The sequence below is a fragment of the Alosa pseudoharengus genome, unplaced genomic scaffold, assembly GCF_046254945.1.
Source record: "Alosa pseudoharengus isolate Yale_2024_CS ecotype anadromous, Long Island Sound unplaced genomic scaffold, YU_APseudo_1.1 YU_APseudo_1.1_scf_24, whole genome shotgun sequence".
Taxonomy (NCBI): domain Eukaryota; kingdom Metazoa; phylum Chordata; class Actinopteri; order Clupeiformes; family Clupeidae; genus Alosa; species Alosa pseudoharengus.
The window spans coordinates 4,482,217-4,554,305 of NW_027468689.1; the positions used below are offsets into that span (position 1 = coordinate 4,482,217).

Here is a 72,089-nt window from a genome sequence, read left to right on the forward strand (position 1 = left end):
TGCCTACCAGTAGGGCTATAAGTCCACGAACACTAGATGACATTGTTTCGATTTTCGATGAAATAAGAGCTCTTCTTAATATTTTTATATTGTTGGTTGGTTTAATAGGCTGCCAATGAAAAGTCGTTGTCCACACCACGGGTCTCCAACACTCAGTCGCTTGCTGCCCTCTTTTGAGCTTGTGAGAGGCTGAAGCAGTCCTACACATTTGCACAGTTGTTGCCGCGACTCAGCCTACGAATTAAATAAAAAGTAAATAACTAAATTTGGCTACGCAAAAATAAAGGCATGTGCTGTCAGTTCTTGCAGTTCATTACAGAATAAATAAAAAAAAACACTTGTTTCAATCGTCCCGACACAGACATATGTCACTGTAAGGTACCGAGGTCCTTTCTGATTCCACTCCAGCTGAAGGTACCGAGGTCCTCTCTGATTCCACTCCAGCTGAGACCGGAAGCATCTCATTTCCTCTGTCTACCGTAACTGACCCAAAATCTCCTATGTCACTACCGTGTGCGTCAGAGCTACCTGGGAGACCAGCAACCCACCTCACAGTCCTGTCAACAGTGGCGCTGTCCCCACTGGACTGTGAGCTGCCAGCCTCACTAACACAGCCACCAGAACATGACAGATGTTCGTATTCCTCACCAGCGTCAGGGAGCGGCAAAAAATTCACTGGCATGATGAGGTTTCTATGTACAGTTTTAACACTGCCTGCTGGACTCCTTATTTTAAAGGTGTGTGTGTGGTGGTATTCACAGACAAAACAGTGTAAATTGTTCCCTCCCACCTATCTGCCAGTTTCTTCTTTCCCCGTTCACCTTTGTTGGCCAGCAGTACCCGGTCACCCACATTGACCGGTTGCCCTTTAGCTCTTCTATTATATAGCTCAGTCTGCCTACGTTGCTGCTTCTCTGCGTTAGACTGAGCTACGGCCATGGCCTCCCGTAAGTCCCTCTCCAAGGATGAAACATAGGGGTCAATGTCCACCGTATCCCCGTCCAGCAGGACACTTTCAAACATTAAATCCGCGGGTAACCTAGGAGTGCGGCCATACATTAAAAAGAAAGGGGGGAAACCTGTGGTCTCGTGAACAGTACAGTTGTACGCAAAAGTGAGACTGTTGAGTTGACTTGACCTTTGACCTTGGTGGTAGAGCTCTAATCATACTTCCCAGAGTGCGGTTCATCCTCTCTGCCTGACCATTCCCCATGGGGTGGTACGGAGTGGTGTGAGACTTCTCCACCCCAGCTAACAGGAGCAGCTCCGCGATTAAAGAGCTCTCAAAATTAGCCCCCTGATCCGAGTGAATGCACGCAGGAAAACCATACACACAGAAGAAATTATTCCATAGAACCCGAGCTACAGACTTAGCAGACTGATTAGGGCAGGGATATGCACACGCCAGCTTAGTGAAGTGGTCAGTGACCACTAAAACATCAATGGACTTGTTGTGCGAATCTTCCGCAGACCAAAAGTCAATGCAGACTAATTCTAAAGGAGCTGAGGTAGCAATGGAAACAAGAGGGGCCCTAGCCTCAGGTTCCAGAGCCTTGCGAACTACACACCTTTTGCACCTGTGAACATAATCCCTGACGTCCCTTTCAAGCGTGTCCCAGTAAAATCTCTGTCTGGCCAGCCACAGAGTACGCTGCTGGCCCTGGTGACCTGCCTCATCATGAACCCCTTTTAGAACCATGATCCTCAGCGCCTCAGGTACCACATACTGGAAGGTATTCTTTTTAGACACAGGATTCTTAGACACCCTGTACAGCACACCCAACCGTGTAGTGAGTTTACCCCACTGCCTCAACGTTTTAAGCGTCTCCCGGGACTCATGCACCCTTTCCCGCCGGGATGGGCGACGACCCCTGTCAACGAAGAACCTAACTGTGCTGATAGTGGAGTCCTGACACTGCTTGTCATACAGCTCAGCTCATCATTAGTTTCTGACAGTGCTACTCGACCAGGGTTCGACCAAGGGAAAACAGGTTCTGGGTGGGTGTTTGGCTCGGGGTCATGGTGCAAAGGACCCTAGGGTGAAATTACTCCGAACCATCGCTTTAACTTTTTCTTCCAATCTTTAATGCGCCGCCTACACATTTGGCCTTCAAAATATAATTTTTAATACGTTTTACAGTAAGACTTAATAAGTTTAGTAAGATACGTCAATGAGTAATAGATAAGTGTTATGTTTGAATAGATTTGCGATCTAGCAAAAAATAAGATTGCTCTACCGCACACTGTTGACTTTTACTCCATTTTATTCAGAGTGAAGGTGTACCTGAACTCTACAGCAGGTGACCTGAGCGAACCTGAGGACGCTGTATGCGAAACGTGTTGTTCGCTCTGAATAAAATTGAGTAAAAGTCAACAGTGTGCGGTAAAGCAATCTTATTTTTTGCTATTTAAGTATGTTCCTGCAATCTACCTGCAACTAACCAGGCTGTCCGTGGATCTTGGTTTCATTTGAGATATGGGATCTACTTTTAGTTATATTAAGGGAACTACTTTTCTGTTGTGCGTATGACTACATTTGATTTAGTACTAAGCAGTGCATTGATACAATAGTTAGAGTATACAACAGTAATTGACTGTAACACGAATACTGAAGTTTACCCAAGTAAAGACCTCAACTACTGAAAACCGAAATGTATCTGTCAAATGATAATGTATCTCTGTTTGATATCATTGTTAATGTCTCAAAGAAGTAGGTCTCAGTTGTAGAATTGTAAAATAAGTGTATAGACTATACATGTTTTTCTGTGATCTGGGAGAAAATCGTCAATGTCGTCTGATGGAAACATTCCCACCACCTCTTGCTGATCAGCAAAAAGTAGCCTACCTGTGAACAGGTCTGTCCTCAACATAACAGGACTGAAACCAGCAGAACCTGCTCTGCGCTGCTTTGCATATACAGCCAATGAACACCACTCATACCAGCCGCTGTCCTGGACAGCCCCCCCCCCCTGCTTTCCTAAAGCCAACAACAGAGCATGAACTCTCTTAAGTTCTTAAGATCCTAAAATCTATCTGAAATGATGTGAAACATTAAAGGGGACATAGTATGGAGATGCCACCTTTTCAGCTTTTCAGTACCCTGGCCCCGCCCACCTAGATGTTCTTTCAGGGACATCTAGTCTGGAACACCATAGTTCATAACCGTTTCCCTCAGACAAGAAAAATGTCAGGCCAATCAGCGACGAGAAGGGAAGACAAAACCAAAACTTATTGTGATGAACAGACACAGCAACATCTGCAACATCTGCAAACATCTTGAATTTCCCCATGGGATCTATAAAGTATATCTATCAAAAAATGCAGCTGGAAATTTTCAGAAATGTATTTATAGTAAAGGTAGACCTACACACATTGTTTCCTGACTGTTGATGCTGTTTATTGTCAGTTTGTAAAGTTTAGGCGAAGTAGGAAGTAACATTAGGAATCTCTGATCAGTGTGATTGGTAAGGCTGGACCAATGATTTCAAAATTAGTGCCCGTCGCAATGCAAGTGTTGCAAACATTTTCCAATCGAGAGTTGCCAGACTCTATTTACTTTGTGAATGAATTTGGATATTTCCAGGCTATTTTTTAGCGCTTTTATGCATGTTCTGGGTATCTGGGGTGGCTACTAATACATAAACACAGACCTAACACAACCCAGCTGTTTTTGTTCATGGGCTGCCTAGGTCTGGAAAGATGAGTCAGTGACCTACTCAGATTTGCTGGCCAAAGTGAACCCTATGTTGTATTCTAGAAGCTTGTTGAATACCTCGATTTTATCCATCTGGACCAAATGTCTACTCACGACTGAAGACACAAAGTGCAAAAGTTAAGTATAAGTATATATACTGCATTTATCCCAATCCGTGAATTAGTGAAACACACTCAGCACACAGTGTACACACAGTGAGGTGAAGCACACACTAATCCCGGCGCAGTGAGCTGCCTGCATCAACAGCAACGCTCAGGGAGCAGTGAGGGATTAGGTGCCTTGCTCAAGGGCACTTCAGCCGTGCCTACTGGTCCAAAGTGCTAACCAGTAGGCCACGGCTGCCCCCAAGTTTGCCTGTGTCCCGCGAGCTCCTGACGCGCTCTGAAGAATGTATGCAGAATAATAGCAGTGTGTTTTAGAAAATTGATTAAAGCTCAAAAATCCTTAGAATAGCTGTTAATTCCATAATAGCAATGCATTGCGAACACTGCACATTCAATTTCAAATCAAAACATGACCAAAATTGATCAAGTTTGTGTTATACCTTTACAGAAAGTGAAGAAAAAGGAATATTAGGCTGTTCAAAAAATAGCAGTGTTTGCATTTTTCTTTACAAACTCAAACATTTACTGTATAAACTGAAAAATGTCTCAAGATTTTGCTTTACTTTGAATCACCGCACTAATATCTAGTTGCATTACCATTATTTCTGAAAATTGCTTCACATCTGTATTGCATGGAGTCGACCAACTACTGGCACCTGTGAACAGGTATTCCAGCCCAGGATGATTGAACTACATTCCACAATTCCTCTGCATTTCTGGGTTTTGCCTCAGAAACAGCATTTTTTATGTCACCCCACAAGTTTTCCATAGGATTGAGGTCTGGGGATTGGGCTGGCCACTCCATAACGTCAATTTTGTTAGTCTGGAACCAAGACACTTATTGGTGTGTTTTGGGTCATTGTCTTGTTGAAACACCCATTTCAAAGGCATTTCTTCTTCAGCATAACATCACATCACCAAAACATGAATTGTGCACCACCATGCTTTTCTGTCTGCAGTGTACCGTGGCTTGAATTCAGTGCATGTGGGTCATTGGACAAACCGTCTGCAGTCGCCATGCACTGAATTCAAGCCACAGTACACTGTGAAGACAGTAATGCATGGTGTGGTCCCCTTGAATCTCTTTGTTAGTGTATTGACAAGATCAACAACTGGGTGTCTCAAAATTTCCTTCAGTTGAACAAAGAAAAAACTGAAGTAATTATATTTGGTAAAAAGGAGGAAAGACTTAAGGTTGCCACTCTTGATATTAAAGGGCTTAAAGCAAATTATAATGTTAAAAATCTTGGTGTCATAATTGACAGTGATCTAAATTTAAACAGCGATTTGAAAGTAATAACTCAATCAGCTTTTTACCACCTCAAAACATTGCCAAACTTAGAGGGCTAATGTCAAAACATGATCTAGAAAAACGTATTCATGCATCATTCATCTCCATAGGGTTGACTATTGCAATGGGCTTTCTAAAAAGACTATCAAACAACTTCAGATGATACAAAATGCAGAGGCTAGGGTTCTCACGAAAACTAAAATAATTGACCACATTACTCCAATACTTAAAGCTGCAGTTTTTTTGATTATATTTACTGAAACCGACACTATGCTCCGACAGAACAGCATAAATCAGCCGGTTTAAAAAAAAAAAACGCACTTCTACCTCCACCTAGAGCCTGTTATTTGTTTTGCAAAAATCCACAGCTCCTGGTTATTTTTGTCCAATCAGCAGGGCTGTGTGAGATCTGACTGTCAATCACAGTCTGGTGCGCACTGATGAGCACAAACTCGATGAGAGGGTGCTCGGTGGTGGAGAGGGGCATAAGAGTTGTAAATAGAGATGCACCGATATGGAATTTTAGGGCCGATAACGATAACCGATATTTATTGGTTTGTTGTGGCCGATACCGATACGATAACCGATAATATTACTCTTGAAAACATTTTGTGAAAAGTGATTTGGGGAAAGCATTTAATAAGCATAATTTTATTATGAACTCATAATAGTCCTCAATAGTACGGCAGTCAACAACATAACAGTAGCCTAGCCCTACAGTATGTGTGGCTCCTTTAAGTGAACCTGGCGTCAGTGAATTGCGAGTGAGTGGCTAAAGAGTTTGAATCGTTTTCATTTAGGACTAAACGCTCATAAACGGCTCAGCTTGGAATAAGCTACAGTATAGCGACCAAATCTGAGTTTGTGAGGGAAACTTAAGTTTAGTTTCAACTGCGGGTAACTGAATAAAGCTGCAACTCCTCAGACTGTATTGTGGTCAAAAATATCCAGGCAACACTCAGGTGTGAGGAACCACTGCAGGTTTATTCACGATACCGGGAGCAGGTCACTAGCAACATCATGTTCCAGTAACACTACTCAAAGTTCTCTAGGGCGAAGCCCCATCTTATACATGTTAATTACATTGGTAATACAAATCACATGAGTACAATGGTCTTTTCCAAAAATCCTCATACATGCAGAAATACAACAATACATATACACTTCTTGGAGATAGCATGTGATCCATGCGCCATACGCAAGTCATGTGGCTACTCCAAGTAAGTAGATAATTGGTCAATACAATACATATACATCCTTCAGCATTCTCTTGCCATAGTCTAGTTCCTGTCGGGATATTCCTAATATTACTGCCTCAGGCAGAATACCCTTAACTCGTGACAAAGGGGGTCGCATGACCTTTATTAGAAAATCATGACATGGAAAGAGCAAATGACAGACAAAGCAAAGTTGATGCACAGTATTGAATGTATAGAAAGCATATACAGAATATAAAAAAATTTTAGTAATCCAAAATTTCTCCTTCAGTATCTTATGTCCGTCTACTCTGTTGCGCACAACCTGCTACCAGCAGAAATGAAAGGAGTTAGCCCCGAAGGTTTTAATAACTTATTATGATGACCTGTCTGGAACTGAAGCACGAATGGTTAGCATATTTCTAGGTAATAATACAAAACCCAAGCTAAAGTAATGGAAATATAATACTAAAACACAACTTAGAACTAGGCCTACTTATGTACTCGTCTCACTAATGAGTTTGTTTATTTGTTTCCCCGACCAGCGCGGTAAAGTGCAAACACACCACAAGACGGCTCTAGATAGGGCTGAGCTCCGCTCTGTTAATAGTCCAGTCATTTTAGGAGAAAGGGTTGAACAAATTGCAACACAAGCAAACTTAACTGATTTTGTATCCTCAATATGTTCTGAGTAAAGGAAAAAAAGCCCCGAAGAATCCCAATAGGGGAAAGTTTAGAAAAAGACCTAAATATACCCTATTCATGCGCCTATACAGAATTTTTCTCACGCAAATAGGGGAAAAAAATTAACCTTCACATATCACCATGAAAATTACTGAGTTGATTACTTACATCAAGACAAACAAAAAATGTATTATAAGTTTTTTGAAATTGTTTGTTAACATGGGCAAACAGGGCATAATGTAATTATGTATAGCTAATGTATAGTGACCCAAAACTAATTGCAACATTTGACAAACAAATTGTCCAAGGCATGGAGGAAGATAATACATGTCTTAACTGGTATTATATCTCATCTAGAGGGTATATTCTTATAGAAAATATATAGTTTATGGTGTTTAATTTGTTTTCCCTAGACAGTATAGGCCAAAATGTATCCACTTTACACTAGATTCTCCTTTACAGAATAGAGGGCAATGTATTGTGCATGGCATAGAGGAAGATGGGAAATGTCTTAAATGGTGTTATATCTCCTCTAGAGGGTATATGCTTATAGAAAATATATGGTTTATGGTGTTTAAATTGTTTCAAAAAACTTATAATACATTTTTTGTTTGTCTTGACGTAAGTAATCAACTCAGTAATTTTCATGGTGATATGTGAAGGTTCATTTTTTCCCCCTATTCACGTGAGAAAAATACTGAATAGGCGCATGATATATTTGGGTCTTTTTTGAAACTTTCCCCTATCGGGATTCTTCGGGGCTTTTTTTTCCCTTACTCAGGACATATTGAGGATTCAAAATCAGTTAAGTTTGCTTGTGTTGCAATTTGTTCAACCTTGACCCCTATTTTGGCTTAAAATGACTGGACTATAAGGTTAAATGGCGGATCATTCACGAGAGGATTTTGAGATGCACAGATTCCCAAATGAACACATATCCACAGATTTTGTTAAGAGTGGTGAAATACATTCACACCGCTGACATTATATTGAGGAAAAAGTATAGCCAACCAAGCTCAAGTAGCTCAGTGTAGCCAGACGGACCTTACGTAGGCCTAAATTAGGACTTATCAGACCGATAATAATATTTTCATTTTTTCACTTATCAGCTAATAATATATCGGCCGCCGATATACCGTGCATCCCTAGTTGTAAACATTTAAAATTTTGGCTAAATCCCCTCAATCTGTCAGACTTGCCAACTGCAGCTTTAAGTCCCTGCATTGGCTTCCAGTAAGTCACAGTCTCACAGAATTGACTTCTGGTTCTGCTTGTTTATAAATCATTAAGTAGAACGGGACCAAATTACTTGGCAGACATGTACAGTCTAACTTTGGGTTAAACATTGGGGGAGCGGGGTTTGGACTACTTCTTCTTGTTCTATAACAGTTAATATGATTATTTATTACCCTCTCTCCCAGAAATTATGCCCCTGGCCGTAGAAGTATTTTGTTTATGAAAATGACATGTACAGTATGGAATTAGACGGGACGGCCGTTGATTTCTGAGATTTCTTTTTGCTGTGCACAGAACAGGCTCAAAGAGAAACTCATACCAGATGCTGTTTAATCCTTCCTTTTCTTTTCACACACACGGAATGGGAATGCCTCCGAAAAGTAAAAGCTATTTATACCGAAGCCAAGGCACCGTGCAGACCCACAACTGTTATTGTAAAATTATACCTGCTATTTTTAAATCAATTGACAGCAAAGCAAAAAAGACATCAAAGCAGGATGCTTGCAAGAAAACTCTGCTCTGCTCAACTTGTTTGCCACTATATGACTACAAAAAGATTGCATTCCACTGCACAAAGCACAAAAATTCTATCGTTTTAAAAAAATCAAGACCTGATAAACATGTGATTATACAACTTACTTAACTGCTGTTAACACAAGGAACAATAATAAACCCTATAAGTATAAATATATAAATAGTCAACCTTATACTGATGAATCACTCCTACTTCCAGTATGTTTCAGAGTTGTACATGACTAATTGCCATGAGCCAAGTTTTTATATCTTTCAATGAATGTTTATTAGATAAAATAAGAATAATAATAATAAACAAACCAAATAGGTTCATTTTGAGCCTTTTCAAACAAATACCTTACAGTGAGCCTCCTATCAAGGCAATAAACCCCCAACTGGTTATTTTCCATCGTGTACAGAGATGTTACTGGCTGCATGTGCAAGCATTTTACTTGACTGTAGGTGCCGTATTTTTTACTCCATCCAAGGTGAGTCAAGATTTCAGCCAGTCAGTAAATGTGCCTGTCAGTAGAGGCCGCTGTAGTCATGGCTACCGGCCACTGTGTACAATGGCACATGGTGCGCCTCCTGAGCTTAGTGGCACATGCCCCCACCCCACCAGCCCTGACCCATTTTAGACAGGTCAGCTGCTGCATTCCATCAGCCAGAGTTCCATTCTATTGGTGTTGGGGGAAGGAGAGAAGTGAGACCCCCACAGCCCAGAGAGACATCACTAGAGCATCACCGCAGCACTGAAATGGAAATACTAAAAGACATGGAGCCAGAGAAAAAAGAGATCAAGAATGACACACTGGCAGAGACAAACGGTAAGGGACACTAAGGGCGCTCACATACATGATTGTAACACATCTAGCCAGTTAAAGTGGGAAATTAAGGGACTACACAAACAGGAATGATCCATTGATTAAAAAATGGTACAAAAGTTATATGTGTTTTGGAATATTAAAAAGGGTTTTTTTTCCCCTCAAATGTAATACTTTCCAATGTTCTCACTGATTTATTTTTAAACTGGTGTGTAATAAGAGACCAGTATGTGTCAGCACTGGTTGTGTTATCTGTCACCGTCCAGGATGCTAAGATTCAATAGTACTACATAAGATATACTAGATATAGGACTCTGGCCAACGAAGCTGAATATTATATCATATGTCAAAGGCGGCAAAACTCTCAAATGCAGTAACAACAACAATCTAAACTTCTACTCAACTGTATTTTGCTGCTTGGCTTGGCTCTGAAGGCTCAGTGAAGAATCAGTAAAGGATATAATGTCTAATAGACACTTACAACAGACATATAAATGTCCTACATATGTTGGTGCATTACTTAGTTATAGATAGGACGTCAGGATTTAAAAAGTAGTTTCAGGCTGTACTGCCAGATGCATTTTATATTTATATTGCTTAATGTGTGTTTGTGCATTTGATTCGTGGAATGAGCTGCACAGTTAATTTTAGACCAGTTCTTTGCAATGAACACCTGAGTCACCAGAGGGCAGGAATAAGGAGGCCAGCCATTCATCTTCTCCTAGGGGGAGCTACGCACACAGTCCTCCCTCTAGGGGGCGCTACACACACAGTCCTCCCTCTAGGGGGCGCTACACACAGAGTCCTCCCTCTAGGGGGCGCTACACACAGAGTCCTCCCTCTATGTAAATCCCCTGTTCTCTCTCCAGACCTCTGGACCTAGAAATGTAACCTGACCATGGGCTTGAGTAACTTTAATGGAAATAGTTTCATGTTCAGGCATTCATATATCATGCATATATGAATATATACATGCATATATGATATATGCATATGGCTTATATCACACACACACACACACACACACTCCATGATCCATGGTGTTGAATGGGCTGAATGTAACCCAGCTTAAACTGGGTATGACTTATTATCAGGTCAAAAATAGTTGGCACCCTGAGGCGCCATTGTACATTCACACAACCATCACTATTTCCCCTCAACTGGAAGGTGTGAGGTTAAACAGTCAATGTCCGTTAAAAAAAAAAAATCCAGTCGTACTCCCATTTCTAAGAACCTTTCATGTATGATTAAACCAGCAGGTTTTGGCAGGAACTAGCCAGGTGACCAGCTAAAAGCCAACAGAAAGTTTAGAAAAGCTGACACTAATGAAAGAGAGGCAAGCTTACATACAAGCAAATTACATATGCATGTGATACTGGTCCATTTGGAGATATGTAGAGTGACATGTTATACTCCAGCCCAATTGAACACACTTAATGTGTACTTTAATTTGTACCTTAAATCTTGGGTCATGGTCCCCACGTGAACACACTGATGATCTTTGGGCACTTTGCTTTAAAATCAATAATTAAAAGTAAATTAAAATTAAAAATGAGAAGTCAATTTTGCCTTTCTTTTGCAGTGATAATATCGGAGACAATGCTACATTTTGAGAGCCTGTGTGTTGTGCTTGGGTGGCATTTGAGATAGCAGTTGTCTACCAGAATTATTTCAGACTCTTCAAGATTGTTCCTGCATGGTATATCTATGTTAATAAAATGGATGACATTGTTGTGTATTAACCCTTGTTCTATGGTCAAGGCTTGACTGTGGTGATATTATGCCCAGGTGCTGCTAGGAATGCAGAATTGGCAAAAGCCATCATGGAGAGGCACTTCCGGCCTTCCCTCATCACCACAGAAGCTTGGGAGGGCTACAGTTTTGCTGGCCTGGAAATCCGCATCAAAGAGTCTACAGATCTCTATGGAGCCATGCTCTGGCCTTCAGTAAGTTTATAATCATCATTATATTATTTGTGAGGTGGAGATGCGTGAGGCTGTTGATCAACCAACATGTGCAGTGTCTGAGTTTTGTGTCCATTTCCTCCTGAGGGTTATTCCAATTTTGCATCATTTTACTTTACCTTCCTTTGCTACATTTTTTATTGTATGTTATTATTGTCACTAACTAAATGAGGCGAAATCTAAAGACAATATGTAACATTATTTCTATTATTTATGTCTATATCACAGTATGTCCATACAAATATCTGCCTGTTAAAAGCTGGTATATTGTCTGCTTTGAACAAACAATCTATTTGTTGTCAATTGTTTGAAGGCCATAGTGTTATGTCATTTTCTGGATTCTCACCGTGAAACGTACAACCTGATGGACAAGAATATCATTGAATTAGGGGCTGGGACAGGTCTCGTCACCATTGTAACCAGTCTCTTAGGTAAGAATGAGTAAGGCCTTCATTTTAATATTTACTAGACTGAAATTCTTTAGAAATTCAGTTTCAGGTTGGAGATGATCATGTGCACTACCAGTCAAAGGTTTGGACACACCAACTGTCAAATGTATGTTTTCTTTTCTATATCTATATTATTTTATCTATCTTCAATTTTATTTATTTATCTGAGTAGGTGGTTATTGTTAGGGAATAGCCCACATGGATTCATCTTGTAAGCAAACAAAAAGTGTAAACATTTTCAATATGTTAAATTCTTCAAGGTACAGACCTTTTGCTCAGTCTCTCAACCAACTTGATATAGTCAGCTGGAATGGATTTCCAACAGCCTTGATGGATTTCCCATACATTGGGAGCATTTGTTAGCTGCTTGTCTTTCACTATTTTAAATGAAAAGAATGAAGTTGGCTTTAATAATATCAATTATCAGCAAAAGTTGTCATAGAGGTTGATAATATATTTAATATAATAATAATATATTTCTAGAGACCTTTGTCTTCTGTCATACTTCAGATGTTGTAGGTATTGTACAATGTAGTAAAAAAAAGGAATCAAATAAAAAAAAAACATAAATAAGTTTGTGTGTGTGCAAACTTTTGACTGGTAGTGTATATTTGTTAGGCTGTCTTTATGGCACTGACATTAAGTTAAGGTACTTTAATTGTCCTGAAGAAAATTTAAATATGCCCCCAGTCACTGACAACTGGACAGTTAGTGCATTTAGTTACCCTCGCAGCTATTAACCTGTTGACCTAATTCATATTGCACTCATCCACATAAAAACAATGGAAACTACATGAGAAAAATCTGACAATATCATACAAATGGATTGTTTGTGTCATGTTAATTACATTAATTGATCTAAATCTATTGGAAAGGGCCGAGATTGATTTCTACATCAGATTGTCACTCTCTGCTGGATGGTAATCAGATTGTCACTCTCTGTTGGAGGGTAATCAGATTGTAGTTGTGTTCGTACATTGTTATCTGGTGTGGGACCCTAATGACCATATATGGAGTAGTTCCAAACGTGGTTACAGCGGGAAAAATAAGTATTGAACACGTCAACATTTCTTTCAGTAAGTATACTTCCAATGAGGCTATTTGCATGAAATTTTCACCAGACATTAGTATTAACTCAGATAATCCACCCATATAAAATCCAAACATTAAAGTCCATAGGTAGAGTTATGTGCAATAAAGTGGAATGACACAGGAAAAAAGTATTGAACACGCCTGCTGAAATTTCTTAAATACTTTGTGGAAAAGCCTTTATTCGTAATGACAGCTTCAAGGCATTTCCTGTATGATGAAACTAATCAGTCACAGTATTCTGGTGTGAGTTTGGCCCATTCTTTTAAACAGATAGTCCTTTAATATTGAAGATTTCAGGGGTCCCTCTTGTGAATCATGATCTTTAGTTAACTTCCAAAACTGTTCAATTGGATTGAAGTCAGGGCCTTGATTTCCTTTCTCTGAAATCAATTGAGAGCTTCCTTTGCTGAATGGTTTGGATCGATCATTGTCCTGCTGGAAGGTCTAGCAATGTCTCATCCTCATCATCCTGGTGGATGTAAAGATTCTCCCAGAACAAAATGACTCCATTCATCATTCCTTCAACTGTATGAAGTCTGCTAGTACCATGAGATGAAAAACAGCCCACACCATGATGCCACCACCTCCAAACCTCCATGTTGGTAGGGTATTTTTAGGGTGATGCACAGTGCCATTTCTCCTCCAAATATGGTGTGTAGTATGACATCCGAAAAGTTACATTTTTAACCAGAATACATTCTTTCAGTATTTCATAGGATTGTTCAAATGTTGTGTAGCAAACTTTCAACGAGCTTTGACATGTTTTTCTTCAGCAATAGAGTCATGCGGGATGAGGGTGCATAGAGGCCATGGCGGTGGAGTGCATTACCTATGATTTTCTCTGTAACAATTGTACCTGCTGCCTCCAAATCTTTTTGGAGTTTTCTCCTTGGCTCTTGGGCTACTCTTCTGACTATCCTTCTGACTTCCTGGTCAGAAATCTTGCAAGGAGATCCTGTCCATGGCCAGTTGATGATGTAGTGATGTTCCTTCCAGTTGCAAATAATGGCTCCAATACTGCTTGCTGGATGATTCTGAAGTTTTGAAGTGCATCTGTAACCAGTCCCATTAATATGTTTTGCAACAATAAGGTTGCAAAGGTCTTGGAAGAGCTCTTTGCTTTTACCCATCATGAAATGTTTCTTGTGTGACACCCTTCTAACAAAAAACTTTTTTATAGCTCACCAGTATGTACTAACCCAGCTTATATGAATTTGCACAGATAGGAGGGATAATTTCTCTAACTACTTATAGATTCCAGTTTGTTCCTTGCCATTCCTTGTGTTTGTGTACTGCTTTTTCTAAGCGTGTTCAATACTTTTTCCCTATGCCATTCCACTTTTTTACTCATAACACTACTTTTAGACATTATTGTTTGGATTTTTATATATGTGTGGATTACCTAAGTTAATACTAATGTCCGGTGAAAATTTCATGCGAATAGCCTCACTGGAAGTATACTTACTGAAAAAAATGTTGACGTTTGTATATGTTGGTCTTAGTATTTTAGATGACTTTGAATCTGTTCCACTACAAGATTGACCCTGATACTGTATGTAGCAGTCTCTGAAAAGCTAACAGTAAGAATCAATATTATGACTGATGGCAGATTGATTGATTGATTGATTTATTGATGTCTGAAACCTTCATCTGGAGCCTGGGAGGGTACATTACTAGATATATTTTGTAAGAGAATGTGCGCTTGTTTTTACTAAATTGTGCGCTCATTTTACTAAATTTCATTTTACTAAACTGTGCACACAAACACACAATTTAGTAAAACGAGTGCACTATTTAGTGAAATGAGCACATGATTTACTAAAACAAGCACATGATTTACTAAAACAAGCGCACGTTCTCTCGATATACAAACAAATCTTGCAATGACACCTGCAGAGCTCCGTAGCTTCAACTAAATACGAGCAACTAGGTCATCGTGCCTCCTCAGAAGGTTCAAATACGAGCAACTAGGTCATTGTGCCTCCTCAGAAGGTTCAAATACAAAGGAAAAAGCACTAGCCTGCGGTATTTCACCAGCTAACAAATAAGTAACCTGAGCCTATTAATCACATTGATCTTACATTAGTTTCATCAATAGTTTTACACACACACACACACAACTTGTTTGACTTTTTCAAAGGGGTATGATATCACTACACAAACCTGCATAAATATGTGCACACATACATGCATACACACACACAAACACACATACACACACACACAAACAAACAAACAGACACACACACATATTCATATGTAGTTATAGCATTTTTTGAGGCATCTCTGCAATGCAATACAAAGCAGCATTGCGGTTCAATATTGTACAGTATAGGCAGTTCCATATCTGTTGTTGCGTTGCATTTTGTGTTGTACATGTACTTTCCCACATTTCATTATGTGGCTGTATTCTGTCTACATGTATATTGATTTGGTCATCTCTTGCACTCTCCCCATGTGAATTAGGAGCACAGGTGACATCCACTGACATGCCAGAGATCTTGGGGAACCTCCAGTACAACGTCAACCGCAATACTCGAGGACGCTGTCGCCATCCACCGCACGTGACGGAGCTGACGTGGGGCAAGGACTTGGAAAAGCACTTCCCCCGTGCGTCCTGTCATTTTGACTACATCATGGCGGCTGACGTGGTCTACGCACACCCATTCCTTAACGAACTGATGGAGACGTTTGACCACCTGTGTCAGGACGACACGGTGATCTTGTGGGCCATGCGTTTCCGGCTGGACCTGGAAAATAGCTTTGTTGGCCGTTTCCAGAAGCTCTTTGACATCGAGGAGCTCTACGATCTGCCCAGCCTCCAGATCAAGCTCTACCGTGCTACCAGAAGAATCCCTTGGTCACCACAAGTCAGAGACACAACCTAGTGTAATGCCAACTGGTGATGGTTTTCCTGTTTGTATCTGTGTAATGTGATGTATATGTGCTGTATATGTGTTGTTGTGATATATGTGCTGTATATGTGCTGTTAACATCTATGTGGGTGGGGTATGTGGTGACAGGGTGGTGGGTGAAGAACCGTGACTGTGTGTATCTATGTATTTCATGTCTGTGAGGCTTGTATGGTATGTGATAACAAATTTCCTATGTAAGGACAAATAAACTAACTAACTAACTAACTAGTGCACAGTAGTCACAAAGATTCAGTAGCCAGGACATGAATTTTGTCCTAGTGAATATGCGTACGATGAAATTTGTCCCAGTGAATGTGCGTACTGTATGTGTCCCTGAAACTTTACTTCTGTGAATTTCCGTCTTTGTGTGCTTGGTGTACATATGTGACTATATTTCTGTGACTAATTTTGTGGTGTACATATTTCTGTGACTATTGTTGAGATAGACAGCTACAATTATATTAACAAAGGTTTAATTTATGAATTTCTTTTCAGCTGGGTATTTTTGGAACAGTCAAACAAGTTGGTCAAAAGTTCCAGTATTTTATATCAATTGAAATGTACACAATTCAGGTACTTTGAAGTGATTTTTTCCTACTTCAAGGGCACATAAAATGTGGTATTTAAAAGCTCACCCTTGATGTTGATTGAATGACAATAACATACAGCATGTATAATACATGCTGGTGTATCAGTCCAGAATTATTGTCTTACAATAAACTTTTGGTGCTTTCAACATGATGTTGGATGATGTGTTGGACTGTTAGTTCTGTAATCTGTAAAATGTAATTTTGTCCAACTTTAATTATTCTTCAGTGATGGTGCTGGACATGTTGTTTCATCAACCAAAATGAAACATTGTGCCTTTACCTCAGCAAATCATTGTTATTTGTTAACCGTTAATTAATCAAATGACTACATGACTACATAAGGGGTTCATTAGTTAGCTAGCTGCATAGTGAGTTCTGATGTAATGTATGGCCACTCTCAGGATTCAGTCAGTTTCTTTTACAGTTAATTGACATATATAAGTCGCTTTCCATAAAAGTATCTGCTAAATGAATAAAATATTGTTATACTATGGAGGCCTAGCCAGGAAACCAGCCTGTATTTAACCCCGCCCACAAAACTTGAGGTCGGGAATTTGGTCTAGACGTTTCAAGAGAGTTCCATTATCAGCGTCATAGTTGTTAGATAGATGAGAGATAGATAGATAGATACTTTATTGATCCTCAAGGGGAAATTCAAGGGTCTCAGTAGCATACAGACATAACACACAACATGCACTTACAGCAGAAATGGTAAACATAAGTATAAACATATAACTAAACTCCACTGTACAATAAAGACAGTAGAAGATAAGAAAACTAACAAAACTAAATACACTATATAAATTAAATTAAGAAAAGTCCAATGTGCTTGAGGGTAATCAAGCATAAGACGCTTGTAGTGACAGGGCCGGGACTGGTGAGGTGCTAAAGGGAGTGAGTGTGAGTTGTTCCCACAAGGCTTCCATTTTAACATTCCATATGTTATCTTAATGAAGCGGAAGTAGATTGGAAACAAAATAGAACGTTCAAGCATTGTTTTTGTTTTTCTTGTTGGCAACTATGCCCAAACCAGAGCAGTTGGAAGTGACAGTACCAATCAAATTTAAGGCATACTACAGTAGGTGAAAAGATTCTACATGTACTCTGCCTGTCTGCCTCGACCATTTCAACAGCCCTGTTTTCATAAAAAGGCAAACCAGCTCAAGCTGTCTTAAATGCATAAAATTATACTCACGGGTAAGTAAGCAATGTAATAAACACACAACAAAATGTCAACAAAAACATCAAAAAGGTGAAGAAGGAAAAAGATTAAAATGAAGAAAAAATATGATAACATAACACTACGATAGCATGACAAATACCACAACATGCTTAACCCACATTGCGGACAGATTAAGTTACCTGGCATATAGCAAATACTGTAATGGATCTGGTCAGATGTCATCTGTGTCACATTAGAGTTTGCTTAATTTAGAGCAAATAGCATAGGGTTGTATATCAAATTTGAAGTGCCAAGGTAGAGACAAGTAATGATTTAACAACCTGAGTATGTTAGGACTTGGCTGCGTTGTTGAGACAGTAAGAGTGCCAGTTTGAGATGGCGAGGTGATATTGGAACCATCAGCCTCAAATGGGAGTGAATTACATGCCAAGAGGAGTGCACAGAATACACATGCACACACACAAACACACACGTACGTGTGTGTGCACGCACAAACGCGCACACACACACAAACACATACGTTGTGTACACGCATAGACACACACACAAACACACTCACGCATGCACAGGCGCGCACACCAAATAACAAACAAAATCAATAGTATATGTAGGGGAGAGAATGGAGGAAAGATAGCAATACATAAACATTTAACAAAAGTAAAGGTTGCTTTTAATATGGTGCGATTGAACTCCACAAACCTGGAATTAAAACTGACTCCAATGTTCCTGTAATTTTCTTGTAATGTCTGGACAAGGATTATCTGTAGTACCTTCCGTCTGTCCTAACCTCCTCCAATGTCTTTGTTTACTATAGTCTCAGATCAGCCTTTGGCCCCTTCAGCAGACCGCACTTAGCTCTATGGGAATGCTCTTCGGAGGTGTCCCCCTGCCAGCAGACCGCACTTAGCTCTATGGGAATGTTCTTTGGAGATGTCCCCCTGCTAGCAGACCGCACTTAGCTCTATGGGAATGCTCTTTGGAGATGTCCCCCTGCTAGCAGACCGCACTTAGCTCTATGGGAATGTTCTTTGGAGATGTCCCCCTGCCAGTTCTGCCCAACTCTCAAAGCCTGATATTCCCCATGCACCCATAAATTCATGGGTGAGTGTTTGTCCGCGTACTTGTTTCTGGGGATCTTATCAGTCAGGGGCTATAAATACACTCTAAACTGCTCCATCCTTGTGATGCTGGGAGTGTCCTGATGGATGATGTTTTTACTCTCCAAACCGTATTCGTATGTCTCATGAAGACCTTTAAACACACATAAATTCACAACAAGCTTTCAAGCATGTCACTGGGAATCATGAAAGCCGATAAAAAAAAGGGTGCAGGACCGTGAGGATGTGAAGTGTAATCAGAGGCTTGACTTGCGCTGAAAGGAAATCTAAGTTAAGGTCAGTTATAAAATAACATAATATGCTAAATTAACATTATATTGCAAAGCACTGTTTCATAAAAGCTGTATGTAATATTTTGAACAGGATCTTCAATTGTATATTTTCTTTAATACTTCTTTAAAGCAATGGAAATATATGGTCATCATAATATGCATTTATTTTTAATTCTTTAAATACATGAAGGCTCTAGCTTTGTGAGTTTATCAGCAGGCTCATAGTTAAAACATAGTTCATCTGGTTAAGCCAATTGAAAAAAAAAAAGGATAGGCAAGTTTTTCAAAAATGTCTTTCTTCAAGAAAAAGGTGAATATTCAAGACATTTCTGGTGCAGATGAATGAGTGTCAGCCACAGCCCTGCCAGAGACACTTGAGAAGCTGAGATGCAACCTGTTACGACACACCAGGGGGCGCTGTGAGAACGCCTCCCAACAGCACAGGGAAGAAAGATCTGGAAACAACATTCCCCCAAGCCATTCATCATCCTAATTATATGGTAGCAGTTTGTGTTGTACCAGCATGTCTATTTGGAAAAGCTACCGGTCATCATGCTCAGTTTCCACCCTGATCTGGGAAAAGGCAGACAGTTGGGCACAGAGGCTGACATTGACTGCTCATTTGATCTGTCATTCATATAGAAAGTCAACGAAGGTTTTAAAACCACACATCTGGTAGAGTGAGATGTGATCCCCGAAGTCACACACAACAAAAACACAACTATCTGAAACAGCCCAGCAACACATGAACACAAACAAAATATAGTTATAGCAAAGCAAGAGAGTAAATAAAAAAAGCAGTCCAAAATATTAAAGAGGAGATGGTCAACAACGAGATGAATATCAATCACTATGGCAACTACTTTCACTCCTATGCTGATGACACACAGCTCTATGTGTCCACCAAACCAACTACCATTCTCCCTCGCAATACCCTCATTGCTTGTCTCCATGACATACAGACATGGATGACAAGCAATTATCTGAAATTCAACAGTAAGAAAACCGAGCTGTTATTTATTGGCACCACATCTACGCTTGCAAAAAACAGTATCTCCTCAATCTCCTTTGGTGAGACCACCATACCTGTCTCCAAACAGGTGAAGAGCCTTGGTGTTATCCTGGACAGTACCCTTTCATTTATCAACCACATTAATAATGTGTGTCGGACTGCGTTTTTTCACCTCAGAAACATCTCCAGACTGCGCCCTGCACTCACACAATGCTCTGCTGAAGTGCTTGTCAACACCCTTGTAACATCTCACATTGACTACTGCAATGCAATCCTCATCCATCGCCTCCAACTCATTCAAAACTCTGCAGCATAGATTATCAACCGCACAAAGTCCTCCTAACATGTTACACCTCTCCTGATAGAGCTATCCTGTTGATGACATTCAAAGCCCTGCATAACCTCTGCCCTTCATATGTAAACTCCTACAGACTTATACATCGTCCCCTTCACTACCATCATCTACAGCTGGATTATTGTCAGTACCAAACATCAGGCTCAGCACAATGGGAGTCGGTACCAAACATCAGGCTCAGCACAATGGGAGTCAGTACCAAACATCAGGCTCAGTACCAGACATCAGGCTCAGCACAATGGGAGTCAGTACCAAACATCAGGCTCAGCACAATGGGAGTCAGTACCAAACATCAGGCTCAGCACAATGGGAGCAAAGGCCTTTTCCTGTGCTGCAGCCAGACTGTGGAACTCACTCCTCTCACACATTCGTACTCCTCTCACACATTCGTACTCCTCTCACACATTCATACTCCTCTCACACATTCATACTCCTCTCACACATTCGACTCCATCTCACAATACAAAACGGCTCTTAAAACCCACCTTTTCAAGATAGCTTATGGACTTTAATGTGCCTTTTACTGCCACTGTTTTTATTTTAGTTTTTAATTTGTGTGCTGATTATTATTATTTTTTACTGTTTACTCTGTAAAACGACATTGGGTGCTTTGAAAGGTGCTATGTAACAAATAAAATGTATTATTATTATTATTATTATTATTATTAAGCAGGGGAAGTACCAAATGGTGATGGAGATGATAGCAAAGAACAGATAAGTTAGAACAAGAAACCATGACAACTTTAGGTGAGTATCATATATGATTTTCCACATATTCCGAACCCTTTTCTGGTTATGTAACACATATATTATTATATATTTTACATATTTTATTGTGTGTATAATATATATATATATATATATATATATATATATATATATATATATATATATATATTGTGTGTGTATATACACACCAGTGGCGGCTGGTGGTTAAAAAAATAACGGAGGAAGGAATGTCTGCTTGATTGGCGTTAGTGGCAAATGTGAGGTTGTGATGGCATATGTAAACAATAGAGTATGTAGGCCGCCTACCCAGACACATTTATAGCAGCAGTATGTACTATGGGGGGGGGGGACAATTCGTTCAGGGACAATGGACTTTGTAATATAATTTAAATATATAACTCACTTTGGATAATAGTGCTAAATGAATAAATGTAAATGTAAATAAATGTAAATTTAGGTCTGGGAAGTCAGGGAAGATATGTAGGTCTAGTTATGAAATACTGTTTTCCAGATGTGCAAAATTACGGAAAGTCTGGATTACACTGAGTAATACATTGGCAAAAAAGTCTAATAATAAAAATAGACACTTGTTTTATAAAACCATGTAACTATTTACCATTAAAAATAGACCTTAAATGTGGTTATTTGTAACATGCTATTGTTTTTAAAGCTGTTAATGTGACAGGCCAGCAGTAGGCTATGGCTGATTGTTTTCTGTGCTAACGTTACCAGTTAGCCATGAGTAGCCTATTTGTCTGACTTTGTAGCATTCAGTAGCCTACACTTACCATCTTGTTTTGGAATATGAATTTTTGGAGCTGGTCTTCCTGCTTTGATAAACATTATCAGTGTATTCGCAGTGTATTTGAATGTATAAAAGATTTGAGATTGTCCTCTGATTCCATTGTACTGTTTATTTCACGAGCAAAAACCAAGCTTTCCGTTCAACATAAGATTCGTAGTTTGACTGCAGATAACATTCTTGAACCGTTGCCGCTAAAAACAGCACCCCCTATCGCAATTGAAAATTACTGTACGGAGGAGCTTCCTCCCTTGGCCATTGAAAACGACGTGATTCACGAGCCGCTGGGGTCCGAGGCGTTTATAATGGACTTCACTCAATGAGGGGCTTGAGGAGGAAGCTCCTCCATACAGTAATTTTCAATTGCGATAGGGGGTGCTGTTGGCATTTTGATCTAGGGGAACGATTTTGTTCATTCAAAGTGTTAAAAATAGTAATATTAACAGTAATTTATCAGATTAGTAATTCACTTTATATATTTGTTATTTTTCTCTGACATTTTAGGGAGGGTGTTCCTCCCTTTCCTCAATGAAGGAGCCTCCTCTGATACACACACACGCACTCACACACATATATATATATGTGTGTGTGTGTGTGTGCGTGCGTGCGTGTGTGTGTGTGTGCTAAAGCCTCAAGTGTCACTCACCAGCATCTCTTTCTTCACCCAAAGCAGAGAATTCTGACTCCAAGGTGGCCTGTAAAAGTACATGGTCACCGAGTGTCTTCTACAGACCAGAGAAAGAAATGTTCAACTTTGCTGGTTATGAGATCTGCATTTATGAATCCCTGGATTCCTACGGTTCTATGATCTGGCCAGGGGTGAGCTCTGTACTGTAACTCTGACCTTGTAGACACAAAGACAAAAGTAATTATCTCTGACACACCTCCCTGGCTCCGTATTTTTCATATTCACTAATTAGATTGGATTAGATTAGATTTGGGCAGCCGTGGCCCACTGGTTAGCACTCTGGACTTGTAACCGGAGGGTTGCCGGTTCGAGCCCCGACCAGTGGGCCGCGGCTGAAGTGCCCTTGAGCAAGGCACCTAACCCCTCACTGCTCCCCGAGTGCCGCCGTCGTAGCAGGCAGCTCACTGCGCCGGGATTAGTGTCTGCTTCTGTTCACTGTGTGCTGAGTGTGTTTCACTAATTCACCGATTGGGTTAAATGCAGAGACCAAATTTCCCTCACGGGATCAAAAAAGTATATATACTATACTTATAGGTTAACCATTAGCCTGACAGCAATATTAAGGTAAATGTGTTTGAACAATGTTACTTTTATCTCTGTTTGAACAATTATCTCTGCCACCCCAGGCAGTCGCTCTGTGTACGTACCTGGACACACCAGCAGGCCGACAGCAGGTTAATCTACTTGATAAATCAGCCATTGAGATTGGAGCAGGGACTGGACTATTATCAATTGTGGCTACTCTCCTTGGTAGGTATACTTTATTACGTGTATAACAGAGGCTTGAAAAACAAAAAGCAAATCGGAGTAATTTTATAAACGGATTAAAGGTAGAGTAAGTGATGCTGGATGATATTGAATTTGTTTATATCTATGTTTATATTTGGGGGCCTAGCAGCAAAGCTGCGAAGGGACCCATTGGGTTACTAGTTTTTCCTATTATTATTATTATTGTACCTCTGCCATTGGAGTCTATGGCAGCCCATAGAACGCCTGGCTAAAAAGTGCAGATTTTTTGTCAGAAAGTTTCAGGACACTCCACTGACCACTCACACTCATTTACGGACCTCTAAACCCAGGCGTCTAGCGCCACCAACAGGTCAAAATCTGGCCGAAAATTGAACCGCTGGGTCTAAAGTTATGAAATTCGGCACACTGATTCTGCACTGTCCCATGATCACTCTCACCAACTTACAGAACTCTATCCTCAACACTCTAGCGCCACCAATGGGTCGAAACTGGACTCGCATTCACACATGTGACCATTAAAGTCCGATTTTCAAATATCAGGCACCGTTGGAATCCCTGGACCGACCTAAGTCCAATGACTCCTATTACGTCACTTTCCGCCATATTGGACCTCCGCCATATTGGATTTATGTTTATGCTTCTTAACGGATTAAAGGTAGAGTAAGTGATGTTGGATGACATCGCATTTGTTTATATTTATGTTTATATTTATGTTTATGCTTCTTAGCAGATGTCTAAAGCACCTTACACTATATTTGAACCAAATACCAAACAAAACACACCAGAGAGGTAGCTCATTCCTCCCTTCAATGCTCCCAGAGAAACTCCATACAGGTGTTTTAGAATTGTTGGGGGGGGGGGGGGGGGCAGACTGCCTACACGCTGTTCACCAGTTCACAGAGCCAGGGCTAGGCCCAATGTAAGAAGACTGTTTTTGTTTTTGTTTTACAGTGTTCTCAAAGAATGGAGAGCTAGCGGATCATGAGTAGATATTTGCCGAATGTTGCAAAAAGTGCTATATGTTAGAATTAGTACATTTAAATTTTAAAATGATTAAATGTTCCGTAGGTGCCAAGGTAACGGCAACTGACCTGCCAGAGATTCTGGGGAATCTGAGATGTAACCTGTCGCGGAACACCAAGCGGCACTGCCGACACCCAGCCCAAGTAACAACTCTCTCCTGGGGAGTCGACTTGGAGAGCAACTTCCCCCGCACTACTCATCAGTATGATTACGTGCTGGCAGCTGATGTGGTCTACCACCACGACTACTTGAACGAACTGTTGGTCACCATGCGCCATTTCTGCCAATCGGGAACCACCCTCATTTGGTCCAACAAGATTCGTTATCAAGCAGACTTGGCTTTTATTGAGCGCTTTAAGGAGGCCTTCCATACCACGCTGCTGGCTGAAAAAGATGAGATAAGGATCTACATGGCCACTGCACGGGAGCTACAAGCAGATTCTGGCCAAACCATGCAGGCTGTGGAGCAGGAGGAGGATAAAGACCAAACTATAAAAGAGAAGATAAATAGATGGCCTGCTGAGGACGTTGCGACACACAGCGAGATAGAAGCCTTTCAGGAAGAGAAAAAGCAGAGATGTTCAGATGATGAAGTGGAAGGCAGAGACCAGGACAGAAATACAGAAAATAAATATGTGGACACAAACTTAAATGAGAATGGAGAGAAGAGAGGAAATGAGAAAATAAAAATAGATGAAGCTGATGGACATATTGGAGATGTTCTGGGAACAGAAGAATATTGTGCACCAGAGGTGAGCGATGAAGGAAATGATGACCCGAAGGGGGACGGTTGTGGAGACAAGGACTCAGACAAAGGTGAAGAAAGAGCGGGTGGTGATGAAGGTGAAGAAAGAGCGAGTGGTGATGAAGGTGAAGAAAGAGCGAGTGGTGATGAAGGTGAAGAAAGAGCGAGTGGTGATGAAGGTAAAGAAAGAAGAGCGAGTGGTGATGAAGGTGATCGCAATAGCACAGCACAGCAAGAAGAAGACAAAGACATTAAAGAAAACATATCCAGTGCACTGAGAGACGGAGAGCATAACTTGGAAAAGGATTATGAGAAATATGAAAACAAAGTGGATAAATTACCAATATCATATTGTAGAACAAGTGAAATGAATGGATTAAACTGTAAGTATTTTTATCTGTAATGCTTGTTAGAATTTGAGAATTCTGTCAGTTAAATGCAATTAAAAATGTCACTGTCTACATAATCAGGCAAAATTTAATCTTGAATAAATCTTTAGTGCTATTTTTTTTGTCACTAAGAATATGGCGCTAAGATTTTGTCACTAAGAATATGGCGCTAAGAAACTCCTGCACAAGGTGCGGGATCTTTGGTCTTCTCCATCTGCACCTGTCAACCTAACAAGTGTGCAAAACTTCTGTTCTTGGTCTAAGAACATGCCTGTCATAACACAATATTTTATTCTGTATTCGGTCTTCTCCATACATACCTGTCAACCTAACAGGAGTGGCAAAGTTCTTTGCTAACTAAGAATATGGCTAGGCCTGGTCTTAACATAATATTGATTTTATTCTTCTTCTTTTGCAGTGGAAGCTAAGAGCAAACATGCAAATGATGAAGAGCTAACGCTCAGATGCCCTGTCCATTTAGACTCTGAAACAGAAATCCATCATTTTCTTGGATATGAAATAACTGTACATCGCCCCCTGAGCTGGAGTGGAGGAAAACATGGGCCTGCTGTGAGAACTATTAAAAAAAAATCCACTAATCCTAAATATTTTTTATATCTCATATATATTGTATATATTACTACAAATAATTATTTGCTCTTGGTCTGTTCCTTGTTCTGTTTCAGACATCGGTTCTCTGTAAATTCCTAGAGACTGAGAGGCAGCAGGTCAATTTACACGGCAAGTCAGTGTTGGAACTGGGAGCTGGTACTGGCATAGTGGCTATCGTGGCCAGTCTTCTTGGTAAGTAGTCTAGGGCAATTCCACGCAAAACTGTCACGTCCATAACGCCAAATAAATGCCATGGTATTTGTATGATGCGAATGAATATGTAAAAAGTTTTTCATGTAGCCTACCATAAAACACATGGTACATGTAGGTAGGTAGGTAAACAGTAATATAGTAATGTAACTATACACAGCTCTGAAAAAAAAATAACAGACCACTGCACCTTTTTCTGATGCCATCCTACAGCTGCTGAGAGTGACATCGACGGTCATATTCAAATTTGCAGCGGTCTCTTAATTTTTAATATAACCGTCAACTCATTTGAATGTCACTCAGCAACTGTAGGATGACATGTGAAAAAATGTGCAGTGGTCTCTATTTTTTTTTCAGAGCTGTATAATTAAATATCCAAATGATTAAATATTAATTGAAAAATAAATGATATTAATTAAATATCTAGTGCCATTTCATTACATTTTACAATAGTATCTATGTATGCGACTAATAATTATGCAATTTACAATACAATATCGACAAGTCACACATAATATTAAACACAAACATGGAGATGTGTCATTCAAATAATTAGGAAATTATTAAAACTGATCATAACACTGGTCATCTCTAAAGGTGCCTGGGTAACCGCGACTGACCTGCCAGAGGTGCTGGAAATCCTGACTGAGAATCTGAGTGCCAATACCAAAGGGCGCTCAAAATACTCACCTCAAGTGGAAGTTCTCCAATGGGGGCGCAACCTCGCTCGGTCATTCCCATTGTCCATCTATCATTACGACTTCGTCCTGGCAGCAGACGTAGTCCACGATCACAACTGCCAGAAGGAGCTGCTGGACACCATGTGTCACTTCTGTCACCGTGGCACCACCCTACTCTGGGCACACGAGTTTCGCCGCAAGGCAGACCTGACGTTCAAAGCCCAGCTCAAGCGGGCTCTCCACACCAAGCTGCTCTTGGAGGCAGGGCATGTGAGGGTCTACATGGGCTGGGGTAAGAGAACAAAGAAACCATCTCACTGGGCTATTTAACTTTGCTGAAAATACGCTTAAGGTTTCACAAATGATTATGTCAATACGTCTGGAAAAAACAAAGGTTTCAGCCATTTCACAGTACGAATCGCACGCTGCTGCATGTTCGCAAACCCCAACACCCATCTCATTTACAAACGATCTGTTCTTTTTTCAGAACCTATCTAGTTTCCACTCCTTGTCTGAAAAACAAATCACTGTGCTGAACGGGTTGATCGTGTTGCCTCCTTCAACATTCCTTAATAGAAATGGTCTACTAAAGATCTAGAACTTAGGCCTACATGCATCCAAGTCTTACAATGCTATCTCTTTTCAATTTCATCAACCATCAATCAATCTTGTGTGCTAATGTTTTAATATTTCTTCCTGATTTTTCTGCTTCCTTTTAAATCTCTCATCTCATCAGTTCCTTTCTACCTGCAGCACCCCCCCCCCCTCACACCTCCAAGCTGATGGAATCTCCTTATGAGCCATTATTTGCTATTTTTTAAAGGCTTTTTCCTGTTCAAAGGGACTTGTATCTTGCCATCGTCGCTTGTTAATGCTTGCTCTAGGGAGTAGACTCTGTAAAGCTCCTTGAGATTTCCTATTGTATTGGCATTGCATAAATAAAGAAAACTGAACTGAATTTAATTTAATCCAATCAAATACTGGACAAAGTCACAAGCTGTGTGATATTTTGTCTGTTTTATTTTCACTTTGAAATAATTTTCTTCTGAATATTTTTTCAACATTGTGACATAATTCTACACATTCAGTGAGATAACAAGAGTATGACTCATTTTCCGAGTCCATAGATAACAAAACAAGTAAAGTAATACTGGTACATTTACAACTAAAATGTATGCATGGACTAGGTTTTATTTTATACTTCGTAGATACAATACTTTAATAAATATTTCTGAGGTCATTAACATCAAACCTGTATGTGATATGAAACCTGTGACTGAAGTCAGATGAGGATGTCCAAGTCAAAGTGTGAATATTAAGGCATTCGTAAAAGGACCTGCTGTAAACAAAGTCAGCAAAACCGTAAAACCCTGAACAACAACAACAACAAAATGATTTGTTTAGAAGATACAGGGGAGGGCAGGGGAACCAGATCTTCCCTCAGTCCCATACCAGACAGTCCTGTGCTGGAGCTCCACTGGGTTGTTCAACAATAGGATATCTGATATATAGTCGGAGTCTCTATGGTGATATATAGTCGGAGTCTATATTGTGACTTTGGCATTGGTGGTAATGCATACAAATTCTGTCTGACACACTAAAAATGTCTGGCTACATTAAGTGTTTTTTAAAAAAAAAAATAATAATAAACAGCACAATTAAGGGAGAACAGGACATTCACACATGGCATGTACACACAGACACACACACACACACACACACACACACACACACACACAAACAAACAAACACACCCATGCTCGCCCAAATACACAAGAACACATTTAGGCACAGACATATGCAAACTTATAATGCATCTAAAGCATCATTCTTGATTAAGTACAAGACTGAACCTGGTCTTTCTCAGCTGTGTGAATAAAAGCCCAGTCATATTTATTCTGAATTTACAAAAAAAACTGTTACAAAACATGCATACATTTTACATAAATGTCAGAAAATAATAAGGATTAATTACATTTGATATTGCCTTGGTAACTGTTTGTGATAATTCACAACTACAGTTATTTTAACAGAGTTAACTTTTCACTTGTAACCTCAATGTTTGGATTGGTTTAACCATGTCATGACATATATCATAATCCAGCCAATAACCATTACGATAGTCACTGCTGAATGAGACTTTATCATGGTGCCATTCTAAGAAATTGCTCTCACAGCTCATAACATAAGTGTATGATGTGAAATATATGGAGAGCCGTCATGACAAAACACAGACAATGATAACTAGGCATTGTTTTATTACAGGCTATGGACGTTTATGACATGTCGGGATAAGCCATGACAGGTTTATATCATGTTTATGTTGATGTTATGATGAAAGGTTTATGTGAGGTACCGTTGACAACTGTTTCTGATTCAAGGAGGCCAACTCATCTGAGAGTGCCTTTTTTGACTAAATTCAGAACAACATTTTCTCAGCATTACAGAGAAAAGTTAAATTCTTTTGAAATGACAGTGAAATGTGCCCACTGCTTCTATCTTTAAATGTGCTCGAGCATCCAATTATGTTTCGCAATAACCACAGTGCAGTGTGCTGAGGGGCTACACGTACTGTGAGGAGTAATTAGGTCATTCTGTGAGTGTTCCGTAAAAGAACGTAGGAAATCAAGTTCCATTCCAACTTGTTATTTCTACTGCATTCATCAGGGTGAGAGGTCTGCCTTTGTTTGTCTGTGCATTCTGCATATTGAACATGTAAGCAGTCTATTGGCAGCCAGTTAAAACGACACATTTATCGTAGGCCCCTTAAAAGGGTGTGTACTCAGACGGGTACATAATGGGAAGCCAGTTGTCAGTAAAGTTGGCACAATGCATCCACTCCAAAGACCGCATCAGCTGCAGGAAACAGAGATATACAGTTTTAAAAATAAATTGACAGTACTTCCTACATAAGTATGTTGTGGTTGTCAGGCTTAATTGCTTTTGGTGTATTTTGCCAGATGAATGAACTGATTAGAGCTTGCATAAAAGTCATTCCAAAAGGAAGTTGTTAATGTAACTATCTGGCATTACAGATTCACAAATGACAGCATCAGTGTATGTGAAGGAAGTCTAAATGTTGTTTTGTTTTGTAGGCGTGTTTACGTACAGAAGAAAAGGGGTTCAATTGTAATTTCTACATTTTAGTATGAAATGTCATATTAACATAGCCTTTAAATCTTAATAGGCTGTGTATTCTCACTTATTCTTTTGATCAGGGTTTTGATTACAATTGTTTAGATTATAACTGATTTCAATATTTTGAGACCATCACCAGCAAAATAACGCTGTGTTGTGGGGACTGGTTTGCTCTACATCTGGCTACTGTGCTGTGGAAACCACACTAATATTGTTGTAAATTTGTTTGACATGTTGCACGGCAAAATAGCAGAAATGAGTTAGGTTATTTGTAGTGTTTTGTTAAACTAGAGAAACATGTCAGAGGCTGACTTGAGGGAGTTTGAGAGTTTATCGTTAATGATTTTTAAAAGTTTCATGGAAACTGAGTCACTTCTAATGAGAACTTCCTCGTCTGTGCACTGATCTACCGGTGTTTGTGTGTAGCGTGGTGTTGCATGCTATTAGATTGGCAAAAGGTTTTGCCCAGTTCATTTAATTAGCACAGGTTTGTTTGAGTCAGTATTTACACACTGTATTGCGCACTGCACCACTTTGCATCAAGAACAAATCATGTGACCTACCTGAGCACAGTTCTTCCAGTTGTCTTTGCTGGGTCGGTCTTCAACGATTTTAGATGCATACTTCAAAGCCCTCCCATACATCTTGTTCACAAGTGCATGCTTGTAAGAAAAGCTTAAAACCTGAGAGTAAAACAAGACAGGTTCAAGGACAACTCTTGTATGGTGAACGTGCTAATGTGATAGTACCCCGTGTACCCCTGTTGCTCGCTACGAGGGTTGGCCTGTTGCATTTCCTGGTTTCTGTTGATTGAGTTATTCCTGCACACCTGTTCCCAGTCACTAGTCAGAAATGGAAGGCAGCTGCCTGCTGCCTCACAGCTTTCAGCTGTCTAACGAGGCACTTGCCTTGGCAGGCATCAAGGTAGCAACTATGTTTCGAGTGGCCTGGCAAGATAGCAACACAGAACGCAGTTGCCAGGATACCAGAAAGCAGAATAACTTCGACTGCATCTTTCAGCTGCTGCCAGTTACCAATAGCTGCTCACAATTAAATAACATTTTGGACGTTGAAGGCAGCATGAAGGATGCATCTACGCTGCCCTCAAAACTCTTGGAAGTCAGCATTTTATAGAATATTGGATACAGACATGCCTGCCACCAAATGCTATCTTAGAAGGCAGGACTTTTTCTGATTCGGACACAGCCTTTGTCTGGCTCAAGTTGATTCTGTGTCTAGTCCAGTCTGTACCAAGTCAAATGCAGTCTTTGTCAAGTCTTGTTTTGATGGTTTTGTGCTGTTTTTGGATTACATTTCACCTTTAAAAATGGATTTGGATTTTGGGATTTTCATGATCTGAGTGTTGGACTGTCTTTGCCTGTTTTGTGATGTTTAATTCTAGCCTGCCTGTCATTAAACAAAGTTAAACCAAGTTAAATTCATTAAAGTCCCTGTCTTCTCCAAATTCCTGATTTGGTGTCTGCTATTGGGTCCAATCCTGCATGCCGGGCCTCGGACGGTGAAGGAAAGCTTGTGTACCAGTTTGTGGTGGATCAAAACGTGATGCAACATGAAAGGAAACAGACTTACTGACTGAAAGAATAACAATTACAATCCAATCTACACACACACACACACACACACACACACCTTAGAATCTGTGAGGTCTGCCCATTTCTGCACCTCCCAAAATGTCTCGGTCAGGGCCTTGGCCACATCCTGGGCTGCTTCATCAGAGCTGCCCACGACACGGGCACCGGCGCCTGCTCCAGCGATGGCTCCTTCCTCCTGCGGAGCCTGGAGCAGCTGGTCAGCCAGAGCACAGCCTTTCCGACACAGAGCGTCCAACAGAGACGACTTCTGTTTTTCCATGTCGCTACACACACACACACACACACACACACACACACACAAATAAAACATAAATAAGCAATAGGCGAAAGCTTGCATTGTGAACGTCATAATTTCCTGTGAAGGCAGCAGAGTGCTCATAGCAGTAAAGTACGGATATAATTTTAAAACCTCTTGATGGTGGCAGCGTCAGGCCTGGGGTCGGTCTTCATTGAAAGGTAAACTGCGAGGGCCGTCTGGTCAATGTGTGAGACGACCACATCCGCAGCATCTACGATATCTACCAGGCGTTTCAATCGCTCCTGCACAAAGGATAGGATAGAGTTAGACATAACCAATCATCTGATGAAAAATAGCTCAGGTATACAGCATCTCTACACATAGAAAGATTAGCCAGGAAGATTAAAATAAAACTATTTTTTCATATCTGAGTAGATGTGCACCTTCTCTGAATCAAGCTGGTGCAGGCGTTGAACATGAAGTGGTAGATAGGTGCTGAAGCTCTCCTTCAACTCATCGTAAATAGCGCTGTTGTCTAACCTGTAGAGTAAGCCACACTGATCATCACACTCATCTTCATCTGACTGTCCTGAACATGAAATGCATTACCGTAATTTTCCGCCCGTTAACTGAGGTTTACACATTGATTTTGCAAAGTTTCTTACGCTATGAGGTTAATACACAGAGGCGGGCTATACATGGGAACACAGTTCTCTTAATTATTCGTTCTGATTATTCGTTCTGAAGCACAATCTGATTTCGATTTATTGGGTTATGGGCTCTGTTCACTAGCTTCGGCATCGGTTTCCTTTTCGTTAATATGGCTGTCAACAAGCACCTGAAGATTAGTGCTTTAGTTGTACCAAAACGTAAGAAATATAATGTACGCGAGTCTTGATGTCCGTAGGCGTAGGCTCTGAGGAGCACTGCAGTGTGCCGCTCTGCTCGGCTTCAAGTCGTTATAAAAACTTAACAAATGTTTTCCTTTTTTCTAAAAACGCCAGCCTACGTGCAGTGGCTGCACAAAATAAGGAGGGAAGTATTTTCGGTGAACACACGTTTTGGTACAACCGAAGCATTACTTGTTGACAGCGATTTCATCGTACAGGAAACTGGTTTGGTGACTTCAAGTAAGCTTGTGCACAGAGCCCATTTGTCACTTTGGTTAATACACATGTGCGGTCAATACCGGTACACACTTTGGCTAATTCCCAATACACAGTCTTGCATTTTATACATAATGCAGCAAAAACAGGAGGAATTACTGTAGGTTTAGCTTATTGCTGGGTTACATATTGCAGAGATCTGAGAATAGCCTACTCACTTTGTCATCCACTGGATTTTCAAATCCCTGAGGGCTTCAGAGAACTCTTCTTTCACGTCCCTTTCTTTCTCTCCATCTTTCTCTTTATCCTTCATCCCTCCATTCTTGGCTTTGTTGGGAGCAGAAATCAGGTGGTAGACAAGCGGTACAACATCCTGAAAAGTCCACAAGAAAACACAATATTGTTTTACTGGCGCGTGAAACGGTCATCAGAACAACAAGGACTTCCTTTTCTTTACTTCTCCTGAAACAAGCCAAAATGGAGATTTCTCAAGAGCACCATAATTGTGCAGCAACACCACAATTACAATGCCGTTTGATGAAGTGTTTTATTACAAACACGCATGATTGGATGGAACTATTGGGAGGCACTGTGAGAAAGTTTCAAATAACCATGAATCAAAACACAGCTGGTTTACTTAACCCCTGGAACATCAGCCTGACCCATACAAGAGGCTGTCTGTCATGCTATACATTCATTTCTAAGAGATAACTACCTACTCAACTCTACCTTTATTCAACTGGAACTATCAGATTTTTGATATGATCCCCTTCATAAGTAAAACATTATTTTACATCTTTTTAAACTGGCATAGTATACAAACAAACAAGTTGTAATGAGCTGAGGTCTAAAAAATATTAAAGTTATACAAAGTTTAATGAAATGACAGCAATGACAATAATGACAATGTTTGACTAATTAAAAAAGAAAAACGCATATCCTGAAACACTGATTATACAGCAGTGAGAATAATGGGATGTGCATTCTAGGGGTAAATCATAAATGAACGATTAACAACAATCATGGGACTAGAATCCAACAGTCTGTCACACAAGAAATAGCTCTTAGATAAAGAACTGCGACAGAGGTCTTTGTTGCAAATAGTAAGGTTTAGGATTTGGAGACAATGGTATGAATTCAATGCTATATGATTTCAAAGCTTATTACGTGCAAATACTGAGCCAGACAAAACCTCTTATGCCACGGAAAAATAATGTTGTGGAATTTGAGCAAAACTTTGTCCCGGTTCCTATTCATTCAAGTGAATTAATCAGGCTCATTCAGGTGAGATAATCCCCAAAATTACAATACTGAAGCGAAAAATTAGACCAATAGTGACTTATCTTTTGAGGGAAATGGTGTCACAACAGGAGTGATGTGTTTAGCGATATAGGGTCATATTTTAGTGTTCTAAATGGATAGTGTGAATCGTGAGGGGTAAGTGTGTTTAGGGTGTGTCTGAATCTACTTTTCCTATTTTGACAGCGGAGAAAATAGGCTCCACACCAGGCGCATGGTTCAAAAAGGTTGTATTTAAGCTTCTTACTTAAGCAAAACAATGTGTTTTAAGCGCAACATGCAATAAACAAATGAGAGTGCCATTTGCCTTTCCCTTTCTACAGCGAGTCTAGTAGTATGACTAGTATGGACTTTATTAGGAAGCGACCGAAGACAATAGAGGTATGTGACTCACTGCTTGTGCAAAAAACGTGATTTATAGTTTCTTAACATATACATATATATTCTTACCAGATAAAAGCCCCTGCTGAATCCCATTCACTTTACTTTATGCTTTTTTAGAAATGTCACACATTTTCCTTTTATCTGAATAAAATCACTATTGAAATGTATAATTGGCTGTGTTGCTTCATGCTCCATGTTAGCAGAGAAAAAAAAAAACCTAAACAGATTTTCGATACTGTCGAAAGTGGCCGGTGTGGAATTCTACATGCCATATCATCACCATGGTTTGTTAACTGTGACAAAGCAAGCATTCTACAAAATCTGTAAGCCAGCTATGTTTCGATTAGATATTCAAAGCTCGTATAAAACTGCTCACAATGTTTCAAATGCAATTATCACCTTTCTGTCTATTTGCCTATTGATATACCTATCTATTGATAAGGCAAGGCTCGAAAAAAGGGTTTTTCTGACACCTCAACAAAATGAAAAAGCCATCTACCTTAGACAAGGAAAAGGTCATAAAGACATCATTCATGCCAGCGCATATATATATTTATATGTCTGAGCACAGGCACCCTTTATTACCTCTTCACAGTTAGCGGCACCCTTTATTACCTCTTCACAGTTAGTGGTGTTAAGTTGCAAAGAACAAACAAATGATTGGCATGAAAAAAAAAAAAAAAATGGACATTTGTTTACAATTATACTAACTATATGCAACACACACAGTTTTCTTTTCAACGTTACAACACCTGGAGGGAAAAAAAATATTGATTTGCATCATGAATGGGCAACTTCCCATGTACATTTTTTGTGTTTTTAACCGACAGTAATTTAAGCTAGTGTCTTTACAGAGTACAGTAACCTAGTTCAGGCAGTACCTTTTTAAACTTTCCTTGTCGTTTTGCTGTGGCCTGGCCCTGGTGGTTAGAATGACACATCATGAGAAGGAGAAAAACAGGAGCACACTCGTCAAACATCCTCTCTCTCTCCGTCTTTCTCTCTCTCTGTCTCTCTCTGTCTCTCTACATTCTCTCTCGTTCCAACTTCATTCTTCATTCTTCAAGTTGCATCCTCATCCAAGTGACTACACTGAAAATGTATAATCCCCTCATGCATTGCCGAAGATCTATCTAAATAAACAACTACTTGATTAATCGAGAAAATAATCAACAGACTAATCGACTATGAAAATAATTGGTAGATGCAGCCCTACAATGATCACCGATTTAATGGAAGAGAACTACACCCGTGGCCAAGTTAGGCAAGATGTTACACCACCAAAAGAATTATATAATTTCTACAAACACTACATGAACCTACATGGGGTGAAGTACGAGGATATGACGATCAAACTGTGTCCTCTCAATCAATTACATTATGTCTGAGCCCAGTCCACCCAATCATCCTGAAAAAACAGATGCCATGAAGGCAATTCCAAAAACTCCTATCCAAGTGGGGGAGGGGACTTATATATAGATAGATAGATATAAAGAACATAAACTGGGCCGTTAAATGTACAGCATTAGTAACTGTTCAGTTAGTAATGGGAACTTCACTGCTAAGCTTATCCTACAAAGGAATAGTGAGACCAGACCACAGGGAAAAAAATAATCAACTAATAGATTAATTATATAAATGATATATTATTAGAATTAAACTTAACTAATATCAACAATTTCCTCCTTCCTTTGATGTTCACCTGAATCGGGTTGTTGCCTTGACGTCAAAACAACATAAGAGCTGAAAACCTGTGTTCTAGCCTTATATGTTGTGGTAAAAAGTAGTCTAAACCCCTGTTCTAGCCTAATGTTGTGGTAAAAAGTAGTCTCCACCCCTGTTCTAGCCTAATGTTGTGGTAAAGGGTAGTATAAACCCCTGTTAGAGCCTTATATGCTGTGGGTAGTCTACATCCCTGTTGTAGCCTTATATGCTGCGGTAAAGGGTGGTCTCCACCCCTGTTCTAGCCTTATGTTGTGGTAAAGCGTAGTCTAAATCCCTGCTCTAGCCTTATATGCTGTGGTAAAGCGTAGTGTAAATCCCTGCTCTAGCCTTATATGCTGTGGTAAAGCGTAGTCTAAATCCCTGCTCTAGCCTTATATGTTGTGGTAAAGCATAGTGTAAATCCCTGCTCTAGCCTTATATGCTGTGGTAAAGCGTAGTGTAAATCCCTGCTCTAGCCTTATATGCTGTGGTAAAGCGTAGTCTAAATCCCTGCTCTAGCCTTATGTTGGGGTAAAGCGTAGTCTAAATCCCTGCTCTAGCCTTATATGCTGTGGTAAAGCGTAGTCTAAATCCCTGCTCTAGCCTTATGTTGGGGTAAAGGGTGGTCTCCACCCCTGTTCTAGCCTTATGTCGGGTAAAGGGTGGTCTAAACAACTAATCCCACTGGAAGATGTTACCTCAGGGAGAGATCTACTGAATCTGCAAGTAATAACAGTACCCAAACATGAATAGTCAGCCATGACCGTAAAGGTTATCTTGTCATCCAATTAGATGAGTCCCACAGTAGTCCCACAGTATTCCCAATGAGATCCCAAAGGGGGAAGAGTTTTTTTAGAAAGAAACAGGGCAACTCACTGCTTTCTTTCCGTACTCGCCCTTGGGTAGAACCAAGGATCCAGTCAGGTAGCAGCCGGGACCAGTGCCTTTAGGGATTCTGTAAAGAAGGAAAAACACAAACCCCAACCGAACCAAAAAAACAAAACAAAAACAATATTACTATTACCAGCCAACTGTGCGTTGTCTTTGTATCCTGCGTCATGTTGTGTAACGTTAAAGTGTAAATCCGGAGTAAAAACAATATTACTATTACCAGCCAACTGTGCGTTGTCTTTGTATCCTGCGTCATGTTGTGTAATGTTAAAGTGTAAATCCGGAGTAAAAACAACCTAGGGTCTATTTACGGTAGTTAACAACTTCAAACTTTTGATCGAGAGCAAAATTACATTAATTGGTGGCGTTTTGAGCAAGACCGTTTATTTACATTATCACTGAATGGGCTTACAGTGCAACAGGGCAAGGTGCCACGTCGCTACTTTATACCACTAACAATGCTCAAAATATAATTACACTTCCATGGTAGTGTGGTGATTGTACACTTTGAAAGTGTACAAAGAGGCAATAACAAGACCTGTATCTGAAGGAATAAAATTCCATGGCTTCCTTGTCCGGTATCACTATGTTTGCCAGATCGGGTAGCGGATCTGTAGTTCGGTGGAATGAGACATAAGAAACTACAAATTTGACTTGCATCTGATGTCGCAATTCATCGTACTTTCATAAAATTGTCTGTGGACATTGTTATTTGCAAAGCCGGTGCTGGATAAACAAATAGTGCGTGCGACAGAGGAAAAGTTCTTTGATGTTGCTTTAAGTTTAGCCAGATCTGCGCAGCGCTGAATCGATCAAACGAGCCCACTGATTTGACGATACCGGTGTTTAGTGTATAAATGACAAAAAATACCTGAACTGACCAGTCATAGAACAAGATTTTGTACGTTTTTGCACAACTCTGAAGATCAGGCTAATTGTGCTTTTCTACAGGGCACGTACTTGTCATCGGACAGGGCGGTGATGTAAAATGGCTGACAGGCTCCCGGGGAGAGAGTGAGGGAGTTGGCCTTCTTCTTGGAGAGCAGCGCAGCCCGGTGGCTCTCGTAAAGGTCCAAGCTGAGCGTGTTGGATAGGCGGTGTGACACGATGAAGGGCAAGTCCTTCAGGCGCTCCAACTCGGACGCTTGTTCGTGACGCACCTGCAGGCGCACTGTGTAGTCCCCCTTCTCCAGTTTGAGCGAGTACTGTGTCCGATTCAGCAGATCATACACACAAACACACAAGCATAACAAAGAGACTGTGAAAATGCCAAAATGATATCTATAAATTAACTGTGATGTAGTCATTGCTCTATGGACGACTGCCAAACATTATGACACTGTTAAATCTGTTTCAATACTTCTTCAATGGCATGTTTTGGCCTCAATGAATGCAGTGGCATCCATGCACTAGAAATGCCTGGCCAATGTAATCTTAAAATTCAACGAAACCCGTTTCACACAAGGACATTTTCTATGTGCACGGTGCTGTTTTTTTTCGTGACACTTGTTTTGTTTTGGGGTTACTACCTGGTGTGGATACGCATCTCCTGAGCCGATGAGTCTTTTGTTCTGGTCAAAAAGCATCCAAAGCTGGCTGTCGAACTCTGATTCATACAGCAGCTCACAGAGCAGTGGGCAGCTAGGCGTCACCTCTCCGCTTTTGGGCTGTATGAGAGAGGAGCATACAGCACAGTAAGAGGTGCTGGTGCACACACACACACACACACACACACACACACCTACATATAACATATAACATATACACATAAAGATCTGGAAAAAATTGAGACCACTGCACATATTCTGATGTCATCCTACAGTTGCTGAGTGACATTCGAATGAGTTGAAGGTCATATTCAAAATTAACAGACCACTGCAAATTTGAATATGACCGTCAACTCATTCCAATGTCACTTAGCCAACCATGACATCAGAAAAATGTGCAGTGGTCTCTTAATTTGCTGTATATATACACACATATAAGATATAACATACATACATACATACATATACAACATTGCATACACATACACACAGCTGGTACGTACCTGGTGAAAATTGTATGTGAGAACAATCTCATAGAGCTGGCGGTTGTTAGGAAGAACATCTCGAGCACCGAGAGCTTTAGTCTTAGCACTAGTGGGCCTGGAGAAAACAAAGCAAACATATACATACGGGACATGTATAGTGTGTAAGTTATTACATATGTTATATTTTTTTGTAAAATCAATGCAAGAACAGGCAATATATGATTACCATGGTGCAGTCATTTTTAAATGTATCATTGTGGAATTCAATGTTATTGTTAAAAACACAATAATTATGTTTGTTTACTGAACAAAAAACAAAGACTGGTTAAAGAAATATGTTTCTTAAAACGTAAAAGCATTTTAATGGTGCCATGGTGTACCTAAGAGGCTGGACCCAGTTCTTTAGAGTTATACTGGGCGAGACGTCTTCATAGCGCAGAGGTGATGTCACCTCAAAAGAGGATATACCTTCAGATGCATGCTGGGAAAAAGAAAGCCATAATGACGGTCAATGATGCAGAAAAAGAAAAGGAGACTATGGGTGCGTTCATCTTCAGGCCGCTTACAGTGCTGGCTTAAAGAAATGCGTGCTGGACTTCAGACAAGGCATGTTTGCATTGTGCAAAAAAGTCCAGAATGCATTGCTTTTAAAGGAGAAGTTCGGTGTAATATTGACCTAAAGTGTGTTGAAACATGATACCGAGTGTGAACTGTTGTCTCTGAACTGTTGTCTGCACTCCGAAATCTGGCGCTAGTTAGCCGATGCTACCAACAGATTTTCAATGGGGGTGCCTCGGGCATCGGACTAGCCATGCAAATAAATCCCTGTTTTACACCATTTACGAGGCTCAAAGTAGCTCCACACTTCATTGGTAGACTTCTGAGGGCCCTGACATTTAAAACGAGACATTGAGAACTTTGAAAAAGCACTGGTAGTTTATTCACAAGACGATTTATACAGACAGTACCTTCAGGAAGTTTACCGTTCGCCGCCATCTTTAATTTAGTCACGATAAGTCGAGCCACGAGTACGAATGAACAGGTACGATAAGGGTATGATAAGGGAATGATAAGGGATCAGATTCCAAAAATAATTCCGTGGAAATGCATGGATTCCAGTTGCTGCTCGGTATCATGCTTCAACACACTTTAGGTCAATATCACACCAAACTTTTCCTTTAAGCCAGCACTGTAGGTTGCTGCATGAGTCCTGACGCACCCCACGAGTGACTTAAAGGGAGATTTTGTTTGGATAAACTCACAATGTGCAAGGAAGAGGGCGTGGTCGTCAGTCCGTGGAACGAGATGACATAATTTATTGTGACATCACCCAAGCTGGCCCACCAGCGTGCTACACACACCTCTACGGTCCTTCCCGGCTGTAGTCACACACACACACACACACACACACAACCACAAACACAAGAACATATAAGAATCTTACTGTATTTTAACAACTACCACAGTGAAAAACAATCTATATGTGTGTGTGTGTGTATCTGTGTGTATATATATATATATGTGTGTGTGTGTGTGCGCGTGTCTGTGTGTGTGTGTATATATATATATATATGTGTGTGTGTGTGTGTGTGTGTGTGTATCTGTGTGTGTGTGTATGTGTGTGTATGTGTGTGTGTGTATCTGTGTGTGTGTGTGTGTGTGTGTATCTGTGTGTATGTGTATATCTGTGTGTGTGTGTGTGTGTGTGTGTGTGTGTGTATGTGTGTGTGTGTATCTGTGTGTGTGTGTGTGTGTATCTGTGTGTGTGTGTGTGTGTGTGTGTGTGTATCTGTGTGTGTGTGTGTGTGTGTATCTGTGTGTGTGTGTGTGTGTGTGTGTGTGTGTGTGTGTGTACCTGTGTGTATCTGTGTGTATGTGTGTGTGTGTATGTTTGCATACCAACACGGGAAAGGCTTCCGTCAGAGAGCCCTTTTCCAGCAGAGAGGAGAACTTGTAGAACTCATTGGCTCTGTAAGCTCTTTGTTTGACCAGGTGGACGGCGTGCAGCACAAACTTAGAGGACACGTCTCCCGAGTGTGACGTTAGCGTGATCTCTGCAGAGGACGAGAGACAGAAGACAAGGAAGTTATTGACCGCAAGCATGTATTAAACAGTTTCTTAGACTTTGTCACAAACAACACAATTCTAAGTGGCTAATCAGTGATCAGTCTGTCATTATTCTAGAACACCCTTCTATCGTATTAATACACACACACACACACACACACACACACACACACACACACCTGCCCAGGACGCCCCCTGAGGTACAGTGATGAAATGCCGGCGGATCTGACCCGGTTTGAAGTGGACATCAGTGAAAGAAATTTCTGGACTATGTCCATTTGGGACTCTACACAAGACAAACATAAACAAGTTATATAACAACAGACAGCAGATCCCATTTCCTTCCCAAAGGGAGTTTCATGTTTTAATGAATCATATATATGTATAGACATAAATGTTCCGTCTTACTTTGCAGGGATTATAACGGTGATGGGCACTCTAAAGAGAGGGCCTGCGTTTGGGGCTGTTGTGTCATATCCGCACACCTACAGGAGACAACAGATATGCAAATTACAGAAATACGGGCAAGAATACACACACGTTAACATCTTAGCAATACTATTCACAAAGATCAAATTCAGTATTTAAGGTCCAGAAAGTCAGCCTTGTAGGGATACTAAAAAGGCAGCTCCAAGGTAAGACCAAGTTGCAATGTTGAAACAAATTACACTTTAACATGTTCCTGACCACAATGTAGATTAGTCACAGAACCCTTAAAGGAAAACTTTTTCACATAGATCTCGGTTTCTCGAAGTCACTGAGTACTATCGGTACGAAAACAATCCGTGTTACCTAGCTCAAGTTGCTAAAGCCAACAACTAGAGCTACAGGGTTACACTCGATGACAGTGATGACACACGACTCTAAAGATGCCCCCAGAGTGTAGCGCTGTAGCTGCCTGGCTGGCTCAGTAAGTAAGCAAGTATATATACTCTTTTGATCCCGTGAGGGAAATTTGGTCTCTGATCTCCGTGCCTACTGGTCGGGGTTCGAACCGGCAACCCTCCGGTTACAAGTCCGAAGCGCTAACCAGTAGGCCACGGCTGCCCACATGCCAAGTGTGCCCTCATCAGCTGGGAACATGTTAGTTCATCCATCATCACAGTCATATCACAGTTCATGCCAGGAAAAGAACCATCAAACTGAACCTCATCCAAGGTTAAGCACAAACAACACTAGAGGACGAAAGGAAAGATGATTTCTAGCGCCATCTAGAGGCTGTGCTTGACAAGGACCAAAGGGCTCCTCATTAACCAACACCAATATACACCAATATACACCAATACGTCTGTATGTAGCTCAGGACTGTGCGTTAACTTTTTTGTTCACAGCAAAGGTGCTACAGAGGTTGACAGTTTTGTAGCACTATCCACAAAATCTCTAGCATCGGTACGTGGTCACAAACACCTCATCTGTAGGCTACACTCTAGAAAACATATTCAATAAGGTGTCACTAGTGCTACGCTGATAAATCATCCATAATACAGACTTCAGATTACAAATAAAACTGACTTGATTTGACTTGACATGTATGTAGCACTGTACAGCCCTATACTCTGGTTCCTTCTAGGATTTTTACGCAAACAATCTATAGTTTCAGTGTTCCTTATACAGAGGTAATTGTGACATCATAATGTGGAACTCTCGGTTCGCGAACATTCTAATCACATATTTGTGACCGTACTCCTCAACAGGTAAATACTCAGCCTTACCTCTGTATAGTGCAATCCCTCCCGTAGTCCCTGCGGGTCCACACGCACGTTGACATGACGACACTGATTCATCAGCTCTAGGTGGGACGGACAGTGTACCCATGATGCATTGCATGTGAGGGCTAGGTGCAGCTGGAGGGAGATGCGCACCGAGTTTTCTACAGGAGACAAAACCAATCGATCTCAGAGCTCAGAAATTTGACAAGCAGATTGGTATACTTCCTAATGCTCTGAAGAGCAAGAGTATATATATTTAAGGAGTTCAGATGCAAAAATAGTTACGTCAATCTTCACAAATTTGCAAAATGTGCATGTTGTTTTATTGTCAATTCCAGGTAATTTCTATCAAACTGCCTAACTTCTAACATCACTTGCACAGCTTTCTATTTTACTTACCTGTGTTCTCAGGGAACACGGGTTCGATCCCCACGCTGTGGTCAAACGGAGTGGCCACTTGGACGATGTCCCTGAGGTAAATGCCTCGCTGCGCTCCCACGGAAATAGTGAAGCCCAGATTGTTGGTAGGCACAGAGGCATGCTGCATGAGGTAGTCAAAGGCTTTGTCCACCTGTGTAAATGCATAGAGGTTATTCAATGTATCAGTGTGTGTGTGTGTGTGTGTGTATGCATAGTGGTTATTTAATTTATCAGTGTGTGTGTGTGCGTGTGTGTTTGTGTGTATGCATAGAGGTTATTCAATGTATCAGTGTGTGTGTGTGTGTGTGTGTGTGTGTGTGTGTGTGTGTGTGTGTGTGTGTGTGTGTGTGTGCGTATGCATGCATAGAGGTTATTCAATGTATCTGTGTGTGTGTGTGTGTATGCATAGAGGTTATTCAATGTATCGGTGTGTGTGTGTGTGTGTGTGTGTGTGCACACTCTATGTTCAGATAAAGAGTAATCATCCATACCTCCCTTGGAGTGCGTGGATTGCTCGTTATCTGATCATGGAATGATTCTTTTGGATTTGGAATACACCTTGTATGCAGACAGTAAAACTGGACTTGCCTGAATGATGCCATGTCCTTGTGCGAAGACCTCAATGTCATCAACCTTCAGAGCAGTATTCTCTAAAGCTCGTCTCACTGCTGGAACTGAGGGGCGAATACCATTCTGCTTCAAACCTACACACAGGCAGAAAAAAACGCACCTAAATTAAAAATACACATCTACATATGTTTCATCTGATTACTACACATTCAACACACATTTGATTACATTTCAACTTACATCTAAACATATGTCATCATAAAATAGAAAATAAAATGTTTGGAACAAATACTAAACTATCGTTTAAAGGAAGTGTTTAAAAACTCATTTATTTACCTTGCTTTTACCTGTAATTGATTCGTTATTTAATGGTTTCATGGTTTATATGGTTATCATTAACGTTGTTATGAAGATAAATATCCAGTAAGCAAGCACATCCAATAAGTCTGAACGGGGTGCTAGGCCAAAACATAAGGTGTAACTACAGTATAAAGAAAAGTCCGCACACCAATTGCTCCCAAGCATATTCTTTTGATCCGTGACGTTTGGGGGCAAACCCTTCCTGAGGGCTTTGTCACGGATTAAAAGAATACATTTTCTTGAGAGCGATTGGTGTGTGGACTTTTCTTTATAGTAAAGTTGTTATGAAGACTTGCTATAATTATTGCCATTATAATTTGTCTATTATTACAATTTAATATATATTTGTTTTTCAGTAAAACATTTTACTGCTATAGTAATGTTTATTGTTACTGTAAAAACCCCTGCTAAGCAAACATAAACATAAACGTAAACACACTAAGCTTATGACACAACAACAGAAATCAGATGTTTAACACTACCTGACAGCACCAATGCAATGCCACCACAGGCATTTGGAGAAGACATAGAGGTTCCGTTCATGAGTTGGGTTCCACGCAGTGTCCAGTTGGGCACAGATGCAATAGCGCCACCTGGTGCACTGATGCTGACCCCGAGGGCACCGTCTGTGCTTGGCCCACGAGAAGACCATGTGTACTGGTTGGGTGGAAGCTTTTCCCTTAGTGAATACTCGGCCACCATCATGTCAGGAGTAACATATGCTCCCACACCTACAGGTTTCAGGATACAAAACATTCACCGTGAAATTGCAGATTTGTATATGAAAGTCTGATTGGAACAAGAAGCTGACAATACAAAAACTTAATTGTTAAGACAACCTTCAACATTCAAGTAAAAGCTGATTAAGTCCTGGTTGTTGCAGACTGAGTGGCAGCATATGTGATTTATACATTTGTAAAATTTGTGTGCGCTTGGTTAGTTATTTAGACTCATGTTTGGACTGACCGATCACAGAGCTCGTAGTTCCCCCAGGACAACCCACAGTGGAGAGACATGGACCGTTGTTTCCGGCACTCGATACAAAAAGCACGTTATGCTTTTGCACAGCCTCATTGATTACCTCGCAGATCCTCCTGAAATCCACATGCACATCAACATTACAGACATGGCAGAACTCAAATACGGGGCTGATGAAAAAAGCTGATGACTGATGATAAATTAATCCCAGTAAGGTACAACCATACAACTAGACGACAATAAATGACACAATGGCATGATCACTTTTTGATTAAGACTTTAACAGGTTGCCTCTCACCCTGAGTTTGGCCAATGTGTGGCTTCGCCGTAACTGTAGTTTACTAAGTCACACTTGTAGTTGATCACTTCAATCATCTGTAGCAAAAAATAATAACATCAATCAGATCTCAAACTCATGCAGTAGTACGAATGAAAACATTTCTGACATCCTATACTAATCAGTTTAATAATCAGTTTAGTAATCAGCATTATTATTTGAAGTCTTCTGGATTTTCTTTGCTGTGTTAGATATTACTGAGTTCTATGAGAACATGTAAACAGCCTTTCATTTGTTTGCTAACTCTTAATGGCTGAAATTAGCTATTCAGCACTCTGCTTAAATACAAATGCAGTCTTGACCTGTGAATAACTTTTGGTTACATGTTCACACCTTGTAAATCACACAACTAGCTGGCAAGCTTACAGCTAATGGCCACTGGTCATTTCATGTCAACTATATGTACAAAGGTATTATAACACACTTAATCACTGAATTCATGTATTTCATTCAGATCCAGTGTCACAGTAAGCATGAGGGCTTTACGATTCGGATAAAATATCTAATTGCAATTTTTCTGATAGATATTGCGATTTGAATGATGATATAAATTTCAAGCTTCAAGCTTCAGTTCAATGTTCCAAATTTCACTTGGGCCACTTCTGATTGGTGGGCATGCCTAGTGCATGAGAGACACAGCACTTCTGATTGGTGGGCTTCACTGTCTGTCACACAAGGAGGATGACATGAATATAACAACCATAGATGTAACAAGATTAACCATTGGGACTGGGGTTGCGAGCTGCACAATTAATTGCAGCCTTTGCGATTAGCTAATTGCATTAGTTCAGATTACGATTTCATTTAAAAAATTGATTGCGCTGACGCTGTCAATAAGACACAAGGTCATGCGTAAAACTAAGATGAGAATGTATATGGTGATGGTTATGGTTGTAAAATATTTCCATTAGCATGTATCTCTAAAAGCACCACACCATACCATACCATACCACACCACACCCCACCCCACACCACATCACACCACACCACACCACACCGCACTGCACTGTAATGACATACACATCAATGTAACTGAACCTAACCTTGTCGTAGGGATCTCAGTTGTTAGCTATAAATCAACATGGTGATGGTTAGTGAGGTCCCCCCTTGACTGTAAAATGCTTTGGATGCCTTGAAAAGTGCTATGAAAATGCAATGTGTTGTTGTGTTGTTGTTGTTGTTTTTGTTGAAGAACATGGATGAAAGCTCAGTTATGAGGATGTCACATACCGCACGGATAAGGCCTGTCCCCGTTTCCATGGTGCTGAGGCGGGTGTCTCCGATCTTCAGGGCAAGGATCTGGGCGCCTGGTGCGATGCCGTTCCTCTCCGGCTCGTCAGGGAAGTGTCCGGCTGCAATACTGGCCACATGTGTCCCATGAGCACCTTCACATGCCCAAATGAAAGAAACAAACCATTAACCGATGTACAAGTAAACAACGTAGTGTACATTAGGGCTGCACGATTTGAGGAACATTTTTAATTGAAAATTTTCTGACCGATATTGCGATTCCACGCAGTGCTACCAAGTGAGGTGATGTACAAACGTATCGGTCCTTAGATGAAGCACTGATGAAGGTCTGAGGACCGAAACGCTTGTACATCACCTCACTTGGTAGCACCTTGGCTTGATGGATTAAACACTTTGTTTATTTATTTTTCAACGGCAAATAATTGTGTGCGAGTTTTTTTCTTGATTGACTGTTACATTGCCCAAAACTAACGCACCTGCACTGTCAATATAAAAGTCAGAAATGTGACAAAATTAACTGTGCATGATTATTTGTAGCTTTTGTGATTGGGTAATTGCGTTGGTTCATACTGCGATTACGATTGCGATAATTGTGTAGCCCTAATGTACATACACTGTAAGTCGCTTTGTACAAAAGTGTCTGCCAAATACCACAAACATCAACATAAACATTAACATTTACAGTGGCAATATTCAACACAGAGAATTAAAACTGGGTGTGGCAATTTACTTATCTAAAATCAATTACTTTTTTCATTACTCATTGAAAATCCTACATTGACCTGTATACCAGAATGTGGTTTGCAATGATTAAGCTCAAACTGTCCATTTGTCCCAGAGCTCATACTGTCCGTCAATACATATCGCTCATGCTGTCGATCAAGAGAGGGAATTAGTATAAAAGTATAAAAGCTTCTGATTTTATAGTGCAAGTGCTGTAAGCTTACCCCCACTAGTGACGATGCAAAGCGTGTTTCCTTCATCATAGATGTTGACGGAGTAGTTGAGCATCTCGGCATCACCGAGAGTAGCAAACTCCTGTCTTTCTCTGTAGGAGCTTAGCACCGTGCAAGAGGCCAGGTCCCCATTCTCTGTTGTGTCTACAACAGCTCTGATACACACACAGAGACAGATAAAATCTCATTAACATGAGAAGTCACACTTCTATCAATTTCAATCAGTCACAAAATTCAATTTCAATCAAAGTCACACTTTGATTAAGTAAAATTACAATCAAAGTCACAAAATTTCAATCAAAATCACACTTCGATTAAGTAAAATGATTGGTCAAACACTACGAGAGGTGATGACACTATAGTTTCGATATCGAATGTGGCTGCAATAAACAGTAGTAGCAACGCCTGCAAATATCAAAAATTGCAGTCGGAAGAATGTGTACATTTATTTACAGAAAAAGGAAGGTCTACATACTGTACACTGTTTCCTGACTGCTGATGCATCAGTTTGGAAATGTTAGGGCAAAGTGGGAAGTAGCGTTACGAATCCCTGATCAATGTGATTGAGTAGGCTGGACTAATGATTTCAAAGTTAACGCAACGTCTACGCCTGTTGCAATACTAGAGTCAAACCCAATACTAGTTGGGTCAGTAGTAAGTCTGGCATTACCAGGCTAACGTTTAAGTAAACAAGGATGACAGCATGCTTTGCTATGTTTATTTGTTTATAAAGTGTAACTACCGTATTTTCCGGACTATAAGTCGCACCGGCCAAACTATGAAAATACGGTAATTACTATCTTTCACAGTCGAACTTACCTCCAGGTGACCCCATCGTGCCAGAGTACGCAGTCGTAAACAGGACCGGGGTCACTGTACTTCTTCTCTAACGTGGTCAGTAGCTCCGCCTGGGCCTGCAGCTCCTCCTTCTGAAGCTTCTCCATCTGAGGGGCAAATGAATGTCATACACCAATAAACCACTTTTTCAACTGTTTCAATTTTCACATAAAGTTGAAAGATAAAGTTGACTGGTATTTAGCACATGCTTTTATCCAAAGCGTCACAGACTTGCAACGGCAGGCATCGCATCCGGGACCAGCCATCATATTGGCTGGACTGGAACTATCCATTTAAAGGTTGTATCAGCGATAGCGGGGATACGTCACTTCTGTTGATGTTCAAACAAAACAGAAAGCTAGCTTGCTACTCCCTCCCCCTCCCTCCCGTGCAATTAAAACTCTCCTAAACGCGCATCTCGCTGGTTATTGGTTGAAACACTTTGTTTTGTTTTTGAGGGGTTGTCAACCCTTGTTGGTAGCAATTGTTTTTGTGTACAGATCTCGGAGCCTAGGCTGCCTACAGAGACGCGTTTTTTTGACAGCTTGCTTATGGGGCAGGCAGCTAGTAGATCGTTAGGAAAGATTAGATGAATGTGATCATTTATGTTTGGGCCTTTTTTGGGCCAGAAATCGCTGATACAACCTTTAATAATAAGCAATTGCACTCACCGAATGTGCATAAGTGAAGACAGGTAGTGTACAAGAGAAAGTCTTTATTATAACATAGCTATGAATAAGTGTGTGTGAATGTTTCTCACCTGTGAGGGGTTTGGGTGCGCTTGGTCAAACTCCTCTATCCTACGGCTAACTTCAGCCTGGGCAGCTCTGTGTCCTGGATCCCACATTTTCTCCTTTCGTTCTTTCTGTAACAGGCAAGGACAAATGTGCACCTCCTCAAGACTTGTGAATTGGACAGGTCACCGTATTACACTGTCTCAAATTACTCATGAGATGAACAACACGCCGCTACAGCAGGAAGAGTCTACACCTCCCCAGTTAAAATAGCAGTTTTCGTGACGTGGAAAAGGAAATACAAACCAAACCAATACAAACCAAATTTGCATTCAACACAGAATGTACTGAATGCACTGTATCCAACACAGTGCACTGTATTAAAGACTTTGATATCACTTCTTGCATGAATTCTATTGTTACCAAAATAGCAAATGCAAAAATACATGGATGTTGCTTAATGATACTATTACTATTATCAATTACCTGTATTCTTTCTTTGAGGGCCTTAGGGAAAAAGTCAAAGCCATTCTTGATTCCTATGTGATACTTTCCAGATGGATTAACCCATGAAGTAGGGATCTGTGGGAAAATAATTATGTTTTTCAGATAGGGTAACACATCACATGTACGTCAAGAGGGCTAAAATACACCGGCATACATCCACTGGTGGAGTCTGATCAGTACCGCCAGAGTGAGGATGTAGAGAGAGTTTGGCCAACTAGGGAATCAAATGGGCGCCATGAGACCAATATTTCTGTAAGGGCCTTTTACATAATATACATATACAAACGTTGATGATAACGTTTATATGCTGTTATAATGGTGAAAATAAGCTGTTTATTTCAACGTAGCATATTCGCCCCATAGGGTTACGCTGTAGAGTCATCTGACGTTGGTATCCAAAATGGCGGAGTTGGCCAAACTCCGAGTACCGCACTGGTGTTGCACCACTTCTGGTCATCTTTAGTTTACGTGGCCATGGATATATATTATATAAAAAAGAATATAATGCAATTTTTAAATCATATCCTTGTCACAGTCTATTTCAAATTTCAATAGACTATAGAAAAGTTGTTTTATATTATAAGGCAGTGTTGCCAACAAATTCTCAACATCAGTAACTATTAGCTGTTTGAAAGGCAACATTGATGAGGTAAAATGTGACATCATTACATATAATTATTATACGTCACACAGGATTATTAAGTTCCTCTGACCACAGTTCCTGTAACTCTTTCAGCTCCTACTCCAGGGAACAGTCTTTTCCCTTTTCCGCATAGGCACCCTTTCTTTTCTTAAAATAGTTATATATATATAATATAGATATATAGACTTTATTCTTGCACTGTTGCACTGTTGGACTTAAGTCATTTGCACTATCACCATGACCACTATCACCATTGCACTATCACCATGACACTCACTCACACAGAGCACCTTACCGTACCTTACTATGCACAGAGAATCACAGGCTCAGTCCCTGCCTCAGTCATTGCAAGCGCCTCTTGATTGATTAATCACCACTATGTGGATACTGTTTTTAGAATTGATTTAGATTAAGTGTTAGTTAGTATAATTTGTATTTTAGTATATTTAGTATATTCTTTATCTTCTACTGTCCTTATTGCTTAGTTGTGTTTTTATATTATACTTTTAATTACTTTTTCTGCTGTTAGTGAATGTGTGTGTGTTGTCTGTATGCTACCGGGACCTTGAATTTCCCCTGGGGATCAATAAAGTATCTATCTATCTATCTATCTTGTGACCTAGGTCTATGTTGCTTGGTCCAACTTATAAGTCATGCCCACTATCAACCCAAGTTGAATGGGCAATTTGCAATTGACTGGGCAACCAGTTCCTATAGCCACTTGGCAGTGCGAATGCAAATGGAAAAACCGGTTTTGGGGGAGAGTAGTTAGTAGAACTGTTTAGAAGTGGACTGTTCCTATAACTAAGTTCCTGTAACTACTTGGTCGGAAAGGGACTACCATCAAGATGTTTGCAATAATATTTTATATGTGCTGTGTTATGGGGTGGGTAAATCTCACCTTAAGTGTCTTCCCTGACAGACCCACCACCGTCTCATCTTTTGGCTCCACAACTGTCGACATATTGACATCTCCACTGCCTGTCGTGTCAATGATGTCTACTACCTTTGGTTTCCCTTCCGTTGTCGTCTGTGTATAACCGAAAATACATACATGGTTAGTGCAATCACAAAGACATATTCCTGTCACAAGACTCAAAAGAGTCCACATAAAACAGGCACAATATTATCATCACACACAATACATTCACAATGTGTAATGTTCATTTCTCAAGTTGTGGAGGCCTAACCAATAAAACAGTAGGAACACATATGGACACACAGACATGTGATAGACACTTCCTCGATAACAATAAGACATTTGTTGGATTTGTTAAAAGTTCTGATATGTTTGGCAGGTTAAATGCAGGGGTTAAAGTGGGGGGAAAGGGGAGGAACGCAGTATAAAGTATATATAAGTATATATACTCTTTTGATCCCGTAAGGGAAATTTGGTCTCTGCATTTATCCCAATCCGTGAATTAGTGAAACACACACAGCACACAGTGTACACACAGTGAGGTGAAGCACACACTAATCCCGGCGCAGTGAGCTGCCTGCATCAACAGCGGCGCTCGGGGAGCAGTGAGGGGTTAGGTGCCTTGCTCAAGGGCACTTCAGCCGTGCCTACTGGTCGGGGTTCGAACCGGCAACCGTCCGGTTACAGGTCCGAAGTGCTAACCAGTAGGCCATGGCTGCCGTTCCAGTGAGGAACTAATTTATAACGCAACCTCATAAATTAATAATAAATATATTCTTTCATAGCAACGATATAGCTTGATGATATTGTTAAATTAAATGGTGAGTTAATTTTTCGAGTGTACAGAGGTTACCAAGAAGCCAGCAATTCTTGTCCAAAAAGTATTGCTACACCACGATACTCAATATGTTGTCCAACGGTGAGTCATTTTTCCCCGTTGCACAGACACTGGATTTTAGGGTTCCCCCACCTGCCAAATCCCACTTTAACCACTGGTTAAATGTAAATTTGTTAGCACAACACATAAAGACTACGCACAGGTCAGTTACATGAACCAAACTCGGAGTTCCATGGCCTCAGTCCCTGACTCTGATAAGCTAAACAAACCACGCTATTAGTTGATTATTCAGTGTGTCTCTCAAGTCAGACAAGCAAGCAGCCAATCACTTATCGGCCGCACTGCTCGGTAGCACCCTCCACATGTCGTGCAAAAATATACGCGAAACGCAGGTGCAAAAGAAAAAAAGGAAATCAGTTGAGTTGCCTACAGGCGCAGTTAATAAACAGTATGACTAGATCAGGGGGGGTATTCCAAATACGTGGTTTAGTGACAAACCTGGGTAAGTTAACTCAGAGTAAGTGGTAAACCTCCTAATAGAAGAGCTGTATGACAATGCCACTAAACCCCTCAGAGCACACATATGTGTGTATGTGTGTGTGTGTGAATTGTGTAGGTATGTACCAGTTTGGATTAAGGCTGGGTACACAACAAATCTGCTTCATCCACAGCTGTATAGAAAATAGAGAGATTTATGTCATTGACTCGCATTGCCTGTGTGAAGGTGCTAGCACAATTTTGCTCAGTAGCCCAAGCCGTTGGCATTATATAATACACTACTACACTTGAAAGATGCATCCTTGAAGAAAATAAAGTCTACTGAGCCAATTTGGAGAAATTCCAATTGAACTGTCAGCCTCCGTATAATGGCCACAGACATAAAGATTTTTTTGTTCCTGGAATCTCGAATCTGGACCAAATCAAACAGTCCAGTGCAGGTCACTTTTATAATACACTACCTACCACACCCTCTGGCTACACTCTGACTCAGACCAGAGGTTTTAGACCAGGCGTGTAGCACTGAGGAGGAGGCACTATATCAGGACTTTGAACACATTTACATTCAGCACGATGGTATTGTGCTGAAAATGTGTTGAAAATATCCTACAGGTTTAGGCTGTTCGAGCTCAAAAGTATCTTTCATTGTTTTACGGTTGACTGGAAACGATTTATATCTTGGAATGAAAGAAACATCCGAATCACAGCCCAAAACACTGGCCCGCGCATGCGTCGAAAGCAAGCACAGTTTGTTCTGAAATAAAAAAAATAAAAAATACATTAACGATCTAGCGTTACAAGTAAACCGGTAACTCCAAGTGTTTTTGAGCCAGATACTACATTTCAATCTAAGCCATCATGTCTGAGGCCACGTGTCAAGAAATGTGTCTTCCTATTCCAACACCTCAATGGCTACAGGCGACGTTGACCAGAGCCTGCGTGAAGCGTTGACAGGAGTTTGAGAGCAGTGACAAAGAATACACTTGAAGATATATGTGAGGGCTAACGCTAGAACTAGCTATCAGACTAACCTGACCATAATGATTGTCTTTAAAGCTGTCCCTGGCAGCTGAGAGAACATCAGTATGTTAGCAATGAGCTTGCAGCATTAAAATGTTTAAACGCCACTAACGTTAGCTACTTCGTCCATTGACATTTGATATTTGACACTGCGATGGCCGTACATAAACTGAAGACATAAAACCATAGTTGCCTGACGCTAGCTAGCGTAACGTTACTGTGCTATTGTTAGCAATCATCCTAACTTAAAAGCAATTTAGCTATCTAGATGGTTAGCCATAGCTAACTGGTGCCAACTGTATAATGATCGCGTGTGCATGCTAACTGATATGGTGTTATTCAAGACCCTATCACACAATGCAAACGCTGAGTAACATGGTGTTCTTAAACCTTTCCGTGAACTGTTTTTTTGTTTTGTTTTCCATTGACCCGGTATAGCTAACAGCACTTGGGGTCTGATGCCGTGCATTATCGTTAACGTTAGTGCGGCCTAATGCTAATGGGTGAAAGCACCGGTCTTGCATTAGCTATCTTGCTGTACCTGCATACCCGGGGCCCCTGGGTCCACACCGGTGTCGAGTATGGCGATAAGGACACCCCTTCCATCATACTCGGGAAATCTTGTAAGGAAAGACGCAGAACCAGTCTCTTTTTTGGGAAGCAACCCATGAAAAGGGAATGGTTCTTCAGCGGAGTGGGAAGCCATGATCGGACAAAGTGACGATAAAAACAATGCTAAACCAGTGAAGCAGGAACGCCGGTACGGACACAGTGCAAGAGACAGGGGAGTTTTTTTTTTAAAGGTACAGGGCATCTTTTTTTACAGTGTGAATATGTCATTAGTAGTGGCAGTGCTGTAGGCTACAGAGCAAAAGCCTGATAGAATTAAGCTTAATTCGAAACGCTGCGCAAGGAAGTAACGTTGATAATATTCTGCACCTAGGATTGGACGTTACGAGTTGTAGAGGTCACAGAGTGGATGGACGTTACTGGTTTAGTCTTTGCATAGCCTATGGACAAATATGGTTTGGGGGGTGTCAAGGCTTTTGACAGTTAACCTACCAAATGAAACATTCACGAGGAAAGTTATTGTAAAGGCAGATATACACATAATGTATTAGTTAGGCCTACACACAAAGTTTATTTGAGAATTGTGGCATGGGATTGATAGAATACATGAGCGAGTAGCCTATTTTTGGCCACACTTGGGGGGGGGGCCTGCTCCGCCCATGGCCCCCAAGTAAAATGTCACCAACCTACAGAATTGGTATGTGGTTGTAGCTCATTTGAATAAAACTGGAAGATTAGCAAGCTTGAGTTGGGGAGCAGGGAATTTGCATTAGAAACAAACAAACAATTGAGAGATCTTGTGACCCATATAAAATATTTTAATAGTGTCAGAAAGTAGTTGTGATTGGAGGTGTTTTTGGAGAACAAAGAACTGTGGACAGCCAATGCCTCAGCTGTCAATACAGCCACATACTGGATCCAGACAGGGAAACCGAACTCTCAGATTAACGGTTGGGACATACTGCCTCAACACGTCCGTTCCGATTGTGTTGCATTGGTCCTGCAGTGTTGCGTGACTGTGTGTGTGTGTGTGTGTGTGTTCACACCAACAATGTTAACGCTGTTGGGGAGGTTCTACCATCTTTACAAAAGCAGTCATGCCTTTGAATTTCAGTGACTCATTCTCAAACAGATCTTAAAGTATGTGAATCCCCCAATGAATCCCCGCCCCCTGTGTACCCATAATCCACATAAAAAGGGAGCTCTATACCAATTCACTGCCACAATTCAACCTAAATATTTGACTCTGAGTTGCGGTAAGGATCTGGATTATAAATGTAACTATTCATTTTTACCATACATGCTGTAGGTGAGAGAATATCAGTATCAGGCAACCGTCTGGTGCTCAAACATTCATAGGGGCAAGGGGAAAACATAAATACGGTACATTCATAGTGGAGCTCTGGTGGTAGAGACCACAATAATTATGTCTGTATGTCTCCATCTGAATGCATAAAACATAGCAGGTTGGGAAGTCCGAAGTCATCTTTGTCTACTGGTTGTAATTTTTCCAGACACATCCTTGGTCATGGTCCTCTCCAAAAAGATGTGTTGCAAGTGCGGTCAGAATGCTCGAAGTATTTATTTGGTACAGGGAGAGATTAAATGAGATGGTTGAGTTTTGGCAGTGTGTGGATATAGTCCTGGCCCCCTACCATCACATGGTTTGATCCTGGGCCCCTACCATCACATGGTTTGATCCTGGGCCCCTACCATCACATGGTTTGATGGTGCTAAACTACACAGACAACTGGTTGCTATGCCCCCCACCTCAGGAGCAAAGTAGCATCTGAACTTTGACCGATCAAAGCTGCATACTTTCTATGTTAACATCAGAGAGTAAAGTGAAATACTCTGTTCATCCATTATGTGTTGTCTCATTCTCGGTCATTCGCACAGGAAATTACCTTTGTGGGCACGCATTTTAACACACCAGGTGATTTGTTGATCACCTCTTTGGCCCCATACCTTAAGGAAGGATCCAATCTTAATGATTTTACCAAAGGCTCATATTACAACCACAAACTAAAAACCTTGACCAACTTTCTTATTAAAAAATGAAGACGGACTACAGCGGTCCAAGGCACCTGCGTCTGAGTCCGACCTAGGTAATTTCTCCGAACCCACCCCATCCACAGACACATTACAAGAGTTTTAATGTCCAGCAAGCAACAGAAATACTATAAATCTGAAAAAAAATAAACAAGATTGCAATTGAAATCACACAGTGAGGAGTCGTGGAGCCTGCATCGGTTGCCTCACCATCTCTCACCAACAAGGAACGAGAGGGGAAAATCCTTTTGCAATATGTAGCCATCTTTCATCCAAGAATAATCCAGAAAAGTTTATTACAGTGGGTATATTCATATCTGCAATTAAATAAGCCCCATGCATCAGTTCACCTGCATTTACCCCCTCATCCCCAATTGACCATAGGCCTATGCCTGCCATAGGCCTACTAAAAGAATAATAAAAGGATAAAACAAAGGATAAAACTGAAAAATGATATGTTATTGTTATTATTACAGGTAATTAGAATCTTCTAATGCATTAAAAACAACCGTGGACGTACTTGATTTTGGTTCTGTGTCTTTCAGAGGTTTTAGTGGACTCGTTTTTTAATCTGGAGTAAATGCTGAAATCACATGAAACAGGAAGATGTAAAGAATTGGTACAAATATTACAAAATATCTGGGCCAGAAGGGGTTTAAATAATGCTCCAAATATGGGCTACATTTTGGTGAGGAAAAAATATCTAGACTAAATCACACATGGCTAGATGGTGGATGGATATTTTAATGCTTCTGAAAAGAGGAATCACAGAGACCAAATAAGTGTATTTGTTTATGTTTGTGTTTATGGTATTTGGACTATGCTTTTGTCCAAAACGATTTACAGTGTATGGACTCTACATTAGTTTAAAAAAAAAATTGTTTCGAATAAATTTGAAAAGCCTACATTAAACATAATAATAATAGGAATAGCAACAATATCAATAACAATCATGAAAATAATGAATCCATATAATAAAAAAACACACAAAAGATAACTCAGTAAGAGAATTGGTTACTTAAGTGTAAGGTGAACAGATAAGTCTTTAAACATTTCTTGAAAGTCCCAAACGTAGAACATTATACTCATTCAACCAACGAGGAATCACTTAATATGAAGTATCTTTGATTAACTGATTTACACATTGAATAGCATGAACTGAAAGCATACTGTATAATGAAACAAGTTAAAGTTCAACATTTTTCAGTATCCCTGATATAACCTGCCTCAGATTAATACTGTAGCTATAGCCTAATAAAGCCTATTAAAGTAGGTCTAGGCCTACTATTGTTTTCAGCTAGGTGGTCTGTGGTTTTTTTTTTTATTGGTCAAGTGGTCTGTGGTTTGAAAAAGTTTGAGAAACACTGCTGTAGCCTACTAGTTAAAAGCAGCAATACATTTGGTCATTGTAATTAATGACATTGAAATGATATACTGTTATGTGCTCTTTAGCGGGTAAGTAGATCCCGCACCTTAGCCCACATTTTAAAACAACACAGAAAGTTGCTAGGTCGGTAATTGCCTCTAGAGGGCCACTCAGACAATGGCAGAAGTGCCATTCGTTATGTTATGAGGTTATGTGCTATCAAAATGATTTTGGAAACATTAAAACTCTTAAGGGTGCCTTTAATGCCAGATGTCAATTTGCTGTGTTGAAAACATCAGAAATGTACTGCCCTCAAATGTGCCTAATTTAATGAGCCCACAGCAGAGGACTGTGACAGACAGACAGAGAGTGAGAGAGAGACAGAGAGAGAGAGAGAGAGAGAAAGGGAGGATGCAAAGAGAACCCACGGCCCCTTCATGATGTATACAACAATCAAATATTAATAAAACCAATAGGTGACCCAGCACAAAACCGCTGTAGCCAGCATTGGGATTTTGTTTCCTATAGGCTACTATTCCATCTGACAGATCAACCCATAGCCAAAGTTTACATTACCTGCTAGAAAATAATTATAAGCATTTAAACTCTTATACACCTTTCATTAAACTGTTAGCACTAGAGATGAAAACTATAATAGACTTTGCCTTAAACATGCTCATGCACGAATCAAGATGTAATGCATTTGATAATACTGCAGGTTGCAGGACGTAATATGCATACCAGCATATTTGAGTTCAGATTAAATTAGGACGATGTAAGGAATCCCGTTGGAGTCAGAGTGACCCTGAAAGACTCCCAGTCTTTGCAAAATCACAGGCTAGGCCTACAACAATTATATCCCGAAGTGACGTGTTGCTGCTGAGTAGGCCATTTCCTGTGCAGCACAACGCTCCTTAACATGGATACTACATCCCACAGTAGAGTAGGCCTATACCCTGCTGACACAAGGATTTGCTGTGTATAATTAGATTCAGGGCTATTTTAAAGGAGTCAGACGTTAATCCTGCTGCCTTCATTATTGAGATCCAAGATGTACCTGGAGGCCATACCATGATGAACTGTTCAGTATCCCATGTGGTTATATTTTGAGGAAGACTGGTCAAGGACACACCTGAGAGACGTTTAAATGGGATTATGAAGGGACAATTACACGCATGCAATTAAGGTTTACGGTTATAGATGAGAGTGAACAAGGCCTACACCATTGCATATCTTAATATAATACCGAGAAATACAGCTTATAACAATACCGTTGCCTAGTAGGGAGAGGCTATCCATTTATAACCATTTTATAGCTATTGCCAAATATAACCTACTACGTTACACGTCATGCTCCATGCCTAGCTCTACCAGAAACCCATTCCTTTCGAAATCCTGCAGTTTCTCTTTGTCCCTGTCACAGGGCACACAGTCTTAAGGCACCAATCTCTGCGAACCCCATTTTCCAGTTATGCTTTCCGTCCCCTTGCTTGCGTCACATCCCCAGCATTCAATCAGTTGTTGTGAAAACAACTTCGAGCCCCGCCCTTCGTGAAATGTTCTCGGTTGAACTGCCTACATAGCTGTGTAGGGGGGCGCGCTGTCCGGGACGTGGAGGTATCCAGATACGCTCTGGAATTGACTGGCGCTCAAGAAGGACTTCCTAAAGATTGATTAGTGTAACAGCAATATTCTACATCGCAAAATAAACAAACAGAGACATCAAGCATGGCGGTCGAAGAGGAAGGACTCCGAGTTTTCCAGAGCGTCAAAGTAAAGATTGGTGAGTGATGATGGAGTAGGCGGCCCATGCGCCTTGCTGTTTCAGATGAAGGAGTGAAACAGCACCACACTAAAGCGAACCCTGGCGGCTAAGAGCTCTTTTTATATCATAATTCAAGGAAGACATCTGCAAGCCTTTAGATGTTGTGCTGGAATGAGCGTGACACGAATATGTGAAATATGCTTATCGTAGGCTTTAGCTAGTTATTTCCACGATGCCGGAATAGCTGCTACCAGAACTCCGTTCGGAGGGTATATCAAAGCGATTTCTGTTGAACAGTTCCTATTGTGATCAAGCAGCGGCGCATCCAGATGTACATTTGGGTTACACGAGTTAGGCCGTGTGCAACTGAAGCAGCTTTTCAAAACTGTTTTGTAAACGAAAGGTTTTGTCGAGCCTGAACCAACATATGCTCTTTGAGGACGGTTGAATGCTAAATCGAAATGGTCCAGTTAGCTAAATGCAACATGATAGACTAAGTTTGGACACTTCTCTTCAACACATCACATTGTTTCTCTTTTCTTCAATGCACAACATTGTGTTTTTCCCTAACAGTAGCCTATTACTCTGTTTTGTAGCGCTGTACGTCTTCCATTCCGTGAAAAAAGACGGTAAATGTGTAATAACACAGGAATAAATAAAGTGTCCGACAGACATTAGGCTAACCTCTCTCGCCGGCTAATCCGATAACACACTAACGTCACATTTGCATGCCAACACGAATACATGAATGAAACTGTCCTCGTGTTAACCCAGACATCACAATCATTGGGTGACATCTGCTGCAAAGAACCTCCACGGTCGTTTCCTCATTTGCAACCTAGACCATGACGATTTCAAAAAGGGCACACATTTCCAACAACCTTGCTGCGTGTTAGTCCGGAGAGGCCAACAGTATGTGGTGTCTGGTCTGGTTCCATTGGTTGCCGTTTATTTTTGGGTTGTTTTAGTGTTTCCACACAACCTGGCTTTCATGGAGCCGAAATCAGAGCAGTCAGAATAAAATGCATGTTCTGTATGAATGTGGCCTGCTAAAATTGGACAAGGAGAGTGAATAATGAGTTTATGATTGTACTGAAAGGTTGTTGCTATTTCAGCTTAAAAGCCAAACAGTGTACCCAATGTTTTTGAATCAAGGTGTTGTTTGGCTAGATCTGTATTCTCATTCACAGAGACAGGGTTGCGTACAATCTCTGCAGTTGTAGTTAAGTAATCTGTGGTTATTGTAACACACTCAGGATACCACACTTCGACATTCATTTGTGCCTGCATCTCTAGTGCCTGTAACGGCCACATCCTTTTCTATAGTGAATAGGGGCTTGAAGGGCTGGAAGCTGATTTGCAGGTGTGAGTTGGAAAAACTGTCGTTAATTATCTTGGCATCTGTATTGTGGAGTTCAGTGTTGCTACAGGAGAACAAGTTGGAGGAAATAGCTCCAACCTTACCTTCCATCAAGTCTACTGTGAAGGGAGGGGTGGTGGTGGGCAGGAAACAGCTCTGAAATGCCTTCCGCTTGGCAGTGTGAACACATGCGGTTTAACATGATGGGTTTCTTGAGCATGTTTTACTAGCAGATTAGGTGGTTGAGTTTCATACACACCCACTCATGCGTTTAGATTTATTTGGTCTCTCCTTGTGTCCCCTCTGTGTTTCTTTGTTGTCACTACTCTTTCTTTTCTCTGATGTCCAGAGCTTTGCGTGTCTTTGACTATACTAAACAGATATCATGCTCGATTGCTCAGTGGTTCATTCTGATGTAGGATGTGGATGGTGGTGGTCAGATTTATGAGTTTGGAATGTAATGTGCTGTGGACATGAGATGAGAGAAGCAAGACCAGTTTAAGAGGTCTCTTTCCTCTTATTTGGAAAGGCACAAACAATAAATTCCAGAAAATAGGATTGTTATCCAATAATTTATGTTATTACTTAATGGTGAAGTTTTTTTTAAATCTTTTATGTTCTTTTATTTCATTCAAAGTTAACTTGATTTGCTTCTCCCTTAGCCTATCTCTCACCATTTTTAGCAGATGTGTGTGATTTGGTGACAGCTCACACACTGTTATCATTAAACTTTGCACCAAGGCAGTTACAGAAATGGTTTTATGTGGTTGGTTTATGACTTTATTTGGTGACATTTTGCTCCAAACTACGTGGCAAAAACCAACATGGGCTAGTGTTTGTCCTCTGGTAAATTTCGTTTATATTGTTGTGTCTTTTTTTTCCACAGTGCTTTTAATAAGCTGCAATAAAACATGGAATATGAAAGCCATCAGTCATCATCAAAGTTTATAGGCAAGGGACTTTTTTGCAAACCATTTTTCAACGCATCAAACAATAGATGTTGTGAATGCAATGTGAACAGATAATGGTTGACAAGTGACAACATTTTTTTAAACCTTTTTAACTTAATATCACTAATGTTCTCAATGTTTTTGGATTTAATTAAGAGTGTGTTCGATTCAATTTGTTGATTGCATCCAAAGTGTGTGGGGCTGCAAGAGGATGACTGTAATTGCCCTTGGATGCCCTTGTAATAATTGACATACGTATGTGCATATGGATAAAAGCGTCAGCCAGATGAATACCCATGAATAAGAGTGAGGAGTAGCCTAGGATGAGAAGCGAACGGTCGCCACGGTGAAGAGCAGTGAGGAGTAGCCCGCGATGAGAAGGGAACGGTCGCCATGGTGAGGAGCAGTGAGAAAATGGATATGGAGAAATATGAGTCCTGAACGTGTGGGGGAATTGTGCATCATTGATGGCATCATGAATTCGCAAATGTATTGCAAAATCTTGACAGAGAAGGTGCTACTTTCTCTCCATATCCTGGGTCACCATACACTGTTCTGTACTTCTAAGGGCAAAAAAGCAATGAGGACAGAAATATGTTAGATTGTTGCAGCAGTAAGTATACCACATGATTTCAACCAAACTGAGCACTATTGGGGAAATTCAGAAGAGAAAAGTTAAGGGAAGTTAAGCAGCACCACAAGGCACGACCTACTCGACATTATGTTGTAAACTTGAACACTCAAGAAGGGTCAGTGCAGTGCCTGTGAGTCATGGAGGATATAGTACAATATAGCATATGCTACAGTACTACTCAAACGTCTTGACAACTCATTTATGTTTTTTCCCCTTTATTTATTTATCTATTTATTTTAAAGTAAGGTATATACGTGCAGTTTTGAAAGTCACAGAGGATGTGGTTCCGGATCAGTTTCAGTGTTGGGCCACCACTGGATTTGTTGTTGTTTTGCGGAGGGGAAAGCTGTTGACTCCCAAACCCAGACTACTGTACCTGATGGGCCTGCCCAGTCCACCAGTGTGTGTGTGTGTGTTTCCTGTGTGTTGGTCGTGTGTTCTGCTGGAGAGAGTGAGAGATGAATGTGGATGGTTATCGTAAAATCACCACACATGACAGACCACAACAAACTTAGGGGCTAATCTAGACTTTTGTATTGTGCTGTATAGAACAAAACAAAACAAAAAGCCTGATCTGATTTTCTTTGGTGATAGGCTATTATAAATTGAAATTGTGAATTAAAGAGATGGACTCTGGGTAGGAGAAATTGGTGCTCTTGAGGTGGCCGGTCCAAACAATAATAATAAAAAAAAAGATATTTGGACATTTATGTAATTTATGCCATTTCAATATATTTTGCACGACTACCTGAGTCAAATAATATTTTATTAGAAAAATAAATTACCGCCTGGTTGTGTTGTCTTGGTTACATGCACAGACAGGCTGCTGTCTCTTCATTTGGCCTGTACTGTAATAGGCTGTGTGTGTAATGAGCTTCTAATGGCGGAGTTCAAGAATCAGGAAGTGGAAAAACCTGTTATTCTCAGCATGTCAATGTCTAGGCACTGAGCTGTAGTTGACAGGGATCATGTTTGTTATTTGTACATTTATTTTTGTAGTAGAGATATTTTACCTCTTTGCCAGTTTTAAATGCCAGTCATTATTTCAGTGACATTCATACTTGTGATCATATGACTTCACAAGGGCAATATGATGTCCCTAACCTGTTTGTCCCAAGGCATGTAACACATTTGGGAAAGTATTAGCTAACAGGTTAAGTCACAGGAGACATGGGCAAAATTCAGAGGTTCTAAATGTCATTTCTGATACTTTTTCTGCCCGGCTATGTAGTTTCTCAAGGAAAAATACTTTGACAATAAGTCAAGAATCATGTTATTTATTGGCTTTTGATCAATGATCTACAGGAATAGCCTTTTTGCTGTTGGTGGATATCCCAAAATCCCTTGAGAGCCCCCAAGAGCTGCATCAGAGAAATCATAGGGCCCTAGATTTGCAAGAAAGGGTTTTTAATTTAAGAAATTCAATTTTGAATTGGTATATTCTGCTATAAAACACAATTCAAGATCACTATAGTGGTGGTTCTATTTTGATTTATTCTTAAACTTACTTAAGTTAGTCACAATTCCTGCAGAATCAGAATCACAATCGAGTTCTATTGGGCAGTTAAGTATTTCAGCACTCACAAGCTGGTCCTCAGTGTCTGCCTAGCAGTACGGGACATATAATACAATATAAAAAGTATACAATATACAGAAAATGGACATATTATTTGTGAACAGGACATAATATTCAAGTACATATATACAAGTATACATCCTACATAAAAATGTATGTAAAGTCTAATAAGTAAGTTAGGCTAATGTGCATGATGTATGGGCATGGAATATGATATTTGAATGTCTGTGTAATACAGTATTTGTATAGCCTGGGTGTTCCGATGCTGCCTTGCGCGCGATTTGATTCACGCTGCTAAGGCAGCCTGGAGACCATGGAGCAAATTTTCGCCTGAGATAGGAGACCAATCACAGAACAAGGGGGAAAGCAAGACAATGATGAGCTATGCACAGACGCATTTGATAGACATCCGTGGCACCCAATAAACGGATCTGGGCATTTTTTTCAAATACGAGAAAATTAACGTTTGGTTCCCAGACCACGTCTCATTGAGAAGTGGTGGCGCTAGCCAGGCTAGTATTTGTAGATATAATAGGATATAAGATATAATAGGATATATGATATTATAGCTGTCTGAAGGAAGAATAGTATATTGCACGTAAGGTATATAATATATGTAATATATGCATAATAGATGAATGAGGATTCAGGTGAGCTATTTAACAGGATGGTGGTATGGGGAGAGAAGCTGCTTTTATGTCTAATACTACAAAAAACTGTGTATCTAACCAAGTGTTGTTATTAGTATTAGATTAAGATGAGAAATCTAGTTGGTATCGGTTTTAGTATAAAGAGACTTACCTGATAAAAGACTTAATAACACCAGGTTATATAAGCAGTTTTTGCAGTGTGGAAATCGCGTTTAGAGTTGATTTCAAACTTTTTGATCCATCAGGATAGTAAGGATAGAAAATAATCATTTAATAATAAACAAGAAGCCTTCTGTGGGGTGTGCACTGTATATTGTCTAGTCTTGCATTGGTGTTGAGTCAGTTGTGTGCCGAAATCATGGATCTTTTGTATTGGTATCACTCAGGTGGTCATGGGTGAATAGTGAGGACGGTGTTCAAGTTCTTCTAGTTTGTCTTCAGTCAAGGCCACCTTGAACCCTCACTGTTTCCCACAGAATTGAATTCTATTTGTGGTGGTAGGTTTGCAGAATTAACTTGAATGCAACAGTTTTTAACAAATTAGCGCAGCGTGGTTATGATGCTAACTAGCTTTAAGCACAATTCAGTACAACCTGAAAAATCATTGTGTGGTGGTCAATGTTGATATTGTGGTGGGCCGCCACAAATAAGTCAATGTATGGGAAACACTGTCCCTCATTTAGAGAGGAAGCGGGTGTTTTTCAACCACCATGCCTCTTGTAAGTGACCCCTTGAGCAATGCGAATGGGCTTTCCTTACCTGCATATTGAATAGACTTGGTGGTAGGTGGCAAGTTTGTGGAAAGATTAATAGGGAAAGCCTGTAGGCCTATATGCGTAACAGCTTATCTAACTGTTTTTTTCAAAGCGAAGTAAAGAAAGGAGACAGTCACCTTGTTGGGAAAGGCAAAACTAGCGTTTGCATAATGATTTGTTTGTTTTCATAGAAACAGCCAGTGGAGAACGTGGCAAGCCACTGACAAAGTGCTGGGTCAACAAGCCCTATGCCAGGTGTTTATCTCACATTATGCACACAAATACACACACACATTTACACATTCACACTTGGGCCCAGGTTGTGCTTGTTACTATGGGGTGGCCGACGCCGTGCTGGTGGTGTTTTGTAGAGGATCTAGGCCCACAGTGGAGTTATTCAGTGCATTGTCGTGTGCGTCCTAATGATGAACATACCTTTGCTCATCTACTCTGGATACAGTCATGTTACTGAAGCAGTGAAGGAGGTGCTGTGGCTGCCTTCAACTTTTTTTCCAGTGGCTTTAAGAGTCCTTAACCTGTCTGTAGTGAAGGGAATTTTTCTCATTTAAATTGCGTCACATTACTACTGGTATATTATTACATTATTGTAACTGTTACAATAATACTACTTATCCAGTAATGAAAATATTCACATCAACATTATCCAGCAGTCATTATATAGCTGTTGCTATGTATTGTGATGAGTCATGCTGTATTGTGAGCACACAAAGGCACTTTCCTATCAACTGTGTTGTTGAAATGGCAATAAACTTGAAACTTGACTATGACTGATTTTCCTATTTATTTTAGGAGAGGTGAGCTCATTATTAAAGAGCAGACAAATTGCCAGCGCTGTGCTATGGAGTAGGTTATTCATGAACTTCCTGTTCATCTGATCATACAACACAGGAAAAGCCTGGAGAAAATCAGAGAAGTCTCATCTGCTCAATAGAACATTAACTAGTGAGAGCAAGTCACTGAACAAACTGCAAAACAAAGCTAGCTGATTTTTTTGCCATATGCCGTATATAAGCTTAGAGGGAAATAAATTGGGTAACATTATAAAAACAGAAGAAAACTAGATGGGGGGGGGGGTGAACTTGACAAAAACCAAAGGGCTAGAAGTGAGACAGAAAAGATAGGTCTTTAAGTTTGATTTAAAACGGTCAATATAGGGAAGGACCTGATGTGTGGTAGGAGTCTATTCCAGAGCCTAGGGCTACGACAGAAAAGGCCTGGTCACCTTTTAGTTTTGAAGCGCAAGTGGGGGACTGAGAGTTGTGAGGGTGACGTGGGCTGGGTACAGAGTTAGCAGATCTGAGATGGATGATGGTGCTGATCTGATGGTGCCAATCTAAGAGCTTTAAAAGGAAAAAGTCAAAATTGAAAATAGATTCTGTATTTTACTGGTCGCCAGTGCAAATAATCCAGAACAGGAGTAATATAGCTCTCCTCTTCGTTCGTGTTAAAAGTCAGGCTTCTGCATTCTCAACTATTTTTAGTCCAGCATTGTTGGAATTGGTCAAACCCGTACACAAGGAGTTACAGTAGTCCAACTTATAGGTGATAAAAGCATGGATAACTGGTTCCAAATCATTTTGAGATAAGAGTGGTTTTGAGCTGGCTATGGTTCTAAATGTATTTTAAAAAAACTTCCTGTCACCACATTACTGACCTGTTTGTTAAAATTCAGTAAGCTGTCCTACAAGATTTGTGATAACATTGTGCAGGTTTGCAGACAGAGGAGGGCCAAGTGCATTACTCAAACTAGTCACAGAGCAAAAAGAGCCAAATATTATTGCTTCAGTTTTGGTGTCTTTGAGTTGAACAGTTGAGCAGGTTCTTTAGTGTGCAAGAGCTATTGGGTGTGACTTGTAAAAACTGTGTCATCCGCATAGCAGTGATATTCCATGTAATAATTATCTTGGATAGAGCCAAGAAATCATGTTAAGTGAGAATGAAAGCTACAATTGAACCTTGGGGGGTCGCCATATTTGATGGAAGCAAATGAAGAGTCGAATTTGACTGAAAATGTTATGTCTTTCAGATAAATTTTAAAATGATGTCATGATTAATTATATCACAAGCTGAACAGAGGCCAAGCAGGAGTAAGATGGCACAAGAACGAGAGTCAATGCAGAGTAGGATGTTGTTGTATACCTTTAACAGATTGTGTGCTGTGCAAAGCTCTGAAACGTGTCTGTGAACTTTATCAAAGATATTAAAAGTGTTCAAGTAGGAAGACATCTGTGAGAAGACAACTTTTATCTTTGAGATTTGTGGTAGTTTGGAGATAGGCCTGTCGTTATTATTTTGGTAATTAAGGTCTCAGCTGGGCTTCTTTAGTAGAGGTTACACAATAGCCTTCTATAGTGCCCACGGGATCCAGGTTCCAATCCGACCTGCGGTCCTTTCCCGATCCCACCCCATCTCTCTCTCCCACTTGCTTCCTGTCACTCTCCACTGTCCTGTCCAAATAAAGGCAACAAAATAAGGAGGCAGATTATGGCAAAAACTTATTTGAAAAGATGTGACGGAATGGTGTCTCAGGGACAGTGGGTCATATCCTCACACAGCTGGGAGGATGACACTAGTGTGAACCAAAGATTCTAGAGCTGCTGGAGATGGATGACTGAATGATGTATTTATTGGGGATCAAAATCTGAAGGAGTGGTGTTGGCTTTTCTGGTGTCAATTTTATCAGTGAAGAAATGTAGAAAGTTCAGAGGTAACAACTGCAGCAGCATTTGTTACTGTAATATTTTTGAACAGTAGGTCTGTAGAGGTCCCCCTAAGGTGCCCTTAGGAGAAACAGGTGAGATCTCATTTAAAATGTCCTCTTAGGAGTAGGGGTGGGCGATATGGACAAAAAATAATATCTCGATATTTTTTGTGATTTTGACGATAACGATAATTAGTCGATATCCTTTAAAACATTTTTTGTAAAAAGTCTAAGTCGCTTTACAGCTCATTATTTATAACTAGCATCAATACAATAATAACCAATAACCTAACCTGTGACTTTTTAACCAAATCAACCAATGCATTGTCACTCTATGACACATTCCAATTCTGCTCCCACTTGAGTGTGTGGCAATGACATGAGAAAGTCTGAAGCTAATCCTTTCAAAAACCTTTACTTAGGATTCACTGTAAAATGAAGCAGACCAACAGAGTGCATCTCAGTTATTTCCTTCGATGTTTTGATTAAGAGCAATCATGTAGGTTAGCATTCCAAGTTACAGAATAGAAACTAATGCGTAATAGCTTATGGCTAATGTATATGAGAAATCCCATAGAGATGCTAACGGTTAGCATAATCGATAAACGTAGATATTTAGACCAAACTTCAGTCCATTTACAAAAGGGTTACATGAGAAGAGTTCTTTGCTTACAACTGACTATTAAAATACTCAAAGGCCTCCATATAATACCATGTAGGAAAAAACGTGACTGTCTCATCAATGCTACTTGAACAAAAGTACAAAATCCCAAGTAGCCTAGTCTAGCTGCACAAAATAAACATTAGGCGTGCATGTGACAACGTGGACCCACTAGCGATCATGTGACACTTGCTCTGCAGCAGCCAGGGGCTTCTCTCGCATACACCTCCTGGATTTAGTGAATGTATGAGGTTTCAATGCCGGGTGTTATTTCCCCATAAGTAAATACTCGATAATGTAAATTTGCACATTGTTAAAACAACAATCACGATATTATCGCAGACGACTACTTAGGAGAAACAGGTGAGATCTTATTCAAAACATCCTCTTAGGAGAAACAGGTGAGATCTCATTTAAAACGTCCTCTTAGGTTAAACAGGTAAGATCTCATTCAAAATGTCCTCTTAGGAGAAACAGGTGAGATCTCATTTAAAACGTCCTCTTAGGAGAAACAGGTGAGATGTCCTCTCGGTCAGTAGTAGTGAAGTGCCAACCTCCACCTGGGGACAACTTGCGAAAATCGGAGCTGAAAATATGCAGCAATGTGAAGGTGGCTTGAGGCCAAATGATTTTGCTGTAAAAGAGGGAAGTAAGCGTTGGGAATGCGTACCCCAAGGGGAGTAACTGTGTGTGTGTGTGTGTGTGTGTGTGAAAAACAAACCAAGCCAAACAGAAGCTTAGCTGGAACCTGACGGACCCCCCTTAGTGAAGAGAGAGTTACCTTCTCTCTCACCAAAGTCCAGTGACTCCTGTCAGGTGTTCTATGGGTATGTAGAGCCCATGCTTTTTGCCACACCAAGTCATCCCCACTCTAGGGGACTGATCAGGCCAAGTTCCCCCAACACCGTACTTTATCCGCCCGCATTGGGACCAACTTCTACTGCGCAAGGGGCAGTCGTGGCCTACTGGTTAACGCTTCGGACTTATAACCGGAGGGTTGCCGGTTCGAACCCCGACCAGTAGGCACGGCTGAAGTGCCCTTGAGCAAGGCACCTAGCCCCTCACTGCTCCCCGAGCGGCGCTGTTGTTGCAGGCAGCTCACTGCGCTGGGATTAGTGTGTGCTTCACCTCACTGTGTGTTCGCTGTGTGCTGTGTGCTGAGTGTGTTTCACTAATTCACGGATTGGGATAAATGCAGTGACCAAATTTCCCTCACGGGATCAAAAGAGTATATATACTTATATACTTATGCAACAAACTTTTTTGAATCCCCTCACAGTATTCCATTGGCATTGTTCCTGTGGTTCTCTCTGGGTACTCTTCATAGGTGTTGGATCATAGCAATTAAAGCAATAGCCCCAAGCTAACTGCCCAGAAGAAATAACTGTCCAAAGAAAATTGAAGATATTAAGTAGAACCCTAAGGCTCCAAATGTTTATTGTCTCTCATAACTCAAGGCTTAAAGAGCTGAACAAAACAGCCCTGTGTGCTTGTGGAGTCGGATCCCCATTTAACAGCATTGGGGACTCAGTTGGGGGTCACATTCTAGCACTGATGAAGTTGGTTTCCAATGTCAGTGCACAGCTGTTGTCAGTTAAACATCTAATTCTTTAGATGTTTCTTAGCATTTAGAGAAATGTATCTTTATTAAAGTTGTTTCACATCCAACTCCATCTTGTCTCTCAGCGTCTTCAAACAACCACATATTGTTCTATTCAGTATCTTCAAAACTACATCTTGGATGAAGTCGGAATTCCATTTGTACTGTCTCATTTCCTGTTGTGTCTTTTTCTCTCTCTCTCTCTTTCCCTTCCTCTCCTTATTTCTATGGCACAGAATTGGCCGTTGGTTTTCCCTGCCTTTCTGGGTTTGGGGGGGGGGGTTGGGAAGGTCACCATTTCATTGACCATTATAAGGAAGTCTGAGGCTTTTTTATACTTTCTATGCAGTGGGTCTCAGGGCGACGGACAGTGACATGCTATGTCCCAGTTTTCTGCCTGTCACATAATTGTCAGTATATCAATATTGGGTTGTGTGATGTGACACAAGTGTGGATCTCTTTGGTGGAGTTAGTGTGCTCTCATTTTGTCAGAAGCTAATTGAATGCAAGCTCTCTCACACTCACATCTTAGTGCATTTATTCAAATCTGTAAGTCAAAGGGAATGAAACAGGATACGAAGATCCAAGATTCACTTTGAAAAGGGGCCCCACCACCGTTTCACCCAGTATTACGCAACGCTTCCAAATAGAACAAGAATAAAATTATCAGAAAATTAAAAGAACAAAAACAACCCAACGTCACGTCGCCAGTGTCCCACTTTATTAGGCGACTAAGCATGTTAGTGAAATAACACCCAAAGACTAATTATCTGCTGAATCAGCGTGTGCTTACAACAAAGAGAAAGTGGCCTAGCATATAGGGGTAAAAATATCCCTATGTCTTACATGCCAAACCCTATTCAAATAGGAAGAAATGCTGTTACAAACAGTATTGTACTTTGGCATACCTTGAATGCCCCTCAAGTACACCACCCACATAAGGGTAAAGAGTATCTCTGGATACAAACAAGAGGAATGTGAAAGGCATCAGACAGCGCCTTGGGTGATGAATGTGGAAAACCTGAGGTGATGATGAAAGTCTGGCGTAAGACATTTACATTTATTCATTTAGCAGACTCTTTTATCCAAAGCGACTTACACATGTCAATTATATTACAAGGGCCAACTTGGGGTTAAGTGTCTTACTCAAGGGCACAACGGTGGAAGCCGGTAATTGAACTCACAACTTTTTGACTGCTCCTTGACCACTAGGCTACCACTGCCCACAAGAACATCTA

At 40.5% G+C, this 72,089-nt stretch overlaps 5 protein-coding genes across 8 annotated transcripts in view; 4 read left to right on the forward strand and 1 right to left on the reverse strand.

The window, feature by feature from the left end:
- The first annotated feature begins 9,489 nt into the window (after nt 1-9,489).
- Nucleotides 9,490-16,897, forward strand: mettl21e (methyltransferase like 21e). The gene is made up of 4 exons (XM_076302874.1): nt 9,490-9,566; nt 11,352-11,509; nt 11,841-11,958; nt 15,535-16,897. The coding sequence occupies exons 1-4, from the start codon at nt 9,497-9,499 to the stop codon at nt 15,954-15,956; spliced, it is 768 nt and encodes a 255-aa protein (XP_076158989.1). The 5' UTR covers nt 9,490-9,496; the 3' UTR covers nt 15,957-16,897.
- A 2,204-nt stretch (nt 16,898-19,101) lies between these two features.
- On the forward strand, nt 19,102-25,616 carry LOC143142713 (uncharacterized). Its single transcript, XM_076303788.1, has 6 exons — nt 19,102-19,150; nt 21,187-21,260; nt 22,715-22,863; nt 23,359-23,482; nt 24,551-25,521; nt 25,608-25,616. Exons 2-6 carry the CDS (start codon nt 21,248-21,250, stop codon nt 25,614-25,616), a joined length of 1,266 nt encoding a protein of 421 aa, XP_076159903.1. The 5' UTR covers nt 19,102-19,150; nt 21,187-21,247.
- On the forward strand, nt 25,560-27,895 carry LOC143142152 (protein-lysine methyltransferase METTL21C-like). The gene is made up of 4 exons (XM_076302876.1): nt 25,560-25,633; nt 26,058-26,209; nt 26,326-26,443; nt 27,059-27,895. Exons 1-4 carry the CDS (start codon nt 25,618-25,620, stop codon nt 27,469-27,471), a joined length of 699 nt encoding a protein of 232 aa, XP_076158991.1. The 5' UTR covers nt 25,560-25,617; the 3' UTR covers nt 27,472-27,895.
- A 1,116-nt stretch (nt 27,896-29,011) lies between these two features.
- Nucleotides 29,012-54,964, reverse strand: tpp2 (tripeptidyl peptidase 2). 2 transcript variants are annotated; one of them, XM_076302877.1, is made up of 29 exons: nt 54,732-54,964; nt 51,817-51,945; nt 50,252-50,347; nt 49,792-49,896; nt 49,014-49,138; nt 48,186-48,349; nt 47,218-47,372; nt 45,949-46,025; nt 45,639-45,766; nt 45,155-45,403; nt 44,331-44,446; nt 43,722-43,893; nt 43,326-43,483; nt 42,022-42,098; nt 41,793-41,899; nt 41,446-41,600; nt 40,809-40,925; nt 39,927-40,027; nt 39,565-39,661; nt 39,044-39,181; nt 38,475-38,719; nt 37,500-37,578; nt 35,801-35,839; nt 33,455-33,609; nt 32,574-32,670; nt 32,302-32,432; nt 31,930-32,155; nt 30,843-30,962; nt 29,012-29,997 (listed from the first exon to the last, which is right to left on the reverse strand). In XM_076302877.1, exons 1-29 carry the CDS (start codon nt 54,894-54,896, stop codon nt 29,908-29,910), a joined length of 3,813 nt encoding a protein of 1,270 aa, XP_076158992.1. In that variant the 5' UTR covers nt 54,897-54,964; the 3' UTR covers nt 29,012-29,907. The 2 variants fall into 2 exon arrangements, with proteins under 2 accessions (XP_076158992.1, XP_076158993.1); XM_076302878.1 differs by lacking the exon at nt 35,801-35,839.
- A 4,780-nt stretch (nt 54,965-59,744) lies between these two features.
- Nucleotides 59,745-72,089, forward strand: part of rasa3 (RAS p21 protein activator 3) — a 45,059-nt gene continuing 32,714 nt past the window's right edge. For all 3 annotated transcript variants that reach the window (XR_012990903.1, XM_076302879.1, XM_076302880.1), the window contains exon 1: nt 59,745-59,961. Coding sequence is in view for 2 of the 3 variants with exons in the window: in XM_076302879.1 (XP_076158994.1) it covers nt 59,907-59,961 (55 nt within the window). In the remaining variant the exon portion in view is untranslated. The remainder of the gene's footprint in view (nt 59,962-72,089) is intronic.

Excerpts from the sequence above, each read along its gene's own strand:
- LOC143142713 (XM_076303788.1), top strand. Across the intron at positions 22,864-23,358 it reads GTTCTATGATCTGGCCAGGG|GCAGTCGCTCTGTGTACGTA; the intron begins GTGAGCTCTGTA and ends CTGCCACCCCAG. Across the intron at positions 23,483-24,550 it reads AATTGTGGCTACTCTCCTTG|GTGCCAAGGTAACGGCAACT; the intron begins GTAGGTATACTT and ends AATGTTCCGTAG.
- tpp2 (XM_076302877.1), bottom strand. The coding sequence starts at position 54,896 with ATGGCTTCCCACTCCGCTGAAGAACCATTCCCTTTTCATGGGTTGCTT. Across the intron at positions 50,348-51,816 it reads TGTCAGGGAAGACACTTAAG|ATCCCTACTTCATGGGTTAA; the intron begins GTGAGATTTACC and ends ATTTTCCCACAG. Across the intron at positions 33,610-35,800 it reads GACAAGGAAAGTTTAAAAAG|GATGTTGTACCGCTTGTCTA; the intron begins GTACTGCCTGAA and ends TGGACTTTTCAG.
- mettl21e (XM_076302874.1), top strand. The coding sequence starts at position 9,497 with ATGGAAATACTAAAAGACATGGAGCCAGAGAAAAAAGAGATCAAGAAT. Across the intron at positions 9,567-11,351 it reads CACACTGGCAGAGACAAACG|GTGCTGCTAGGAATGCAGAA; the intron begins GTAAGGGACACT and ends TATTATGCCCAG. Across the intron at positions 11,510-11,840 it reads GAGCCATGCTCTGGCCTTCA|GCCATAGTGTTATGTCATTT; the intron begins GTAAGTTTATAA and ends AATTGTTTGAAG.
- LOC143142152 (XM_076302876.1), top strand. Across the intron at positions 26,210-26,325 it reads GAGGAAAACATGGGCCTGCT|ACATCGGTTCTCTGTAAATT; the intron begins GTGAGAACTATT and ends GTTCTGTTTCAG. Across the intron at positions 26,444-27,058 it reads TATCGTGGCCAGTCTTCTTG|GTGCCTGGGTAACCGCGACT; the intron begins GTAAGTAGTCTA and ends TCATCTCTAAAG.